The sequence below is a fragment of the Ursus americanus genome, chromosome 9, assembly GCF_024610735.1.
Source record: "Ursus americanus isolate L20-20 chromosome 9, mUrsAme1.1.p, whole genome shotgun sequence".
Classification (NCBI taxonomy): domain Eukaryota; kingdom Metazoa; phylum Chordata; class Mammalia; order Carnivora; family Ursidae; genus Ursus; species Ursus americanus.
The window spans coordinates 21,511,879-21,583,967 of NC_142135.1; the positions used below are offsets into that span (position 1 = coordinate 21,511,879).

General features: G+C 39.0%; 1 protein-coding gene across 1 annotated transcript; it reads right to left on the bottom strand.

Annotated features, from left to right (window-relative positions):
- Positions 1–23,801: 23,801 nt before the first annotated feature.
- Positions 23,802–59,658, bottom strand: SLC30A8 (solute carrier family 30 member 8). The gene is made up of 8 exons (XM_045805627.2): positions 59,297–59,658; positions 47,479–47,678; positions 38,119–38,265; positions 35,676–35,829; positions 31,835–31,985; positions 30,114–30,219; positions 26,035–26,169; positions 23,802–24,662 (listed from the first exon to the last, which is right to left on the bottom strand). Exons 1-8 carry the CDS (start codon positions 59,365–59,367, stop codon positions 24,517–24,519), a joined length of 1,110 nt encoding a protein of 369 aa, XP_045661583.1. The 5' UTR covers positions 59,368–59,658; the 3' UTR covers positions 23,802–24,516.
- Between the last annotated feature and the right edge of the window lie 12,431 nt (positions 59,659–72,089).

The following is a 72,089-nucleotide window of genomic DNA, read 5'->3' on the forward strand; positions in this document are numbered from 1 at the left end:
TTAGCCTTTAAAAAAAAAAGGAAATCCTACCATTTGCAGCAACATGATGGAGGAGGAAGATATTATGCTGAATGAAATTAGCCAGACACAGAGAGAAATACTGCATGATCCCATGTATCTTGAGTTATCTAAAATTGTTAAATTCATAGAAGTAGAGAATAGAATGGTGGTTTCTAGAGGATGGGGCAGGGGGAAGTGAGGTTTTGCTGTTTAATGAGTATAAAGTCACAGTTATACACGATGCATAAGTTCTATAGATCTGTTGTGTAACACACTTCCTATAGTTAACAATATGGTGTTGTGCACTTAAAACCTTGTTAAGAGTGTAGATCTCATGTTAAGTGCTCTTGCCCCTGACCCCTTGTTAAAAAAAGATAAATCAGGGCGCCTGGGTGGCTCAGTCAAGGTTAAGCATCTGCCTTCAGCTTAGGTCATGATCCCAGGGTCCTGGGATTGAGTCCTGTTCATGCTCGCTCTCTTTCTCTCTCCAATAAATAAATAAAATCTTTTTTAAAAAGCGAAAAAGCAAAGGAACACAAGAAATCTTTTCAAGGTGATGAATATCTTTATTACTTGATTGTGGTGATGTTATCATAGGTGTATGCCTGTGTCCAAATATAAATCAAAATGAGTACATTAAATATGTGCAGTTTTTGTATATTAAGTAAGATCAATGAGGCTGAAAAAAGAACATAAGAAAAATTTTTAATTAAAAATAAAGCAACCAGTTGCATTCAATAGCATATTTTAGATTTTTAATAGAAGATGAGTACTACTATTAAATAGTTAATATGTGTATATTTTATGTTCGTTTAGAAAAAAAAAATCTTAGATTTTCATTCTACTATAAATATTTCTTTTTTCTCTAAAGTCTTCTCCATTCTCCTTTCCAAAGCAAAATCTCAGAAAATTACCCATAATGTACTTTGGGTCAACACTAGTGTATCATGCTACATTAGCTGCCAATGATTAAACTGACACCATCTGGTCTGAAACAAGTTATCTTTGCCTGATGTCAAAAGAGCAAAGACAGCAGAAGTCACATTTAGTGTGCTGGAAACTTCTAAGTGTCAATCCACAGAAGTCTGCTGAGGTTGAGAAAGCAGAATCCTAATATAGTCACAAATAGCACACAGTCCTAGGATTATCCGGGAAGCCCAAGCAATGAAAGGGAACACAGCTTGCGGTCTTAGGAGACATCCCTTCCCTCTAGGTGAGAAGGGGGAAAGCTGCATCTCTCCTCTGACCCTTTGCACAGACAGCCCTCAAATGGGATTTGTGCCACACGGAGCTAAATGGAGGCCTTAATCTCCATAGTTAAGATGTGAGGCCTCCAGAATTTACACTGGGATTATGGTCAGGCTTTAACAACTCTGAGCCCACAGCAGTCTGGAGCAACCTCTGTTTCCCTGTTTTGGGTTGTTGAAATGGTTTCAAACATTATTTAGTTGAATTTTTAATAAATAAGTAACCTCTTCTGGTGTTTATTGTGTAAGTGCAGAGTGTCCTGTTTTTGCACCAGAAATCTCTGATATCCAAGAACCTCACTTTTGAGTCACCAGAATCATGTCTCACTCTGAGCAGTCGGTCAAACATGCATGAACTCCCCTGTGGGATTCTGATGGCCTGTGCCCCATCATTCACACTTTTGAGAGTGTCTGAGTTTTGTACATGGGCAGAAGCATACACCAAGTCATAGACGAATTTTACATGGAGGTGAAACACTTATTAGAGATTGCTCCTCCCAGTAGTCCATTTTATTTATTTATCATTTTCAAAATATTTTTTTAATTTAAATTTTAGGTAGTTAACATGCAATGTAATATTTATTTCTGGAGTAGAAGTCAGTGTTCATTACCTACAAACAATACCCAGGGCTCATCATAACAAGTGCCCTTCTTAATACCCATCATCCCCCTGCCCATCCCCCACCCACATCCCTCCATCAACCCTCAATTTGTTCTCTATTGTTAAGCATCTCTTATGTCTTGTTTCCCTCTCTCTTTTTTTCTTTTCCCCCTTCCCATATGTTCATCTGTTTTCTTTCTTAAATTCCACATATGAGGAAGATCCTATGGTATTTGTCTTTGCCTGACTGACTTACATATTATGCTAAGTGAAATAAAGCAGTCAAAGAAAGACAAACACCTCTGAGTAGCCCATCTTTAAAGGTCTTAAGACTGAACAGTTAATTTTAGCAATTGGTAATCACATTCATCTCTTGTCTCACACTTAGCACAGTAGGAAATAACAGAGTTTTGATGATCAGCTACCCTCTTGACAATTATTTTATTTCTGTCTTATCTATAGGTCCTTCTCTGAATTTCTATACACTTGGCTATATCAGTTAAGATTGTTGCAATAATGCTGTGTAAGAACCATTGTAAAACTCAGTACCTCAGAACAACAAGCATTACTATTTCTCACAAGTCTATGGGTCGTCTGGGAAATTTTCCTCTCTGAGTTTGGATGACCATCAGAGCTGACTCTGCCATTAGCTGGCAGGTTGGCTGAGGACCGCTGGTCTAGAATAGTCTTTCTTACATGACTAGTGAGTGCTTCATCTGAGATGACTAGGTTGACTGCTCTGCTCCATGTGTCTCATTATCTAGAAGACTAGCCTACAAAAAGGAGAAAGAAAGAGAGCAGAAGTCTGCAAGACCTTTTAAGGCCTAAACTTGGAACTAGCCTTCCTTCATTTCCACTACATTCTGTTGACTAAGGCAAGCCACAAATTAGTTCAATTTCAAGAGTTGGAGGGAAAGACTCCACCTCGTCAGAGAAGATATGGAACAAATTCATCAGAAAGGGTGTGGTTACCATAAACCATATATGCTACTATCGGTAAAGTTATTCTTTTGTGTACTGGAAACTTTTACCGTTATCTTTTATTTAGAGGTTGAAAATATTTTTAGGACTAAACTTTTAGCTTCTTTTGAATTTCAGGGTGACGCTCAAGAATGGGACTTACAAATTCCCAGGCTCATTGTTAGACCCCAGAGTGGAGTATCCTTTACTGCTCAATAAGATTCAGATTATACCCAATGCATCAGACTGCCAGGGCCTTAAGACAGAGCTTGTAGCCCAGCCAACAGCTTCTGGCCTTCAAGCCCTGCAGCTGAGCAGGAGTGCTCATAGTGATTTAAAGAAACAACACAACCTAACTTGGCCTTTTCTTTGTTCTTGGTCTTCTCTTTCAGTCTTTGTATATATAAAATACAAATATAAGGTGTATTTAAATATACTTAATTATATATATTTAAATGTATTTATATACAAATATAAGTTTGAAAATATATTATTAATATTTACAATAAATATATATGTAAATTTGAATGTTTAGGTACAGTAAAAGGGGTGTTTGTGGAAGACTACCTCCCATCTCTGATCTGGTTGAGAAGAGGTATAGAAATACTGTTTGTGAGTTATAAAGTTTATAGGGCAAATTTATAAAAACTATGTAAATGTATTTATATTAGACATCCTATAGGTGTGTGAGTGTATATATATGTGTATATATACACATATATATACACACACACACAACCCATTTATGTATGTATACAAGTTTTGTGTGTGTGTATATATATATACATATATATATATACACATATATATATATATATGGTATTTGAATGTGTATGTGTATATATATCTATGCACATATATATTTACATGTATCATAAACACACATCTGTAAATTACCTACAATGATGGCAGATACTGCTAAATATAAGTTTTTGGCTGAGATTTTGCGAGATGAAAGATTATCTATAAGATTAAGTAAAAGTCAGCATGGCAGTGGGTCCCAAGTCCTGAGAAGGTGAGCAGGGAATCCCCTACAAGCAAATAAGGCAGATCTGACCCTAACCTGAATCTAGTACCTAAAATAGGTATTCAGGACGTGGGTCAATCACTTTATCATCATTCCCCTGCCCAGTTGAATAGATTAAAATTCCAAACAACAGCAAAAAATAAAATAAAATTCCAAGCAAGCCATCCAAGATGAAAAACATGTGTATGTTCCTCTACCTGGAAATTCCATAGGAAAGGATCTTTTTGCCTGTGAGCCTGAAGCTGCTTGGACCTATCTTGTTGTCAGGAGGAAGGGCCTCCTCTTGATAGCTACAGGTAGGGTTTGTCAGACAGCAGGGATAACAACCACCTCTTAAAAAGTTCATCATAGCTCTGTCTTTGTCCTCCCCCATCCCCAATAGCCCTGGGTCAAAATTGCCTGGTGCAAAGAACTGGTAATTTTGAAAATCAGACTCCAAACAGGAGCCTTTGTGTTTCTTCACAAAGATCTAGTATGTGTGTGTTTACATACTTTATGAAATGAATTATTGAGAACATGCAGCGTAATATAAGAAACTCACAAAAACTTTGCTTCCTGCTGACTTGCTAGTTGGTGAAGCTGAGCTTTTTGGAAATTTAAAAAGCAAACTAATTTGCAAAATAGATAGCAAGGGCTTCTACGTGATTCTCAAGTATAATTTTCAATTTACAGGTCTTTCATCAGTCCTCAGTTTTCATCTGCCCTTCTTCCCTTCAATGTTATTTGAACCACAGTGGTTCCATTAGCATGAAGATGCTAAGGAATTGCAGGAAGCCTTCCCTGAGGGGTACAGAACCTTCTATTCAGATATTTTAATGTACTTTTAATTGTAGGACAGTGGTCTCTGGCACCTGCCCTATGTCCTGTGGATTGGGGAAATTCAGTCAGCGTAGGGTTAACTGGAAATAATAATAGTAGTACCAGTAGTAGTAATAAACTAGTAATAATACTAGCTACTGAGTTGATCACTTTTTTTACATTGTCTCACTAAATCCTGTGACAATAGGTAAGATAGTCCTTTTAAAAACTGAAGAAACTGAGTCCAGTTTTCAAAACCACACCTAACACATGGCAGAGGCAGGATTGAACTCCGGGCCCTCTGACTCCAAAGTTCATGCTCTCAGCTACTTCTCTGTATTGTTCCTAGAGAAACTGAGATCATGCTGACTTGCTTATTGACAAGTGCCAGGCTGAAGCCACTGGGCCAAGACGATTGGTGGCTTTACCTACACAGATGCCCAAGCCTAGCTCCTAAGGAACCCACAGTATACAGGACAGGCTGCGGCGCTGATGAAGGAGGGCCACACAGGCATCCTGCAGCACCAAATGCAGCCTAGTCCCTTTCTGGGCAGAAAGACGCACGGAGAATGTGCTGACTTGTAGGCTGACCCTGTGCAGAAAGCATTTTAACAGCTACTGGGACAAAGGAGCAAGAACGGAGTGACAGATGACACACAGCAGAAGGCATAGCTGCTTATCAGGAATGTGGCACATCTTCCTAGCCTTGGGCATTATCAGCACTTAGATAATTAGAAGTCACAACACCCCTAAAGTGTCAGCTTCTCGTCGGGTTCATACATATTACACATACATTTGTAATAGTGAATCCTTGTTGTTGTACGCAATATCCAATCTTTTTTATTATTTTCAGTTAAATAATTTCTGCATGGTTTCTGTTAGATTCAGTATGTGTCAGCCACTGGCTTTCATCTTTGAAGATTGTAGAATTTCATGGGGAGATAGGCACACGAACAGCTACTGGATTCCATTTAAAACAGTCTAGAAATACCATAGTTGAGTATTTTTTTATTTTCATGCAAAGAGCTGTAAATATTTAATAGGCATGACTCGATGAGTTTGAAGATAAGTAAACACCCCGGAAACCATGGCCACAATCTATGCCATAAACTTACCTATTCCCTCAAAAAGTTTGTACAAAGACTTGTGAAATCAGGTCCATATTGATAAACTGCAAACCATGTTTATTATCGTGTAACACAAGGTACCAACCGTTACCCATGGTAGGCTTGCATTTATTCATTCGTTTACCCAATATTTCTTCCGCCTCTGTTAAATGTCAGTGATTGCGTTCATCCCTGACAAGTACTTACAGTCAATATAGGGTGGAGGAGGAGACATTTTAAAAATGCAGAAAATCTATGTTTAATTATAAATGTGATTGGTGCTACAAAGGAGGGGTCCGGGATGCTGTGGGAGTGCAACATAGGGATCTAAGCCAGGCCTAATTGTGTGTCATTTAAATCAAGACTGAACGAGAATTTAGCCCTTATTCTGTAAGGAAGAAGGTGGGAATTTTCCAAGCAGACAATTAGAATATGCCAAGTCCCTGAAGGAGAAAGTTGGGACATCTGATGAAGGGGAATGTGGTTGGAGTAAGAACAGAAGGAAGAAAGAGAGGTGGCACATGAGACTGTAGAGATGGGTCAGGGAAGACCAAGTCTGCATTTCAGATTCGATTCTAAGAGCGCTGAGAAGTTACATGAAGGATTTTAAGCTGGGGTGTGACATAATAGTAACAAGCCAGGAATTCTTCTAAGTACTTCATATGTGTTAACTCTACAACCCAGTGGGTGGATAATTTTCTGTCTCCCCCCCTTTTATAGATGGGGAAGTTCAGCCTTACAACATTTCAGTGACTGATGTTAGACAACCAGCAAAAAGCTGAACTGGGATTCACACCTGGGGCAGTCCGGCTCCAGATCACCAAACTGTTACCTAACGCTGCCTCTAATGATTAGCTTTGTGTTTCAGAAGAGAGCGGAAGGATACACATGTTTCATACATCAGCTCTTTCAGTTGGATACATGAGTGAATGAAAACAGACTAAGATTTCAAGAAGAAATCACTAGTCATCTACCTGCCTTGGGTATATTCTGCTGGAGGAGGCCTTTTGACAAATGTGAACATCACTGGCAGAAGTACTTTCTGCACCTATAAGACATTTTGCACTTATGAGGCTCTGCAAAAATGGGAAGCAGTCTATATTTCAGCAACTTCCATTAAGCCGTCATATACCTTCCCTGCGTTTCCGGCCTTGTAGCAAGCCTTGGATTAATATCTCCTTTCCTGAGTGGAAGTTCCCCCTCCACCCCTGCCGAGCCATCCTGTAGTCTGCTCTTGATGGCACAGTCTAATTACCTTAATGTGAGATGCACAAGGTCAAACCCAGGTCTTGGGCTCTCGGGCGGTTGTGAATCATGTAGCAGCTGCAACCAACCTTTAATGATGGCTAGAAAGTATTGAAAATTTGGACGTTTTCTTTCCCTCAGAGGACTTGTACAAGAGAGCACTGATTGCCCTCATATCCAAAGGTGTCTTTTTTGAAGCTCTAAAGAAAAATCTGCCTCACCCAAATCCACAGTATGAGAAAGGAGGGGAACACAGTGGAAAAAGCTGATCATTTAACTTCGTTTTGCATATATTTGCATATGGAAAATTCAGAGACTATAGATGTAGAACTCTACATTAAGTATATATTGTTTTAAGCCATTGCAGGTGATTGTCTTTCAAAGTTTATTTTTAAAATAAGTAATAGAGGGGCCCCTGGGTGGCTCAGTCAGAAGAGCTCCCAGCTCTTGATTTCGGCTCAGGTCATGATCTCAGGGTGGAGAGATGGAGCCCAGCATTGGGCTCTGCACTCAGTGGGGAGTCTGCTTGTCCCTCTCCCTCCTACTTTTCCCCTCCCCCTCCACCCATCTCCCCTCACACACCCTCAAGTGCGTGTTCTCTCTCTCTCAAAGAAATAAATAAAATTTTAAAATAAAATAAGTAATATAGTCAGAACACAAACACAATTTTCCACCCAATCTACTAAAAAAATTATATACATATTTATATACATATAAAATTCTAATTCCCCATTCTTTAAGTAGAATAAGTTGAGGCCTATCTAAGACCAACGAATGTGTTCTTTGGGGCCTGCTTGAGATTCTCTCTCTCCCTCTCCCTCTGCTCCTCCCCGCTGCTCACTTGTGCGCGCTCTCTCTCTCTCTCTCAAAAAAAGGAGTACTTTACTTTGAGTTCTTACTCCAGCCCCTACCTCACTACCTCATCTTCTATGACTACCAAGTAGTTTTGCCCCTTTGGTGCCAAATGGGGGAATTGAAGCCTCCCTCTCGTCCCTCAACTTATATTTTCATGTTATGCATGTAGCCATGATGAGAAATAAGGAGTATAGAATAAAGTTTTAGAGCCTGTATTTAGGAACGACACAAATCTGGGGTTGAATCTATGGTCTATCACTTACTAGCTTTGAATCAGTCACTTCACCCCCGCTGAGCTGTTTCCCATCTGCAACATGGAGGATAGCATATGTGTATCATGAAGTTTGTTGAGGGTTAAATACGAAACTGTATGTAACTTCTTATCCCAGCACCTGACACCTGGCTGCCTACTGTTCTCATTATTATTGATATTATATCAACAATATATCGCTATCATGATTATCATTTATACTGAGGGAAAGGTTGGGCCCTGTTCTTTCCTTCTAGCAGCCAATTCAAGACAGTACCTGACCCCTGTTCAAGACTTTGGAAGGAATATACCAAGCTGGAGCTATTAATGCTATTTTGATTATTTAATATTCACTGAACCCTGAGAAGGTACAGCATTCGTGGGGGCAGCCTCTCCAGCTCTGAGGAGGGCTGGGAGCTGAGAGCTGGCTGGGAGCGTGGCCGAGAACAGCACAGCCAAAAAAGACCATCTGGCCCAGTGCAGTCAGGGCTCCCAGGAAACCTGTGGGGCCTCTGACTAAACCAAATTATTTGGCTTCTAATCAATTTAACATTAAAATTCTCCAAGCCCTCCTGTATAAGACGCTAATTTCTCAGAGAGAGGCATGTGATGTATGGGAGCCGGCATCAATCAGGCCGCTGCTTTTTCTTCCGCCCCTCCCGCTCCTGTCAGCTGGATTGATCCACTGGAAAACGAGACTTTTCCCTTATAATAAATCAGAATGCTAATTTGAATAAACACCACGGCCAAACCCTCACTTTAAGAGGCCTAAACACATTTGGGAGTGTATGGCTTTGCCACTCCAGTAATACTTCTCCTGAAAGAGACGCCAGGTACCCTTTCTTGTTAGGAAACTGGGTTGGCTTTTTCAGTCCAACCATCCCTTCTAGAACCACCCAGTCCTTGACCTCCAACCCTTCCAAAAATTGTCTGAAGGCCAAGGGTGTCCTGAATTCCAACACAACATCAGTACAGAAGCTGCCTCCTCCAACGTGTTAATTAGTAACAGGATTCTATTCTAAGTCACAAAATGCACACTGTAATAGCTTTCTTTATTATGTACTTCAACCAGGTAAATGGCATCCCAAGAAGTCTGACTGTGTCCACATTCCCACAATAAGTTAAGCAAGACTTCCTATTAAAATCCTGTTATAAATTTGACTTACAGTGCTGGGGAAACTTCAGATCAGACCCTCTGCCTCATTTTCCATTGAATTACTTTGAGTTCCTCAAATATAGTGTCCGGTGTATAAAAGCTGCTCAGTCAGTGTTTGCTGAACAGAGTGTAATAATTACTAAAAGAATTATTTCTCGGCCTAAATGGATTTGTGTTTGCAACCTCATGGTCAAGTGGTCTTACAGGAAGCCTTCAATATGCAATTCTCCACAGTTCAGAGAAGTAAATAGTCATTGTGTATATGACTGTGTGTGTTTTAGATATGTCGAAAGTTGGGGAGCAGAGAAAGGGCAGCTATACTCCCATGAAAAGAGGCAAATCTATATAATACAATTTCTACAAGACAGGGCCATGCAGTAATCATTGCAGTTAGTAATAATTATAAAAATAAAATAATAATAGCCCTGATTGTATGATAGTTTACAGTCTACAAAGTGCTTTTGCCTGTGATTTCCCATTTGATCTCCCTAACCATTGCAGGGGGTAAAAAAGGTCAAGAAGATTCTTAACCCATTTTACTTGTAGTGAGACAGCTCCAGAGTTGGCTGTGAATGATTTACAATGACAGAATTGGCTTTGTTGACACGTGTCTTGTTACGCTTGCTCCCTGCACTCCACTTTCTTAAAGGCTCAGGCAGGGATCCATGAACCACTCCTATATTTTAAAAGTCAGTATAGTGCAGGGCACCTGGGTGGCTCAATCAGTGGAGCATCTGGCTCTTGGTTTCAGCTCAGGTTATGATCTCGTGGGTCAGAGGATGCAGTCGAGCCCCGCGTCGGTCTCTGAGTTCAGTGGGGAGTTTGCTTGAAGAATCTCTCCTTCTCCCTCCACCCCCCAGTTCTCTCTCTCTCTCTCAAATAAATCTTTTTTTTAAAGAAAAATTAATATAATTATTTGTTCAATAAACAATCCTGTGATTACTTAGATGCTAGGCGTAAGGATGGGTTCTGGGGGAGGATAAAAAGCTAAATAAGATAGAGGTCATTGCTTTTGAGATACTCAAAACCTAACAGGGAAAGTCAAATTTATGAATAAGTATTTTTTTGTGGAATGTGATAAATGCCTACAAAGTGTTGAATCAGCAAAACAGGTGCAGGAACTAACTCTTCTGAGGGCGGAAGTCAGAGAATCTTCGGAGAGAGGTGATATTTGGCAAGGCCTTAGAGGATGAATAGGAGTTTCTATTGTCTTCTAGTTTTGTTGAGATACAATTGACATATAATATTGTATAAATTTAAGGTGTATAACATAACGGTTGATATATATATATATATATATATATATATATATAGTGAAATGATCATCACAATAAGTTAATGTCCATTACCTGACATAGACAAAAATTTTTTTTCTTTTGATGAGAACTTTTAAGATCTATCTTAGCAACTTTCAAATATACAATACAGTATTGTTAACTATAGTCACCATGCTGTACATTACATCCCTGGAATGTATTTATCTTATAACTTGAAGTTTGTTAGAATATGAGTTTTTAAGGAGGAGGAGCAGAGAAGGAAGGTTATTCAGCTAGGGGACGTGAGCCAGAGTGCAGAGCCATGAACCAGTATGGCCACTTGTGAACAGACGAGGAGCTCAGTGTGCTGTGAGTATAGGATGCTTGGGAAGAGTGGTAGTGGATGAAACTGGAAAATGTAATCAAGCCAGATGACCCCATATTGAGAAGTCTGGTTTTTAATCCTGTGTGTAATGTATTTTCTCAGAACTTAGTTTTTGAAAAGGCACAAGGTTTATGCACAAGCATTATATCTGTGTACTTGCTTCATAAACTTTAAAATTCCTTCTCTGGACAGAGGCCAAGATTGTCCCAGATCAGGTCTGGATAGGAAATGGGCCTTGAAGTGCATGGTGGGGGTTGTCTGGGTACCATGGCTTTTCCCACGTGGCTACATGGAGGAAAAGGACAGCTTCTGCAGACCCAGAGGAGGAAACCATGCCATCATAGCCAGAAAGGAAAGATAGCCAAGTATGGGTTTACTTATTATTATCTTGTGTAAATGGTGGTGATAGCTGACAGTAGAAGGGCTCCAAAGAAGAGATACCTCTCAGGAGCATGGAAATGAGATCAACTAGGTACCTCATCACCCACCTCCGCCTAGTGATTCTCCTGACACTGATCATGGGTGAGAATGGTGCTTCACTCTGTGTGTGTGTGTGTGTGTGTGTGTGTGTGTTTTAAAAGCAAAGAATTTCTTCACAAGGGGTTTTGGGGTGCTTGGTCAATCTTTGATCAATTTGTTTGAAAATGTGTTTTGCCAAAACATGCAAACCTGCCAGAGCGCAGCACGCCAAGCTTCTGCTGCCGTTTCCCGTCGCACCTGTGGAGAGCTCTGCGTTTACCTACATCCCTGCTCCTTACCATGGCCTCTGAGGCTTTTACCCAGCGGCCCAGCTCGTCCCTCTTCCCCCAGGCGTGCTCACAGTGCTCACGCACAGCCACTTCCTTTCTCTTCCTCAAGCAGGTCAGGTTCTTCCTCCCTCGGGCCTTTGCTCACGCGGGCCTCCCTTCACCTCTGCCCCTTTGCATGGCTGGCTCCTTCCTAATGTTCAGGCCCAGCCCGTAAGTCATCTACTAAAGGACCTGTGTGACCACGCTATGCCACGCTGTGACCGCCCTCTAATGCAACCCCACTCGTTACCACATCATCTCGTTTGATTTTCTTCTTACCACTGCTAACTTTTAACAGAGTGAAGAGCAATCCTATTTTAGTTAAAAAAAAATGAGTTTATTTGGGCATAACAGAGGAATTGTAATTCAGGAAAAGCAAGCTATGGTGAATCATAGGAAAGTCCGAAGAGGCAATGGGAGGGTCAGCTTCTACTAGGTTTTAGGAGAAAATTGGGGAGGGTTATTCTGAACAAAAGTTTATTGGAGAACAAGAGTTTGAGGTTGTGTGGCTTCCCGTTGGCTGCCGGGGGCAGGTCCTGCGTTGTTGCTGGGGCAGGGAGGGATCTTCCTGCCTTTTTGTAAAGGCGGGGGATGAATTCCTATATGAAAAGGGCCCTCCCTTGCTGAAATATTTCTTATCTTCCTCCTTCCTGTTGGTTTTGCAGGCCACATGCATGAGGACTCCCACTTCAGGGCTTTCTGACTCCATTTTAAATGACATTTTCTTTATTTTTGTACCATTTATCAAAATCTGAAAATTTCTCATTTAAGTCTTTATTTATTGATCTGTTGCCTGTATTCCCCATTAGAGAGCAAGTGTCATGGTCACTCTTGGAGGCCCATGCCTACCACAGGGCCTAGGACATACTTGGCTGCCACTCATTAAATAAACAAGTGGATGAAAAAGCAAAGACAGTTTTAGGGTGACTTAAATTCTGCCCTGCATTAGCATTAGTATTTCAAATACCCCATTTCTATTTGACATCACTAAGCCTGGAGGGAAATGCCATCTCTTCTTATGCCTGCATCACATTATTTCAATGTCCCCCATCCAGGATGTGTGTAACTTGTAAATAAGTTTTCCTTTATTATCCCCATCGTCTTACCCTTCTCTCTCACCCCATACCCAATCCTCCACCCCATGTCTCTCCACTCTCTCTGTCTATTCTGTTTTGGTACAGGAAAGGAGAAGGATTTATACTTCTCTTGTTTACACTTATTTATGCTGGCATTTTATATGCATTATCTCAATGCAATTTGCTATAAATACCTTCCAAATATTGTCAGACCTTACAAATTTGCATTGTTAACTTCCTCTTTATTTTGGGAGCTCCTTTTTCCCTTCTATTTTTCCATTTCCTACTTATTTCCACCAACTCCTTAAAATATGTATGTACTCAACAGAATTAATCTAATTTTTAAAGGTCCCCTGATATGGGCCAGAGATCTTTTCCTGGTATATTTTTGATCATTGAATACTTTGAGTGAGTCCATTAATCTTTCATTTAAAATAAAGAACCCATACCTTCTATGACACTACATCAGTGTGTTTATTAACAACTTCATATTTTAAAAGCAGGGATCTGGTTCACAGAAAGGAAATTTCTTATGTTTTTAGTCCATGCTATGTGCAGGCCTCAATGAGGACGGCACATTAGTTATCTAAGAATCACAACAACCTTGGGATATGGGTGGCAGTATTCAGTATCCCCATTTTATTATGAGAAGCTTAACTCTATTTCATGACGTAGCCAAAACCATGCAGCTAGAAAAATGTACTGGATTAGGACCAGGGGTGAATAAATCCAAGGCTAGAATTTAAATGTACATACCTAGTGTTGAAAACAAAGCAAATGAAAGAATTAAATGCTTCATCATCTTATCGATGATTATTAAAGTCTGCTAGACAAGAGCATGTTACTCTGGATAGGGTAATTCACTGAATACTGTTCTGTGCTAGGCCATGTGCTAGGTGTTGTGCTAGGTGTTATTATTCATCATAAATATGATAAATAGGGAGGGAAACATATAAACACAACGGACACAATACAAAGAGACAAAAGCAAAAGCACAAGCAGTTATTTGGTTGAAAGGGTAGCACCGAAGATGGAATAACTGGCATTGGGTGGAATGTCAGGGAAAGCTTTCCAGATGAGGGACCACCTGAGCAGGTTCCCCCCAAAAGAGAAAAATAATAACTAAAATTTACTGAGCACTTACTCTGAGTAGTGCATTGTGCTAAGTGTTTTAATCCCCACAATTCATTTAATGCTCATGACTACCAAATTATTATACCAAATTATACTATTATTAACCCATTTATCAGTAATGGAACAAAGGTTTAGGTAGGTTGAATAGCCTTCCCATGGTCAGACAGCCCCTGTGTCAGTCAGGGTCCAATGAGACTACATTAATTATTCTCCATTATTTTATATTTCATATAAATATTTTAAATAGGTATTGAAGAACTAGAAGGCAAAAAGAGAACACTAAAATATAAAACACAGAACTGCAGAAAGCAGCTGACACTCCTAGGATTTAGGAAAGTCATAGAAATCAGAAGCTTGGAGAAGTAAACCCCCACGGAACTAAAACTCCGTCCCACGAGGAGGAGGCACTGAGCAGCTGATACTGGTTTCTTAGCTGGGGCGGCCACCACAGAGCTGCGATCTAGACCTCTGAGGAAGGAGTATAGCAAGCTGGTGCTTTGCTCTGAGTTTTGTGATGATGCTGGTTCTGGGAGTGCTGGATAAACTGCAAACTGGAAATACTGCTGAAACCAGAACGAATTCCCAATGCCAGGCTGAAGAAGCATTGCTGTTGACACAGATCAGGAGAAGATCAAGTAGGAAGCGGAGAAGAAAAAGGTCTTCTTCGTCTCCCTTTGGGCTTCTGGTTTTCCTCTAGGGCCTCTGACCAGGGAGCAGCCAGCAAAGTAGAAGCGTAGTGAACACGATCCCTACCCCAGCATTATGAAGCCAAGTATAGAGAGCTGGGAGCTGAGACACAAGGACTTAGCACAGCCACCTGGTCATCCTCTCATCATTGCTCTCCCACCGCTCACTCTCCTAGATGCGTATTTCACTCTTTCTCCTCTTTAAATCCCCAATACCTCTTCCTCCGTTGTCACACTCTGTTGATGACCTTACTTCCTCCTTCACTTAGAAAAATGAAGCAAGCAGAAGAGCATGCCAGGCTGCCTCCACTACATCTTGCCCCCCTAACCCACAGAGTTCTGTTCTTGTAGAATCTCGGGTTTGTAGATAAATTACCCATGCTCCCCTAGAGCCAGTCCCAACACTTGAACAATAGAATCCTTCCCCTCCTGCTTATCCATGTATACTGCTCTAGCAATTCTCTCCTCTCTCTGAGTTAGTGACTCTTAGTACCAGTAATCCATGTGCTTACCTATATTTCCCAGATTCCTTTCAGTTAGGTTGGGGTTAATTCTGGCCAGTGAACTCTGAGCAGAAATGAGATGTGTCAGTTTAAAGGCATTTCAAGTGGCAAGTTTAAGAAGTGGTTGAAAACCAGCATGTCTCTCCTTCTCTCTCTCTCCCCCTTTACATCAGAGGCTAAATGTTCCAGACCGCGCTGTTATCCGGCCTTCATTACCGTGGACACCTGTATCACCGTGTGGGGCCTACAAAACCGTACCTTTGTAACCGCAGCTCAGAGTTCTCTCCTGAACCGGAGCCTCATGAACACTGCCTATTTGGCATCTTCACTTTTTCTGTTGTTTAATAACTTGTCTAATTCCAGACTCCCAATCCTGCCCCATCCCATCCTCTCACCTTTCCCCACTATCTTTTTTCCCCCAGCTTTATTGAGGTATAATTGACAAATAATAATTGTCTATAAGATGTACAATTTGATTTTTTGACTATGTGAAACGATTACCATGATCAAGCTAATTAACATCTCCATCACTTCAGTAGTTACCGTGTGTACGTGTATTTGTGTGTGTGCGTGTTTGTGATGAGAGCACTTCAGGCCTGCTCTCTTAGCAAATTTCAAATACATAATACAGTGTTTTTAACTATAGCCACCATGCTGCACATTAGATCTCCAGAACTTATATATCCTGCAGAAATGGGGACTTTGTACCCTTTGTCTAATATTCTCCATTGACGCACTCCTCGGCCCCTGGCTGTTACCATTCTGCTCTCTGCTTTTATGAGTTCACCTTTTTTAGATCCCACGTATAAGTGGCATCATGCAGTCGTTGTCCTTCTGTGTCTGGCTTATTTCATTTAGCATAATTTTCAAGGTTCATCCCTGTGTTGCAAAAGGCAAAATTTCCTTTTATTGAGGTAGAATAATATTCCTGTGTCCGTGTGTGCATGTGCATGCACCATATTTTCTTTATCCATTTATCTGTAAGCAGACAACTTAGGTTGTTTCCATATCTTGGCTATTGATAGTGCTGCAGTGAACACCGGAGTGCAGATATCCCTTCAACATACTGATTTCATTTCCTTTGGATATATATCCAGAAGGGGGATCAGGGTTCCTGGATCATATAGTTATTCTATTTTTAACTTTTTGAGGATCTTGCATACTGTTTTGCACAATGGCTGCACCAGTTTGCATTCCTACCAACAGTGTGCAAGTGTTCCTTTTCCTCCACATTCTCACCAACACTTGTTATCTCTTGTCTTTTTGATAACAGTCATTCAAACAGGTGTGAGGTGATATCTCATTGTGGTTTTGATTTCATTTCCCTGATGATTAGTGGAGTTGAGCACCATTTTGAATACCTCTTGGCTATTTGTGTGTTTTCTTTTTTTAAATTTTATTTTATTTAAATTCAATTAATTAACATATAGTGTATGTTACATCGTTACATCACGTGCCCTCCTTAATGCCCATCACCCAGTTATCCCAACCCCCCACCTCCCCTCCAACAGCCCTCAGTTTGTTTCCTATAGTTACATGTCTTCTTTTCAGGAATATCTATTCAGGCCCTTTGGTCATTTTTAAATCATGTTATTTTATTTTTGCTGTTGAGCTGTGTTAGCACCTTATATATTTTAGATATTGAGCCTTTATCAGATGAATGATTTGCAAATATTTTCTTTTATTCTGTGGGTTGTCTCTTCATTCTACTGATTGTTTTCTTTGCTGTGCAGGACTTTTTAGTTTGATGTAATCCCACTTGTCTGTTTTGCTATTACTGCCTGTACTTTGGGGTAGTATCTAAAAAATTATTGCCCAGGCCAATGTCTAGAAGCTCTTCCCCTATGTTTTCATTTGGTAGTTTTGGTGTTTCAGGTCTTACCTTTATGTCTTTAATCCATTATGAGTTGATTTTTGTACATGGTGTGAGATAGGGGTCCAGTTTCATTCTTCTGCATGTGGAGCTCCAGTTTTCCCAACACCATTTATTGAAGAGACTGTCCTTCTCCAATTGTGTGTTCTTGACACCCTTGTCAAAGATCAGTTGGTTATAAATGCATGGGTTTATTTTTGAGATCTCCATTGGTCTGTACGTCTGCTCTTATGCCAATACCATACTGTTTCAATTACTGTAGCTTTGTGATATATTTTGAAATCAGGGAGTGCGATGCCTACATCTCTGTTCTTGCTCAAGATTGCTTTGGCTTTTCAGTATCTTTTGTGGTTCCATATGAATTTGAGGATTGTTTTTTCTATTTCTGTGAAAAATGCCCTTGGAAATTTGGTAGGAATTGCATTGAATCTGTAGATAACTTTAGGTATTATAACCATATTAATGTTTGCAATCTCTGAACAAATGATATCTTTCCATTTATGTGTGTCTTCTTCAGATTCTTTCATCAATATCATATCATTTTCAGTGTACAATTTTTTCCCTTATTGGTTAATTCTTTTCCTAAGTATTTAATTTTACCTGTTCCAGCACTAACATTCCAAGCTCATCGAATCCTCAAGTCATTGCCCAATATTTACTATTGTATTAGAGACACTGATATCTCAGTAATTGGAGAAAGAAGTGAAGTGAAATACTTCAAGTTCTGGAACAATCTGTAGGATTGCTTCAGGAAATGTGACTAATTTCATGATTTGACTACACCTGAGCAATACCTTTATGAAATATATTTTTCAAGAGGGGAGCAATGCAGGTGTGTTTAATTCTCAGAGTTGATGCCTAGCATTTGAGTATTAATTTTTTTCAGGACCTCCAGGGTTTAGTTATGCAGCCATTTCTTAACCCATACTAGAAATAGAAGTCTTCTAGACTAACATAATCATACCTAAAGTAATATTGTACTTCCCGACCTTGTGTCTGACATGTAGTTGATCAATAAATATTAGTAAAATGAGTTGAAAAATGAATTACATGAGTTAACAAATTCATGAAAAGTCTCAGTATAGGGGATTAGTAACATTCTTCAAAATCTGTATATGGAAATGTCTCTACTATTGTGCAGATGTTTATACCCAGGTAAAACATTCTCCATCATTTGAGTATAAGGGGTAAATTCCAGAGTATTTAAAAGCTATCAAAATAATTATGATAAGAAGAAGGAGGAGGAGAAAAGGAAGAGGAGAGGAGAGGGGAAGGGAAAGAAAAGAAAGGCGAATAGTAGAGAAGGAGGAAAAGGAGGGGGAGAGGTGAAGGGGAAGGGAAAGAAAAGGAGAAACGTAGAGGAGGAGGAGGAAAACAATTATATGTCTTCATCAACGGGGCTTGATCATTGTGCCTCCCTCAGAATTTTCTCTTTAGTCAACATTAAAGATGATCTAATCTAAGACCCTAAAGAATCTTCTTTACGGCTTTGTGTTTGTAAAGGTTTAAACATGAATTGAAAGAGAATCTGCTTCTTGTTTATGAATTCAGAGCTTACTGAGCCAAAGAAATCTGAACTGTCCTTTCCCATTCCAAATTCATACAAGGTGCTGAACTCTGTGAGAAAGTGGAAACTAGAAAAGGACACTTCATCTTTCTAGGCCATTAATTATTCATAGAAAGTATTGCTCTAAAGAAATGTCAACACAGCGTACTCATATTTTTTTGACTGTAGATTTCTGCCACGTCAAAGACAAATGTGGAGTGGAGAATGGGACAGTAACAGAAATTCTTGTTCATCATTTTCATGTATATGCCAGATAAAAACCACTCTTCATCTCTGAAAAAATAAGAGAGGGGATGGAAAAGAAACAGGGTATTAGCTTATTAAGTGCCTTCAGATTCCCACGTGAAGAATGCAGTTCAACTTCAAACAAGACCCCAAAGTCACATCTGATTCTGATTCTTTTGTACAGGTTAACTCACCGTGGTTTATAATATCTTCAGTACAACCGGTGCCCTTTCTTCTTCCGTAATACCCCCAGAACCTCCTAAACTCTACCGTCTAGGGAAATAACACTTGAAGGGGCCATTGGACTGTGTACAACAACCACATGGCTTCAATGGCTTCAAATAGGATAATTATGTTTTTAGCAAATGGGTATCCCTTTGAAGGAAGGAAATATAGGGCAATTATGCTGAAATGTTGTCTCCTAGGGCTTGACTGACACACCTGAAAAGGGTGCAATTCAGCTTGACATCTCTCTTCACTTCCTGGCCTTTATGGGTGACGAAGCACAAGTGTGTTTGTTTTTTACAACTGTCAAGGGCTCCCACTGCCTCTGACGCCCATCGTCTTCTTCACTGGGGTTTCATGCCAATGACCAAGATGATTTCAGAGGTGCCCCTGATTCTTAGATCATCTTCCATCTCCTTTAGCCCAATCTGCTCCCTCAGTAGGTTCTTTCCTTCAATGAAAGATTGAGAGCAGAGGAGAATATTCTCATTACAGTCCTGATTGGTGTTATGAGAAACATTTTCTGCCATGATTTTAGTGATAAAAAGATGATGACTTAACCCAAACTCTTTTTCCTGATTTTGTTCTAAACAACATACATTAACATTTTAAAATAGAATTTAAACAGGTGTCCAGTAACAGAATGACAAACGTTAAGTGTGAAATCTGAAAGTTAGGAAACTGAGCCACATATGGTCACCTTTTTTTTTTTTTTTTTAATATCCGCCTGCGCTGGACTATTAAGTGGTTTCATCACTGTCACATCAAGCAGGACTTGTAAAACTTGAGATGTGGGTATTCAAAGACATTTGCTTGGTGCCTTTAATGATTTCTGTAATTAGTCATTTAAACAGATTGCCCTGTGATCCAAAACAGGGAATGCAGGGAGATGAGCTGAGAAAATCATTTCCTGAAGGTACTTTAAGCTAATTGTGGAAAATGAGGCTTGTCTCTGTGCAGGATTCTCTGGCCCCATAGTTCAGCAGGCGGAGCTGGAGCTGGAGAGCCACATTCTCCAAGAATCTATAAAATCTCTATGCCAGGTGTTTTTCTGGACACCTGAGTGCAAAAGGCCTTTGTTGGCTCTGCAAAATTTAATAGATAAGGAAATGGTGCCTCCATGCCAATGACAACTTAGAAACCAGAAGAAGGAAACGCACCTGGTTAAGACAAACTGTGGCTAGGAGAGAGAAACCAAGGAAGGGATCCTTTGCAGGAGCAGGGGAAAGGGCTGGGAGATCCGTGACTCTGCCTTCTTGGACCCAACAGCTGTACTTTGTTAATAAACGTACTTAAAGTGACTTACTCATTGTTTACTTTAAAGATTAAGGTAGAAGTTTTCGGAGTGTATCAGAATGGGACTTAACTATTGTAATGAAGCCATGCCTTGCACACTAGGCAATGCTCTCAGTAGACGTCTTTATCTCAGCAAGCCTCAATTGTTCCATGAGAGAAAGAGCTGTTCCAGTCTCACCAATAATTCTGCCACTCTCTTGTTGTGTTGAAGACTCACAACCTTTTAAAAGTGGGGTTGATATAAACGTCTGTGTTGGTGCCCACATACATGCTCACTCACTTCGTATATAATAATAAAAGTTAAGATTACTGAGTGCTAATGACATGCTGTGCACAAGTCCGACATATTTAAGTGTCCTAATGTATTAAATTCTCACACATCTGAATAGGGAGCTTTTACTGATCAGGAAACAGAGGGACAGAGCATTTAAGTAGCTTGCTCGAGGTCACAGAGCTAATAAAAGCAAGAGCTAAGATTCAAACTCAGGCAATCTAACTACAAACGTGATGTTCAAAGTGCAAACATTCTCTCCTTCATGTCCTTCAACATTCCCATTTCCCATCTGTAACCAAACATATGGAACGCATCAATTTCTTTTATGGGCCCTAACATCACCGTAGAGTCCTAGATAAATCTTGACTGGGTGCTGGATGACAGAGAAGCATGTTAAGGATGGAGGGTGGCAATGAAGTTGGCCTGATTTCAATCCTCTGAAGAATAAAATGTGTTTCTTTGAATGACGTGAAAGATGTTTTGACAGCCAGAGAGAATACAATGCCACAAAGTAAAGAATTCTACTGCACTACTCCAGGAATGTCAATGGCCTGGAGTTCACAATCCTGGACTCCAGGGAAGAGGCAAAGGGAGAAGCCGACTTTCAAAATTGACACATGGTGCCTAAAGTCTCTTGGTGTCATCTGCTCTTTCATCTTCAAATCCTTAAAATCCCCATTGCAGATTGTCTTGCACTTTACCCCCAAAACATCTACCATCCAGAGTTTTCAATCTAGCCAACAAAAGAGGTCGAATTTCAGGAAAATAGCAGAAATGGTTAGGGGCCATGGGGCAATTTCTTTGGTTGATATACAAATCCCCCTACTTTATGATTACCTGGCATTTGGTATGTTCCTGACATAAAATAAAAGATAAATATGATTATAAAAAGAAAGCAGAGCAAACAATTACATGAGAACTTGTGTGTTTGCCAGGTGTTAAGGGCTCTGACCCACACAAAATATGGAAAAGCAAAACCACTCAATGGCCTTTGAGACAGGAGAAATGATTTGGCGTGAACTATCCCTTCCATTTTGAGAGCCAGCTGAAGCAGGACACATTAGAAACCTGAGTGGCTCTACTTCTGGTTGCCTAAACGTGCTTACTGAGGTCGGGGACAAGTCTATTTGTCTCCACTGAGCAGGGGGAATCGTCAGCAGAATGCTGAGTAGCTATTTCAGCAGTGCTGATTGATTTGCAGAGATGGCACAGATGTGACCTCCTCAGTCAAAGTCAATGTTTTCTTGGCCCTCAAAATTTCAGAAAATACAAATGTAAATGAAAAATAATGACAAGGCCCACACATAGCCCCAGAATCATTGCCTCAATAATTATTTAATACCTACTAGGTTTCCAGCACCCTGCTAGATGCTGACAATGACATAAAAATCATCAAAGACATAACACTTTTGTTCTCTACAATATTCATAATGATAAAGTAGTAAAAATTATATAGTTGTAAAAATCAGAGTTGAAAGTTTGCTTTGCCACATGTAAATAAAAATTAACAGGTGGGGGCACCTAGGTGGTACTTGGTTTCCCCTCAGGTCATGATCTCAGGGCCGTGAGATTGAGCCCTGGGTTGGGCTCCATGCTCAGTGTGGAGTCTGCTTGAGTTTCTCTCTCCCTCTCCCTCTGCCCCTCCCGCTTGTGCTGTCTCTCTCTCTAAAATAAATAAATCTTTAAAAAAAATTAACAGATGACCATGAGTATATCTTCCATATAGTCTTCTCTTTGTCTAGATTGCCCTTCTCTTCATCTGTCTAGGGAAATTCCAGATCTAAGTCAGAGTCTGACGTGACTGTCACTTCAATGACATGAAGCCTCAGTGGCTATGCCCACACATCAGTGACCCTTTATACCCCATCTGCATATTTGCAATTCAAGATATTACTCTAGGTATCTGGGTATGTGTCTGAGTCTCCCACTCAGTGATCTCCTTTGGTTGAAGTTCTTTTATTTTTTTTTTTTTTAAGATTTTATTTATTTATTTGACACAGAGAGAGAGCGAGAGAGGGAACACAAGCAGGGGGAGTGGGAGAGGGAGAAGCAGGCTTCCTGCTGAGCTGGGAGCCAGGTGTGGGACTGGATCCCAGGATCCTGGGATCATGACCTGAGCTGAAGGCAGAGGCTTAATGACTGAGTCACCCAGGCACTCCTGGTTGAAGTTCTTTTAGACTCCAGCTATTCTTTAGAATATCTGTGGGTATGTTAAAAAAAAATACAGAAGTTTAGGTTCCAAACCAGACCCATTGACTCCAGATTTTCAGGATGTAGGTCTGCGCATCTTTATTTCTCTTTACTCTCTACAGGTGATAAGTGACAATGAGTGCTAGAAGCATGGAATATACAATCATTGAATGAGAGAATCTTGCCTTGCTAACTGCACTTGCTCATATCCTCCTTCATATCCTCCATGTTTTTAACTCACCCCCCACTTAGTACCCTCCAGCTATGAGGGCGTTCCTCATTTCCTCCCATGCACTAAGTTCTTTCTTCTTGGTGCCCACTCATGCTCTTGCTTCTTCTAGAATGTACTTCCTCCTATAATTCATTTGGCTATCACCTACTTATCTATTCAGGTCTCAACTTGGATGCTGTTTCTTCAGAGAGGCTCTCCACTGACCTCCCCCCATCTAAACCGGGCTCCCTTCTTTCATCACTTGCCACTATTTGTAGTACATTCCTGGTGTTTATTAGTGGAATGCCTGTCTCCCCAACAAAAGGGAAGGAGCTCCATGAACACAAAGGCCATACTGACATAATTCACCAATGCTCGGTTCATAGCCTGCATTGACAAATTATTTTTGAATGAATGAATAAATGACATTGGTTAAGTTACTTAACCTTTGTGAGCCTATGTCCTTATCTATACAATGATGGTGTTAATTCCAACTTTCCAAAGTTGACATTCAAATAAAATGAGGTGACACATCTAAATAGCCTAGTACAATACCTGGACATTAGTTGGGACTCCATCAATATTATTCAAGACCTGGGAGTTCTTAATTCTTTGACTAAATTATTTTCCGTGTGGCCTGGGATAAGGACCCTGATGTTCTTTTTTTTTTTTTTTTAAGATTTTATTTATTTATTTGACAGAGAGACAGCCAGCGAGAGAGGGAACACAAGGAGGGGGAGTGGGAGTGGAAGAAGCAGGCTCCCAGCAGAGGAGCCTGATGCGGGGCTCAGTCCCAGAACACTGGGATCATGCCCTGAGCCGAAGGCAGACGCTTAATGACTGAGCCACCCAGGCACCCCAGAACCCTGATGTTCTGTGCCTCCTTGTTTTATTATTAGGTCACACTACAGGAAAACACTCAAAAAGCAGTGATTTCATCATTCTTCATTTGTCCAGAGCTTTTATACAGACAAGTAAAATATCATTCAATAGTGTCAGACATATTAGAACATAATTTGTAAGCAAGAGGGAAAGAGGACATTTCTGCCCCATTTGGTGAATAGTGATGTGGATAGGGGGCAAAAAGATACTGCTCCAAATTATATTATAACTTGGTGAGAGAGTCAAGGTATAGTGAGGTGTTAGGTCTCCAGAATTTCTTTTAACCTCGCTTGGCTCTTCTTTTGCTTCTCATGTTTTGGAAGAATTCCTTGGCACCGATTCCTAATAAGATTTTCCTGAGTTCAGTTTTACCCACTCATCCTGAGGATACATTATGGAAGGGAGATGAACTTTTTATTGCCTGTAGTTACAAACATCTGTTATTTCAGCCCCAGTCAGGAACAGTCTATACACACATTCCCATAATTGAACACAGCTTCTGATGAGTTGATAATCCAATTGGCTGATGAATCTAAATGGATTTTCATTTATGGTGGATGGAGCTAAATAAAGAAGGATAAAATGTGCACTGTACTGCATCACGAATTTCTCAAACTTTTTCCTTTGGTTCTTTATTTTTTATGTGCTAGAAACTGCAGAGCAGTTGAGAAGTTGATGAGAAGTTGACATTGTAACTGAACTAGTCCCGGGGGTCTTCACAGAAAAAACAGTCGGGGTCCTGGTCAGCTGAAGATTCCATCTGAATGGTGAGTGAGTGCACAGTAAAGCTATTGCTGAGGACTTTAACAATCTCTCTCCGAACATCCTGGCTGTCACGGCTGGCTGCTGTTGAGAAAGAACCACAGTGAGATTGGCACTGATTGCACACACATGGGTGACTGCTACATTTCCAGCTTCAAGGACTTTGTCTTTGACCTGATGGGGGGGGGGCGTAGGCAGAGCACTCAGAAGAAGCCATGTTGGCTCTGACAATCAGCTACACTTGCAGACAAGACGGGAAACTCTAGTGCAGCCAAGTACCCATCACTATGGGAACTCTCCCCACCCACGGTTCTCTCTGGGGTCTGGCACGCTTAGAAGCTCAGCATGGAAGGAGAGATAAGGCCTGAAGGAAGCTAAGACACAGCTATTCATTTCTTATATAGCCCTTTCCACCAGTCCCCAGAGATCTCTGGGTCGCAGCCCTTGTATCTAATGAGCATTTGTACAAGGCTAGTGATGGGAACCGGGAAGCATTTAGAGCTCCCCACGGACTCTTAGAGCAGCAACCTCACTGCCACCTTTTCTTTTGTCCCAAATGTTATCGGGAGGCTGTAAGGTTCCCTCCATAGTAACCTGATTGTTTACTAGCTTCTTCCATCTGCAGTGAAATATTGGTGTAGCAGATGCTGTAAATTACCTGCCGGATCTAAGCCTCTCAGCAAAAATGAGGATGTCTAAGAAAGCATAGTCCTCAGATGCCTGTCGCCGTTGTTGCTGTAGTCTGCCTCTAAGTGACTTCTTGAGTTATTGTTTAGCTGCCTGGCATATCATTTCACCTGAGCTGTCTCCTGAGGCAGTGAGGGATCCCCTCGCTTCCCCTCCCCCACTGCCTATTTCCCCATCCCAAGGACACATAATAGACAAATCACCTTCTACTTGAGAAAGTAGTTTTTAGAATAAACGCAACATCCTAAGAATTATCTCACATGATTACAGAATTCCTAACCATCCAGTGGGGGGGAACCACCATTAAACCCTGCTAGTGCGTCTTCTCGCTTGTTAGAACCTTAAGGATGGTTAGAACCTATGTCTCCTTCATCTTTTTATCTTCAGTGATAGGCAGAGCGTCTTAGACACAGGAGATATTCAACGAAGATTTATTGTTGAATATATCCCATTATTTAACTGATTGGGCACCAAGTCAAACAGGTGAGATCTAATTTTCACAGTCTAGGGCCTTGCAGTCTGGGTGGCCTTTAAACCATTTATTCTACCCGCTGCCCTCTGCAGTCTGCCTCGAGGGGTGCCGTCAGTATCATTGTCGCTATGATAACATTGACAAGGGGTGTTTTCAAAGGCCTTTGGTAAAAGGAGACACCCTACGGTGGTTTTGATAGGCAACGGGCACTAAGGCAGCTCTACAAAAAGGAGGGACGTTACTGAGTTTGCGGGACAAGGACTGAATTTCGGCAGGGTGTTTGCGGAACACACTGACCTGCAGCAACGTGAGCCGAGAGAATCACTTGGTTCATTGCTAGAGACCAGATGTGCAAACTGTGCACAGACTCTACTCCGTCCACCGCTAAGATGCGCTCTTTCACGTCATCGTAATTCAGGTTCTTTGGCACACCTGACGAGAGGACAGGGAGGGAGGCTCTTTGTTACTTAACTAAATACAGTTCATCCACGTGGCTGAATGGGGCTGCAAAATCTGCTCCAGAATATCAACGTGCCCTCCCCTTTCTGGTTTCTGACTTCAGATGCTTACAATTCAGAGTCACCTGACTCTTCCAAAGGGTTTGACATCAGAGAATGTTTGCAGACTTTACTATGCAATAACCATCAGTAGTAATCATTCTCTGTTTTCGGGGTGTGTTATTAAACCAATTGAGCTTTTTCTAATGATCTTTGCACACGCTCTAGAAAGCAAAATGAAGAAACGTGGGACTTGGTATCAGATAATTCCGGGGTAACATTCTGACCACAACTACCGTGAATTTACCCAAATCTTGGAATTTCTCTGATCCTCAGCACATCTGTGGTTAAAATAGGGATGGTAAGAGCAATAGGTACACTGAGTTCTTTGAGGAGCAAATGGGAAAATATATGCTCTTTGTGTACTTGCAATGCGATGTAAATAGCAGTTATCCAACAGGTCACTTACTGAACTGTGTTAATAGTTGATACTAACATTATAATGCCATCTTATTATTTGGTTTATAGAATTTTTATTGATTTAGGTGCATTAGTCAGGGTTAATGTCTGGGTCATATAAGGTCGGGGTTTGGCATCAGCCTTGCTTCTAAAGGAACGATGTGGAGACACAGAGGAAGGTGGGGAACCTGTCAGCCAATCAGCTATTCCTGCGGGCTGAAGAAACTGAGATTTCTTTAACCTGAAGAAGTGAAAGCTCAGGGCAGAAAGATCACTTTTTTCAAACATTGTGAGGATTATCATTTGGAAGATGAGAGGATATGAAAGTGTAAGCGCCCTTGCTTTGGCTAGAGAGAAGGCAAGCCAATGGTGAGTTGGAATTGTAAAACACATCAGTTTAATATAAGGTTTTGTTTTTTTTTAATCAACTCAACCAGCATAACACTGATAAAGCCACTTGATGCAATAATTAAATCCCTGCCAACTAACGATGACCCAAAGAGGGTGCTGTAGAAGAGATTTCTAGGGCTGACCCCCTTTTAGCTTCTACTTCCATCATATATACACAACACGAACACCTGCTCTGTTTGTTAAAAATAAATATGCCTTTGCTCTATTCCAGTCCTTCCAAAGAAAATTTCTATGGATGAGGCTCTGAAATCGACCTGCTTTCAAAGTGGCTCTCCACCTTGAAAGCACATTAGTACCATCAGAAGAGATTTTAGAAATCCTGATTACCAGATTATGCCCAAGACCGATTAAATCAGACTCTCTGGGGATAAGATGAAGCATCACTATTTTTATAGCTCATTTGGTGACTGTAACACACAGCCAAGTTGGAGAACCATTGCACTAACGTTTACGAACCACTGGGCAGCTCTACCTTGCAGTATTCTCAGCTTTGCTGCATGTTAAAAAAAACATCAAAACCAGCCCCCACCTGAGTCAGTTAAATCAGAATCTCTGGGTATGGGGCCTGGGCATAAGTATTTTTAAAAGCTTCCCAAAGGATTGTAATGAGCAGCTAGTCAAGAACAACTTACTTAAAGGAATAGGGAATCCTTAACTCTCCTTTTTCAGGATTTAAAAACCTTGCTTATGGGGATTTCCGTTTAATCCCACTTCATATTGTTTCATGGAGGTAACAAAGAGCATGTTCTTTTACTCTGTGAGCTACACAAAGCTCAGGGTACTAGAAACAAATTAAAAGAGTTCTTAGATTAGCCATAGAATGTGTATGGCATAGTCATGGTCGACATTGTTATATTGTAATGATAATAACATACCTTTACTGAGAAACTACCACATGTCAAGGTTTATGCTAAGTACTGTATTCATAGTGATTTTCATAGTGATTAGCTTACTTAATAGTTATGAGAACTTTAAGAGCTAATTATCAATGTCACAATTCCTATTTAACTAGGGGAGAGGAAATTGGGAGTCAGAGAGGTTAAGAACCATTGCTAAGGCCACATAGAGAAGGAGGACATCAGATTCTCAAGTCCATGCTCTGAGTGTGAAATGTTATGCAAATGGTAGAGTCTAAGTCTTGCAACCCAAAGTTGACTATTATGCTTAATGTATCATCCCTGAGGAGTTTCATGTGACCTTCTGAAGACTTGTTGTCCTCATCTAGGACCCTTGAGATGAAATCACAATCCCACTACCCCCTTCCCTCTTGCCTTGCTTATCTCTTTACTTTTATGGAGAACGTAAGTCCACTGTTACTTATTTTACTCTATAAAATAATGTTGACAAGCAAGAGAATATGTTCCCAGTGGCTCCAGTACTCCATCATATACTAGAAATTTTTTTCCTGAGGGAGAGCCTGCAGACATGCCAATGCATCCAGGAAAATACCCAAATTAGTGTTTAAAAAATAATTACCCAGGTTAATAAATATATGAAGAATCACTCAATATCTCTCATAATGAAGGAATTGCAAACAGAATCAATAAGCTATAATATCTCACCTATCAGATTAAACAAGAATCAACATTTTGATAATACTCTGTGATGGCGAGGATGTGAGCAAAAGGGCATTCTGAAATGCTGTTGATGGGAAAGAAATTGATATGGTATCTTTGGTAGAAATGGCAATATCTATCGAATTTTAAAATGCACATAACTTTTGAAACAGCAATACCACTTCTAGGAGTTATGCTACAGATACACAAGTGCTAAAAATGTATATACATACGGGATGGTAATTCACTGTTATTTCTAATGTCTATCATAAGCAAGTACATGGAATCTTTGTAGTATGGAAAGGAATGAGGTGTATCTCGGTATGTGCTGATATGGAAAGACCTCCCAGTGAAGAAAGCAAGATGCAGAACAAAGTAGGTATCAATGCATAATTCTGTTTGTATAAAAAAAGACATACTATATAGGTACATATATATTTCAGGTACGTATATATGTAAATGCATAGATATTTTTGGACAGATGCGTATCAACTTATTAGTAGGTGTTACGCTTGAAGAATGGGATTGAGAATTCAAAGGTAGAAAAATGAGGAGACTTTACATAATATTATACCCTTCCATATTTTTAGAAAACTTCATTAAGTACAAGTACTCTAACAGTTACAGTGCCCAGTGGGACAAAACCCTTGAACACGTACTCAGCAGTGAACGCTAAGGAAGTGTGGGCTTTCGTCAGGGCACCTGCCCTCGGACACTGTGTCAGCCTTTTGTCAAAATGTGCTGGACAAAAAAGAAAAGTTCAAGCCGAGGTCTGGATATTTTGATCATCCAAATTCTTGATGTGATGCAAACCTCTAATTCTGATTGAATTTTCTAGGTGCCACTCTCAGTGCCCTCATGTAGTAACCCTTTAAGTGCCGTGAAAAGACTATTCCAGTGGTTCTCAAAGTGTGGTCCCTGGACCAGCAGCACCAGCATCTATTTAGAAATTCAAATTCTTGGGCCCTGCTCTAGACCTGCTGGTTCAGGAATATGGGGGTGGGCCCAGCAGACCCCTAAGGACTCTGATGCTCTGAGGTGGGGGCACTGCTGGCTTGGTCTAACAAGGGTTTTAGGCAAGCCCTTCATAGCAGTTATAATGCTGCCTGAGAGAGAGATTGTTCAGTTTTTCTAAAGTCTTTTCCATATGTCTTTTCCATATATTTAGGGAGGAATTTACAGTTTTGCAATATCTATCCTGAGTATTTGTACATATTGTTTTTATACCATGCCATATCATTTAATAGTTGCTGGAGGAAAAGTGAAGCCAGTTCCTTTTATTTATTCCCATATGAATAAAAATCATAATATTTGTTTTCAGAAAAATTCCTTATAAATTTATATTTTCCTTGGAATGCAAATTAACAGTAAACATGCCTTGATGCCATTCCCTTCTGTGATTTTAAGGAAGAGAAAACATTGATCCTGGAAATAATAATAAAATCACGCCTACCTTCCATGAGTAAGATGGAGAAGTCCTTTAAAACAGTGATGGTGCTGGTCAGAACCAGGATGGAAAAGACAAATGTGCAGATTGGGTCAGCCATTTTATAGTCTGGCTAGAAAAGAGAGGGACTTCAGTTAACTGAATTCGGGCCTTCCATGCAGAAAGTCTGATTAATAAAATAAGTGAACGTCCCTGCTTCTTTTTCACACTATCCCCCTTTCACCTCCCTGACACTTGACATCCAGCTCAGAGCCAAGACTTCCTGAAGATTCAATCCTTCTTTTAAGCTTTAAACTATCAGTGACTGAAGAAATTTAAAAAGTAAATTTAAGATGTACAAAGTATCCTTGAGTGTTCCCTCCAAAGGCCTGATTTCACTTTTCTCACATTAATAGAAGCACAGAGTATGTGATGAAAATATGCACAAGTTTAGACAATATTCAGTGGCTTCCTCATGATGAGAAGAAAGGGTATCACCTGCCCAAAGGTTGCATATGACCAAGGTCCAGCTGGAGCTTTGTCTTGGCAGACCGGGGTTGGTTCCTTTCTTTCTCTCCTCAGGATGACACATATTCGAGGCAGGCATCTTTGATTAAGTCCTGAGAGTATGAGCTGAGACCTCATTCTTGTACTGTCTCAACACCGGAGCCCTTAGCCTCAGGCTGAGACACCTGCTCCACTGCCCTTGATGAAGTTTTGTGCCACAGAAAAGTCCATGACTCATTACCTCTGAGAAACTCTCAAACTCCACTAACCAGTACAAGTTTGAACACTTTTGCCTTAAACATAAAGCTGTCAATGAGTAGTTAGTTGCTCAATTGAATTCAAATATGCCTTTGTAATTTTTATTTCTGTGTTTTCATTTTTTAGTGAAAATGATAAAGAGTCCCTGCTAACTGGATCATCCAGATTCAGACGGCAGAGCTAAATGCTCTTCTTCTCCGTTACCCCCCACCTACACCCCAACCCACTTCGGTTAGTTCTTAGCCTAACAGATCTGTAGTAAATGTTTGCCTAGGGCCACGGGTTCACCCAGGATCCATCCCAACTTCTTATTAACACCCTGATTTTGGGGGGAGAATTATCTTTCCCCCATTGTGGATGATATTGGTGGAACAGTCAATCAGGTGCTCTTCCTCCCTAGCCGAGCAGCAGGTATAAGACCCAACATTAGTCTGTTGGCCTCTCTTTCCCAGAAATGTGAATCTCCAGCAGAACGACAAGAAATGGGGGGAAAAAATGGGTTGAGTCACATTCATTTCTGCACTGGTGCCTGGGACAGAAGGTGGATAAGTTTCTGAAATCTAAGATACCCAGCGTTGCTCTTATTTCTACATTGATTTCTGTCCAAGAGCACATCCAGTAAATTTCAGCCAATAAATATGTTTTTGCTTAAGTAAGCTAGACATCTTTCCTGTTGCCTATGATCCAAGAATCCTAAGGGATCCATGGTCCCATTGCTGTTCACCTTAACTCCATGACAAAAGGAATTACTTTCTGGAAAGACTGGTAGCCCTACAGTTGAAGACATAGCACTTAGGAATTTGGAAAGTCCAAGGTTTCAGGCTTTGAATGTTTGTTTGTTTGTTTGTTTGAGCCCTGCAAAGCAATTGGTATAGGCAAATAGAGGCTGTCCACCCTCGTTTAAGTTAATAGTGGCAGGTCAGCTTCCGTACTACCTAATCTATAAACTTACTTTGCCAGTGAGTAAACGCAAACATCCTCACCTTAAAGTAGATAATGAGCGCGCTGGTCAACACACTGGCGCTCTGAAGTAGATGTCCAAGGGCGTGCGCAAACGCTGCTCGGACACTGGCATCAGTTTGCACGTTCTTGTGATCGTGGCTGGGGCGTCCTTGGTGCAGAATCACACTTAGCCTGAAAGAGAGAAGGGTGTTCTTGGCACCCATGGGATTAGCCCTTGAAAACCTATGCAGCGTAATGGAGAGTTGGCAAGAGCATGTATTATGTGGGGTCATGGAGAGTTGAAATATTATTGCTGTAAAATGTACTATTTTGGACCAATTTTGAAAACACACGTATCATAAAATTTTAAATTTTTACACAAGGACAAACAACAAAAGTTCACCTCAGTTTTCTCTTCCATCTACCCAATGCTACTCTGGTTCACATGAAAACTGGAAAGCATCACTTCCTAGATGAAACTATTTGACAATGACGAGGGGAAATATTTACTGATGGTCTACTGAATGTCAGGCACTAATAAGCTAAGCTTAAAGCTGAGCTTTGGTGGGAGCTAAGTAAATGTACTGGTTTCAAATGCAAAAAGCCTCAGAAAGGGGTAAAACAAAATAAGAAAATGTCACCAAGTTCAGATTTTTAAATATCTTTTATTTTACCTAATTTTGTGCATTTCTATGAGAACTTAAAATCTGAATAATTTCTTAATGGCCAATGATGATAGTCATGTGTTTGTATATATGCAGCTATTAACAAGAAAGTAAAATATATTAATGTATTTTAATTATATATATGTAAATATTTATGTAATTTAACATGCGAATGTACATAGAAATGTATATATATAAACATAAGTATATCTTATACACCCTAAGAGTATGAGCTGCAGCCTCGTTCTCTCTCTATGTATAACATCTTGCAAAATTTAACATCTCTTATCCAAGTGAAGGAGATAAGTATGAAACCCCATAAATTATGTACCTGATTTTATTTTGGAACGAAGGTTTAAAAAAATTGTTTAGTACCACATATCTCAGTCTATTTGCTGGTAAAGTGTCTGTTAAATCTCAGGTCATCACCACAAAGTGGAATGACTGCTATCCAGCAAGATTTGATCATTATATAATGTATCGTTTTTAGATGGTTGCCGCTAGGGCAGAAATTCACTCTTAATTAATAGTTACCACTTAAGAATCTTCAGGCAGCCTGATATGGCTGGCAGTTCAACATACTCCTTTCTAGGTCTGTTCATGTGTGCTTATCATATTGCCATTCATTCTTTTACTCATTTTATTAAAAAAAAGACTTACTTAGGGGCTCCTGTGTGCCAGGCACTCTTAAATGCTTGGGGTATAAAGGTGAGCGAAATAGACATGGTTCCTCCCCCAAGTAGCTTTAAGTATGATGGAGATGGCAGAGATTTTAAAAAGACCCAAATAAATAAAAATTGTAATTTTAGTAAGTCTACTAAGAACTGGTGCTGTGGGTAACACAATAAGGAAGTCTGATCTAGTTAGACAAAGCACTTGAGTCGGATTCAAAAGGTTATGTTAGAGTGAAATTATAGGCTAGAGGGAAGGGAATGTTCCAGGCAGAGAAAACTTAGTATGCAATAGCCTTAAGGCTCTATCAGTAATCTTTGTCCTAGAATCCCTTTGCAACTTCTGTTAGAACCTTCTGTCATGATTTTGGGTCTCCGAGGAATAGATTTATTCCCAAACTATGGTTCTGATATTTCTGTATTCAGACAACACAGCATCTAGCAACAATTGAAACCTATAATCCCAGTTCTGGGAAGAAACATTATAGTCACTAAGTATCTTAATCCATAAATAACTACCTACTTGCACAGGGAAGTCACCACTTTTCAATTCCCTTGTCTTCCTAAGTATGAGAAGCACCTGCAGCATTAAGGTCAAAGTTCAAAAGCACTTTCAGTAAAAAGAAAATTTGGATGGTATCTATTTAGAAAGTCAAACTTGATCATCAAGATTCTAGATTTATGGGGTAGTTAGCTAGGTGTATCCTTCGTATTCATGTAGCATGGACATAACCTATGTGACATGTGACTGTCATGAAATTAATAATATTTTCATTTTCCCTGCTGTCTTGTGGACATACTGTTCTTCTTATGCAAAGACAATGGTATTGACCCCAGTCAGCAGCACATGTGCTCTGCCTTATTTGTCTCCTTGTGGTGATAGATTTGCATTGATCTCCACACACTTTTTCTCCCAGTGCCAGTATGAAACACATTTTCAAGTTAGCTGGATGGAAATAGGGATCCACTCGGTAATAGCAGTCAAATACCACTCTTCTAATTGTTTAGCTTAGAGATTTTGAGCAATGATTTGCACGCTAAGAGGTAAGGAACTGAGGCAGGCACAAGGTAAGGGGATTAGAGTGACCTGAGGAGCTTTTTCAAAATGTACATGTTCAGATTTTCCTCTACTACCAGGGATTCCATTGTGCCCTCTCTTAAAAGATACTCTTTAAAATGTGATTCTTCTATCACTGTCTTCTTCACTTTCCTGTATAAGCCTACCTCATAGCATGTATCATGTTGCATTGCAAGGTAGATAGATGATACATAGTGTATGAGTCTCTTTTTTTGCTGCTATAACAAGTTACCCCAAAGCTTTTGTGGCTTAGAACAACATAAATTTATTATCTTCTAGTTCTGGAGGTCAGAAGTCTAAAATGGGTGTACAGGACTGCATTCCTTATAGAGACTCTAGGAGAGAATTCATCGTCTTACCTTTTCCAGCTCCGAGAGGTCACTTACATTCCTTGGCTCCAGGATCCTTTCTCTATTTTCAAAGCCAGCAATGCAGCCTCTTCGCTTCACTCTGACCTCAAGTGTCCCTCTTACAAGGATCTTTCTGGTTACATTGTGCCTGTCTGGATAACCCAGGAAAATCTCCCCATCTCAAAATCCGTCCTTAACTTAATCACATTTGCAAAATTCTTTTTGCCATGTAAGTTCACATACTCAGAAGTTCCAAGGGTTGGAATGTGGAAATCTTTGAGGGGCCATTATTCTGTCTACCACAGATGATTGATAGGTAGATGGATAGACAGACAGACAGATAGATAGATAGATAGATAGATAGATAGATAGATAATACAGTTTTAAGTAGGGTTGCCCAGAATTAAGCAATTAAATGGGAAGGAGCAAATCAACCAAAAAAGATCAAAGGCCTGGCCTCAAAACCCCCGTGTCACGAACAATCAAATAGCTCATTCGGGTAAGAGAAGAGCAATATGGTAATGACCACATATCCAGTAAGACATGATATGTCTCATAAGAATGAATTAAGATTGCCTGGATAAGAAAATGTACCAACAAGTGGAAACTAAAGAGAGAGTTTAACTAATGCAACTTAAGAAGGAATTTTCATGTAGTCACAATGATGCAAAGATAAAATAGACTGCTTTGGAGAGAAATAAATTCCCTGGTATTAGTTCTGTTAAATTATATGACACTAATGACTATTTTATAGGGATGGTGCAAAAGAGAATTGAAAAGTAGAAAGGGAACTGAAGTAAATAAAATTTAATATCCCTTCCAACACAGCCCTCTGGGAACCCATAATGTGTTCATGTAACAAAAACTAACTAGGAATAAGTCATATCCTGTAGGAACCATCAGTATGCACGAGAGAGCGGACTGGCTGGGAGCTCGATTCTAGGCCTAGTGGATCTAGATTCAGATCCTGGCTCTGCACTGCCTCATCCGCAATTTATTCAATTTACCATCTTCCCAAGTGGAGGAATAAAACAAAAACAACATCAGCAAAAACCCCACAATCTGCGTCCACACAGGGTTGAAGACAAGTTTTACGGGCAGCGTGGGGGGTAACTTACATGATGTTGGCTGCCACAGCACAGCCTGAAACCACCATCATCACAGTCGCCTGGATCTGGTAATCAGGGTACAGCAGGCGTTCACATGCCAGGTACACCAACACCCCAGTCACCACCCAGACACACAAGATGGACAGCAGGGCACCAAGGATCTCTAGGGATTCAAGCACACAGATACCCGCAAACAAAGAATTTGTGAATCACTTTAACCTCCCAAGAGTCATAACCTTGACGCACCCCCCCCCCCAAAGAGGCTTTAAACTGGTTCACTCAGTGATTCACAAAGCAAAAGTGTGGGTGGGTTTTAGCACTAAGATGAGACACTTTAATGTTGCATTCATAAAACACCAGCATCTGAGTTCATTATGCTCCATATTACTTAGTAATTTCTAGCAAATTTTTAAAGCATATTAATTGCTGTCTGCCATTGCTGTTTTCCTCGGGGATTTTAATTTAAACAGGTGCTAAAATGATTGAAACTTATTAGGAGATGAAATAATGAGACACAAAGAGTAAAATGTGTTTAGAAATTCTTAATTTCACCATAAAACACTTACAATTTGCCAGTACTGGTACCTTGTGTGGAATAAAATAGTAACAAGGGAAGTCATCAGAGGGCACTTGATGAAATGAGTTTCATTTGCCAGCCCAATGTATTATAAACACAGAGGTAAGCTCAGAGGTATATCAACACTGACTGCATTTTAAGAGCAACTGTATGGAAAAGAAGTATGAGTGAAGACATTTACATTAATATTTAAAGGTAAGATAGTGGTCAGTCTGCAGGCTGAGTAAAGCACCTTTGCTCACTTAGGCGTTCCTTAACATCTCACCCTGATCTTTAACTTAGCCTTGTAGGTAGGTCCTAAAAGCCTACGAGGGTCTAGAAATCCCCTGGGAGTCAGTGGCCAGGCATATTCGGTACTTTTGGCCTTCCCTCTTTTAAAGCAGAACAACGTAATGTATTCTTTCCTAGTGTGGGGCTATTGTTTCCCAGACTTGAGTCATGTACACATAACCTTTCTGATTGTTACCACATCTGCATACCACCTGTCTTATTAGCTACTTAATATATTTTTTAATAAATTCACTTTTTATACCTAGCATCTTCCTAAACCAAACCACCCATGAAGTTACATGTGTGACAAGCTAGTTCGTTTTGACCTATGTGTCTATAGCGGTGCGGCCTCATATGGTAACCGTCTTCACGTGTGGCTGTTTCCATTTAAATTAAGTAAAATTAAAAATCCAGCTCTTCAGTAGCCGTAGCCACATGCAAAGTGCTCTATATTAGGGCACCTGGGTGGTTCAGTGGGTTGAGCATCTGACTCTTGATCTCAGCTCAGGTCCTGATCTCAGGGTCATGAGCTTAAACCCTGAACTGGGCATGGAACCTACTTTAAAAAAAAATAAATAAAATTAAAAAGAAAACAAAATGTCCTATGGCCACATTTTACTCTATATTATAGAACATTTCTCTTGAAGCAGAGAGTTCTGCTGAACAGCACCTGTCTTTTAGAGCATCAATGCTCATGGGCTTCCATCACCAGGATGAGAAAATACAAGCAGTATTCTAAATTCTAAGTTCTGTCTGTGTTTACAAAACATCCTGTGTTTACAAAACAGCTTTGACCAGTAGTATCAGAAAGGGGAAAGTACATGTAAAAATGTGTACAGAAAAATGACAGGTACTCAGCCCAAGATACATGTTTTCCAAGCGTAGCACTGTTCAGGGACTGAAAAGCATCTTCAGATCACATTGTCACAAATTCTTTTTATTGATGTTTATTGCCTCATCTCTCCCTCTCCCTCTCCTTCTCTCTGAATGTTAAAGGAAAGGCATTTCGAAACACTTGTGATGATAAATTGTTTGGTGTGAAATTAGAACTTCTAGTAGTGTAAGCTTGAAAAACCACAGCCCACATTGTCAGTGTATAAGCTGTGGTCTGCATCTAGAGGCAGGTTTCATTGAAGGCTGGCTGTGTCCGCGTGCTGGCCACCCTTGCTCTGCCCTAAATTCTCCTTCGCATTCCATTCTCGACTTACCGTGAGAAGTTCTTCAATCTCTCTAGCTGTCTTGGGTTCTCTGTACCTTAGTTTGCAGAATGGTAGAACCTTATCCCCGTCCTCCCTCCCAGAGGCACAGTAGCTTAACGGATGGTATCCTGGCCGTTACCACACGCTGAGACCCTTGGGCTGGGGCGTTTGCTAACGTGATACAAAAGTTCTTGTCCTATTGGAGTAGAGGTAGTGCAGTTAACCTGGCTTTTTGCCGAATCAACATTGAGAACACGTGTTCCCATGCACACATCCTTTGTATTCTGTGCGCCGATATGCCTCTAAGGGATTTTTGAATGAGGCTCTGCTTTGTCTCTTCTGTTTTTATCCGTGGTTGGACTGTACAGCACTGCTTTGCCGTGAATGCTCAGTGGGTGAACTGTACCTGCCCGGTGCCATCCAAACGTCAGCTGCTTCGAAGGGGGCTTCGATGACAACCACAAGGAGAAGAGACTGAGCAGGAAACTGGTCAGGTCAATTAAGAGATGGGCAGCATCTGTGATGACAGCAAGACTCCCAGCAATGTGCCCACCTAGGGGATGCAGAACGTTACGTGGGACTAGGGCCCGAGAATGCAACTGGCTTCACATGCATACTAACCACAGTTGGTAAAAGATGCCACAGACTCACAAAACTTTATGAGAAAGGGTCTTAACATGGATTCAGTCTACCTCTTCTTCCCAATTTGACAAGGAACTGACATCAGATGTGAATATATAGAAATGCATTTCAAGGGAGCCACCGTTCCTGGAAGAGCAAAGGTACAGAGACTGGAACGTGTGGAGCACATTTAGAGAACATCACAGTTAGACGGGGACATAAGAGTTCCAAAGAATCCAAAAAGATGAGGCTGGAGAGGTGGGCGCTGGATTTGAAGACTCTTGCACTTGAGGCTGAGGACCTGGACTTCTGGTTTGTAACCCAGGGGTTGCAGTCTGGCACACAGCTGTGTCTGTATTTGACTTGTGATTTTACCATCATTTTTACCACTTCCTTCTACTCTACTAATTTATATTATCTATCCGAGTTCAGATCCCTATTATGAGTAGTGGGGAGCAGTAAAAGAAAGGGCAGGCACCTTCTGCGGGGGTCCTTGAGTGTAAATGACAACCCAATAAAGCGTAGGAAGAGAACCCAAGCCGTGGCAGTCCTGCCTTGCCTTTCTTTGTATTTGGTTTGCCTTCTCTACCTCCTTCTAGTTCTCCTTCAAGAAAAGACCTCCAGCCTCCAAAATAGAAATCAGAAGAAATTTCTGTCTCTTCCTTCCCAACCAGGGCTCATTGCTGGAGATCAGTATTTATTGCTCTTAATGCTTCTTCCCCAACAAGAGCTATTGCTGACCCATTGTCCTCCTGGCAGCTGTTTATTGCCTGTGTACGACGAGGCGACAGAGACTATCAGTCACCAGCCCCTCCATCATCAGACTCACCTTGTCTCAACTAATGATTTTTAAAAATTACATAGATGGCTCATAATTGCAATAATCCCCACAGACCACTGGCTCTAGCTGTAGTTAATAACTGGTTTGTCAGAGTTTAATGGTCTGAAGCAAAGTAGTCTTCAAGCTTGTTACTGAGCTGTCAGTGCAAAAAATCAGAATGATTCATTAGCCAAAAAGCAACATTTTGCTAACAAATCAGCTTTTCTTCCAGTTATCCTCTGATGTTGCTCTATCTGCCAACTCAGGTCTGATAATAAAGCTGTGTTAATAATGCATTATTTCTTACACGAAGAATGGCCACATGCAGATTAGCAGCCGTCCACCATCGCAGCAAAGAACGATGGTGACCATTCCAGGTGCTGGGCTCAAATTGTAGCCTAAGTCAAGGAAATGGAGTACTGTAGGGGCTCATCAACAGGCTTAGCTGAATCAGGAGGCAACTGAGCGAGAAAAAGAACTTGCTTTGGAAGAAGCATATTTATGTGGAGGCCCGGAAAGTGAGAACCATCTTGCAACCATCATTGCTACTTATAAGAACAGTCAGAAAACTGCGAGCAATCATGCTGAATCCTATGGAGAAAACTGTGTGCAAGAGGTAGTTTCTGACTGATCTTGTGTTTGCTTCTGAAAGCCAGGGGTAGTATTGACAATGAACGCAGCCGTCCAGCCGGTATTACTGAGCCCTTGCTGTGCGCGGTACAGGGGTGGGCTATACAAAGAGAAACAAAGTTCAACACATCACAGTCTCTGTCTTCAGTGATCTCATTGTCGCACATTCACTGGGCTGCAGACATGTGCAGTGGGCTAGAGGATCAGAAAACCACTCTCCTTGGGAGCATGAGGAGGTTTCTGCACAGGGAGGGATAAGACTGAGCTAGAAGGGAAGGGTTTCTCAGGAAGAGGTAAGAGCAGGAACAAAAACAGAGGGAAATGAAAGAAGATGGCGCCTTTATGGAAAAGCGAGAGGTGTGGAGTGTTGGAGGAATAACCAGAGATGAGAGTGGACATGTGGGTGGGGGACCCACTTGCCGGAAACTATGTCAGGGTAAAGAATTTGAATGTTGTCCTATGGGATAAGGGAATCTACTATGATTTTGAGGCAAGGTTGCGACATACTCAGATCTGTGTTGAAGAGAGGGATCTTTGCCGGCAATGTGGAGGCTGACCTGGAGGGAGGAGAAGCTGGGGGTTAAGGCACAGCAGTAATAGCCAAGGAAATACGATGAAGGCAAGAACGAAGGCAGGAGCGCTCATTTATGGATTACTGACAAGCTGGAGAAAGCAGTGTACTGGTAACAAGACAGGAGAGGCACTAAGGACTAAGTTCTGGAAACGCAGTCTTCTTAGGGCCTGTGGGGTGAGAGGACATCAGGGAAGCCACTGGGCCTGCATCTCCTACTCCCCTCAGGTTCAGAGTGGGTGTTAAGTGCACATGACATGCTCTGTGGAGAACAGAGACATAGTGACCGGAAGAAAAGAAGCAAATGTCTCCCTGACAACATTAGCCTGTGTCCCATTACTAGATGACACCACTGTCTGCTATTAATTCATATTTTTAAAACCCTTTAACTGTCTTATGAATAGCATTATTATACTCTATAATAGTATATTAATAATATAGTAATAGCATTATTATACTATATAAAAACAAAATTAGACTATCAAAAACTCAATGCATGGGGTTATTACTTAACAAGTATTTAAAACACACCACAGTTTGCATAGGCGTGTTTGGACACTTCTTAAATTTTTCATACCAGGAACCTCAAAAAATATAAGTGGCCTAAGCGTCTGAGACACACTGACTGTAGGACAAAGTTAGCCTCCTTACTGGTAAAGCTTGTGGTCATCAAACCCCCCAGCCATCGCCGTCTCTAAGGAAGTTTTATACTCTGAGATACTTACTATCTTCCCCAGGCGGCTCCCAGCTCTGTTTTCCTGTCTAGCCGCCTCCCGCGTCCTCCCTCTGTGCTTCACACTCTAAATAGTCCTCCTTCAGGATGTCTCTCTCTGACCATTCCCAATCGCTTCCAGTAATGGCCGTCCTTGACCTGATTTTTGTGAGCTCTCAGTGTCTATATGTCTGTCTTTTGAAATAGGGATACACTTTTACATAGGCATGTTAAGGCCTTTCCATAATTAGGAATTTTTACAAGTCGTCAGGAAGACGTCCCAATTCGACAGGTTCAAAGGCCCCTTGACAGTCGACACACTAATGCTCAGAGCCTGTTTAATTCCTTCCACCAACCTGCTCTGTGGCCAGTTCTCTCTGGAAACACAGCCCTATGACCTGGCTCTCCCCTGTTCCAAATGTCAGTTATTCCGCGAGGCCTGCAGAATTAATCCAGATTCTCCAGCCAGGCCTCATGGTCTTTCTTGAACCCCAACTACCACTCTAGTTCTATTCTGCACTCGTCCTGTTTTATCTTCCATCACTGACTTAGATAGATCTTCAAGAGGTCCAGTTGTAGGTCATAGATGCCTAAGTCAACCGGGCTTCAACCACAACGCCCAAATGATAATTTATTGGCTCACACAACTGAGAACACATCAGGGTGGGACTGGATCAAGTGCAGCCTAATCCTAAGGTTCCAGAAACGTTTGGGGAGCTTTGTTCTGTCTCTGACCATTGCTATTTATTGTCTTGCTGAAGACAGACTACCTCACCCTTAGCAAGAAAGGTTGGACTCTGGAAGCTCCAGGTTTACATCATTTCAGCAGAGTATTTGTACAGGATAGAGAACTGTTCTCCCCCGCCCCCCGCCTAGCCTCCCTATAAAAAAGACCCAGAGACTGAATAATCTCTCTTGGCATCTCATACCCAGCCTTGCCTCTGAGATTGAGTTTCTTGGTCCAGGAGGACCAGAACTGCAGTGACCACAGTGAGTAGCAGGAAGCTTCCTGAATAGGCAATCCCTGACCGCTACAAACAGTGGCCCCCAAATGCAGCTACACATCAAGAATCACTTGATTTGCTTTCTAAGAATACAGATTTCCTGTCCTATTGCCGACCTACCCACTTAAAATCTTCCCAGACCAGGCTGATATTTTCTACCCCCTGGACCGCAGCAGTAGTCAGGTGCTTCTCCTCAGGACCCTCCCTCTGGAAGGCCTTTTTCGTCTCCCTCTTAGCCACTTTTCAGTTCCTACACAAACTTTAAGTCCTGTCTCAAATCCCATACCCTGTATGAGGACCTCCTGGGTTCCCAAAAGTGACCTGAGAATCACAATCGCTTTCTCTGACCTGGTCAAGAATGGCTTCAGGTGAGGTCTGGTTGGGGTCCTGAATGAAGATCAGGGTTTTGATGAGTGTGGGAGATGAGGAGAGGCCTTTTCCATTCAAATAAGAAGACATAAGCAAAAGCTACAGAGACTTTAAGATACAATGGTTATTTTGCACAGGATGGATAAATAGCCAAAACAGAAGAGTCATGTAGTGACGTAGTACAAGAAAGAGATTGATAGTCGGTTTGGCAGCGACATGGTGGAATGATTTGAAAGTCAAAATTAGAATTTTTCATTTCTTCCAGAATGCCAGAGCATTCGAATATGTTGATCTCTTTTCACTCAGGGTAGCCAAGTGGGCCCTAGCACAGAGGGAGCCCCTGAACCAGCCTTTCCCAGCCACAACACACTTGTGGGTCTACCCCAGTACTCAGTAATGTTTTCTGTGCTTGCCGTGATGGGGGAAACGTTGTGAAGCACTGAACTCGACAAAGAGGAGCCAATGAAGAATTCTGAAGATGGATTTAACACGATGAGAGCAATGTTTTAGGGAAATCAGTTCAAAATCAATGCAGCTGAAATTCCAAATGAGTCTGTCAGTATCCACTTAATTCCTTTACTGACAACATCACTTTCTTCTGGCTCTAAACTGAAGCCAGATTAGAACTTATGGACTAATTAATGATTAAAAATGAGAGGGAAGTGGGAGATTGATTTGCTTAGTCCAAGTGAATAGATTTTCATCCCCCCTCCCCTAAAAATATAAGTCATTTTAAAGCAACATGACAGGGCATAGGAAAGGTACAAGGAGAAAAATGAGTTTTATGAATGAGAGACCATCTCATTTCAGACTGTTGATTAGACATCAGCTGGGGAGAAGACGCCATCTGTTCTCAGCATCTACATGGATTCTGGGGAAAGCAGAGGAAGAAAGTAGCGGGGGGAACAAGCCAGTTTCTACATCTTGCGGAGCTGTGTTTGCATGCAGTGGTGCCAGGACTTTGTCTGGAAAGCTATGAATTTCCAGAACATCACCTTTCTAAGACACATTTTGAATAGTTTTTTTTTTTAATTTTCCATTTTATCCATCTCTTACATGAGCAATAGAATACTCTCCACAATCTTAGGAATTTAACTAATAAAAAGGAATATACCTCTGGCATAAATGACACCAGATTTTCCAAGTGAATTTTCAAATTGGAACTACTCAAAGTAAATTCTTTGCAACTTCATCAAGCTGTGATGTTGGTTCCTTCAAAAGACTTACCCTGGCTCTAGAAATTATATGGTATCAATTGTTTTTATATAAATCTTTGACTGGAAAGTTATTTGTCAACCCTGGATTTTTCTTGGACTGGATGAGTCTAAGTTCTTTTCCAGTTTTCAAAAGGTATAAAAGTCTGAGTATGAATATAGAGGCCATAAGACTCCAGCTGTTTAAGAAACCAATTAATTCTGATTGTTAGCCATGATTGTGGCTAACCAAACCAAACAAACAAACAAACAAAACCCAAAAAGCAAAACAAAAACAAAAACTTAGCAGGTTCTGTTTTCCTCCAGTCTTAGATTATTATTAATTTAGCCCACCTTTTGGGTAACAGAAAATGAAGCCAAAATATTGGTAAGAGTGTAACAGTTAATTATGGGAATGGAGTAATAGTAGCTTATGATACTATATGCCAGGTAGTTCCTAGTGTTCTTTTTTTATTTGGGGGGAGAATAATAAATAAGATACATTGCATATCAAAACTTTCAGATTGAGTTCATAGCTAAATATAATTTTATTATTAGTGAAAAGAAAGGCTAAAAATAATCAGAGAAGGATATAACTCAAGATATTAAGATATACAGTAAGACTACAACCCTGAGGAAAGATAGAAGAAGCAACAAATATTTTTAAAGCCAAAATTGTGAATTAAAAACAGAAGAAAAATTTAGATAATAATATATTCCCTCCCTCTCTCTCTCTCTCTATATATATATACATACACACACACACACACATATATAGATAATATAAAGAAGCTAGACATCTATCAAGTTAAATCAAGGAAAAGAAAATATGTAAACAGTATTAAAATGAGAATGTAGCTAGAATAAACAAGAGAATATTAATATGAGACTGTCATGTTCCAATGTATGGTAATAAATTGGAAAATTTCTGTGAGATGGCTGATTTTGGAAAAACATAAATGACCAAAATTTACTGGAGAAGTAGAAATTTTAAGTACGTCAAAAAGTGAGGAAGAAGCTCATAAATATATTTTAAAAATTATTTCCAAGAATGTCTCCAAAGGTAGATAATTTGCCAGGGACTTCTTTAAAAAAAATGGAAGAGATAATTACAGTGTTATATAAATCATTTCCATTTTTTTAAGATAAAGGTAATATTAAAACTAAACTTTTCATTTGAATATGCATAACTGTACTTCAAAAACTTAGAAAAATAGCTCCAAACAGAAAACCATCAATTTTAATTACCAATAAAGACAAAAAATCCTAATGAAAATATGAGTGATCCAGATTGAGCAATGCATTGAAAGAATGGTCCACCACAATCTATTTGAGAGGCACTGTAATGACAGTTTTAGGAATTTGAGCCCCTGAATTCAGACTGCCTGCCCTCTTACAAGTAGAGTACTTAAGTCTGCATTTCTGGTTCTTCATCCACATAGTGCAATTAATAGTTGGAGGACCTACCTCTCAGGGATTTCAACAGGATTAAGTAAGTAACACAATGACAAGCACTTATCACAGTTCCTGGCACATAATAAGCATTAAGTAGATATTAGTTATTGTCATCATAATGCTAGAAATGCAAAGACCGTATTATATAAGGAAATCTCTGAATAGAAAACATATCAACAATGTGTCAAAAAATTTTTGAGTACGTTTATAAGAAAAGATACTTGATAAAGGTCAACAAGTATCCTTGATTATTTGTTAATCATTTAAAAACTAGGGGAAAAACCCACTTCATTCACATAATGAAAATACTTAACCTCATTATTTAAAAAAATAAAATAAATAAATAAAATCTAAAAAAAAAAAATAACCTCTCAGGAAACATTTCACTTAACAGTTAAATAGTTGAACAGAAGAACTGATTTAGCATAGATATTATTTAACATGATAAAAATATGAAACATACAAAAGAAGAGATATAATTATTGAAAAAGAAGAGAAATATGTTTTTTGCACAAGAGATTGTTATCTCGTGGGGGGGGTGGATGGATGAGAGAGGAACAAAGAAAATGGTTTAAGATACATTTAGAATGAAAATAATGCAAATACACTGATGAGTATAAAATCAATATGCAAAATGGAAAACATTCCAGAATACCAGAAGTAACCACCTAGAAAAGAGGACATGCAAAAAGGAAGACCCCACTCACCTCCAGAAGGAATAAACCAAATATATCTAAATAACCCTGGCAAGAAATGGGCTGCCCCTATATTAAAACAAACAAATAAGCCAACTAACTAAAATCACAAAACATATGAGAGATATAGAGTTTTTAGATAAATGGAGAAAGGTACCATATTCCTAGAGGAGAAAATTGAGTATTCTAAAAAGATTTGTATTTCCAAATTAACTTACATATCAATAAAATCATAATCTGATTTTGGAGAGAAAACACAATTGTTCTCATGTTTAATTAGAGTAATAAACAGAAATAAATGAACTTTTCCTTTTTTCTGTTAAACAAGGAATAATGGGGAAAAGAACAACAGATATTACAACATATAAATCTACATTAATTAAATATGTTACTAGTAACAAAGAAGAACAACACAGATCAATGAAACACCTTAGAACCAAGCCCTTATTCTTTATAAAATATTGATGAATGATTAAAGAAACATCAAAAATCAATGGGAGGAATAATTAATTATTCCAGAAATAATGCTGAAAACTTTTTTAGTTATTTAGAAAAAGAATTTTTAGTCCTTGGAGTGTATCTAATCCCACATTGATTTAAAATTAAATGCAAAAAATTGAAGAACAAAATGGTATTTATCTTCTCAGTAGATGGGGACCAAAGCACTAACATAGTGAAAGAGCAATAAAAGAAGTTAGCTCGAAATGGAATGTTTGGTACAATTACATATATAAAATTTAAAACTTATCCACATCAAACCAAAAATTAAAAAGTAAACAATAAACTGAAAAAGTACTTATAATGAACATTAAAAAGTTCAATATCCTAACTATATAAAGAGTCCCTGGAGATCAATATAGAGATTATAAAGTATTAAAAAACAAGTGAACAGGAGACATTAAGAGACAAGCAGGAAATGCATCAACAAAGGGAAATATGGATTACTAATAAGCATGCAAAAAATATTCTAATGGTAACCGAAAAAATGAATAATAAAATAAAGCTATTCACCTATACATTAACAAAGATACTCAAAAGATTAAAATAAGCTCTGGCAAAGATTTGGAGAATCATTCTTACATACGGTAGGCAGACATATGAATTGTTTTAAGCTTTCTGGATAGCAGTTTGGCAATATGCATCAAGAAGTAATAAAAATATTTGTGTCCTTCAATCATATTTTCCACTGTTAGGAATCTCTTTCAAGGGATTAACCAGAGAGGCAGGCAGACTTTTATTCATGAGTTTTCACTGAGCATTGTCCATAGCAGGAAAAAAAAAAAACTCCCTAAATTTCTAACAATAGAGAGATGGTTATGTAAATCACAGTGGAGTGTATTATAGAATATTATTCAGGCATAAAAAGGGTTTTGAAGAATATTTGATGGCATGGTCAAAAGCATTCAGTATGCCCTCAGTTATGTTAAAAAAAGCTGAGTTATGAATAGAAAAAGATATTGTACAAAAATACTCCACAATGTTATTAGAGGATATTACTCAAATGTGGGATGGTGATGAATTTTATTTTGTTTCCTAATATTTTCCACCTTATCTATAATGAGCATATTGTTACTCAGTACTTACAAAAAATATGAAATCTTTCTTTCAAAGGAGAACTTACATAACTGTCCACAGTGATGCAGGGTTTTGTGTGTTTGCTTGTTGAATCAGAGAAGTCTTTTTAAGTAACACTCACCCACGATCTCTGCAATCATGAAAACGAAGCATATTCCCGAAGCAGCACAGAGTTTCCACTTGGCATAGACTTGCTCTTTTGCTCTGTTCTCTGTGGCCTTGGAGTTGCTGTGGCAGTGATAGATGGCTCCTGACTCCAGCTCTTCTGGCTTCTCTCCAGGACATTGATCTTTATTCAAGGATTTCTGCTGGAGTTCCACACTATGGATGAGTTTGACAGAAGCAAGATGTGAACGTGGTTGCAAACAAACACCTCACTGACAGCCCTGCCTCTTCTCAGAACTGATAGTAGGACATCTGCTAACGAGCTGGGAAGTTGCTGTTCACAGCTCCTTCCACAAGAAATATCAAGTGTAAGGAACAAGCAAGAAATTTCCTTCTGAATTCTCAACTACTAAGGTTTTGCTTTTATTCGGTCAAGGTCTTATTCAGTCTATACCAGCAGTGATTAAGAGATGTCAGAGGAACAGGAGAAGGGAAGCAGATACACTTTGGTGCATTTCCTTCCACATTACCGCACTTTGAAAAGATTTTGGACCCTGTGTTACAAATTTTAAATGGGGGAGGGGCAGGGCAATGTTGGATATGCGTGCAGGAGCCAGCTTGATGATTCAAATACTCACTATTAAATGCCAAAACTCTTCCTTTCTTCTCCACAGCAACACTGTTAATAGATCATAGCACTTTCTCCTGCTGAGTCCATGTGGGCTCTTAGAAACCTTCTTAACACAGCTTTGCCCACAATCTCTATCCATCTGTCAAAGCTGTATTGGGAGTTGAACTTACTTACACTTCCTGAAGCAGGCAGGACTTACCCGTTCTTCTCAAATATAAAGCATTATTTAGAGCCATGTATAGAACTCTAGAGTTTCATGGATGGCAAGATTGTAGATAACATTCAGTCCAATTCCATAGTTTCTTAGCTGAAGTAATCAAGGTTCAGAGAGGTTAAGTAATTGCCTGGGGCCAAATAACCAGGAAGCAGCAGAACTGGGATTCTAAGCCCAGTGTTTTTTCCACGTGGCTCCACCCTGCCTCCTACCTGAGCCTCAGAACACCTAAAACCAATCTCTACTGATGCCAATATCAATGTCCACAGATCTTGCGCTGGTCAGACATTCATTTTTTTAGCAAACTTATTGGAAGACATTAATAAGATTCTTAGAATGAACTTAGCATTCATGACTTTGAAACGTATAAAAAGAAAAATAAAATCACCACCACTTGAAGAGCTCATTTGTCTTATCACCATCTGGAATTAAAGGTCTGAAGGTTTTGGCTTAGATGATGATAATTATTATGACACTAATTATCATTATATTTGGGTTTTTCTTGAATAAACTAACATATATATTCATTACAGAAAATCTAGAATTACAGAAAAGCACAAAACAAAGGGAAGAATCACTGGTAACCTTACCTCCAAAAGACAACTATTACTGATATTTTGTTGTTTAGCTTTGTAATATATAAACACACTTTTTTTTACTTAAAGTCCATAATAAATTAGGGTATTTTTGGTTACAAGAACTGAAAACAAAGCTCATGCTATTAAATGGGAATTATTGGTTCTGCAACTGAAAACATCAAGATATATCAGGATTTAACCTGATTTAGGAAGATTCCAGATGCATCACTCTGCATTCTCAAGTGCACTTCAACTGCAGGATGGTTTTCCTCATGATAGTGGAATGGTTGCCCAAGGTCATCAGGAGTTGTGCACCTGCCTTTTCTTATATAGGGAGAGAGAGTGTCCATTCCCAACTCCTAAACAAGAGTCCTGAGTTGCATGCTGATTTGACCAAATAAGAACCAACCTTTATAGCCAGAGGCATATGGATGGGCTAATTGGCTTAGACCTTGTATAATCAGATTGGCTAAACCCTACCATGCTGACTCCTGGAGCTGAGGTTGGGGTAGATGCTACTCAAATCATATGGCTGCAAGTCGGTGGGGAAGGGCTGGAATGGATTATGGATGAAATGATGTGTCACCAAAGGATCCTACAAAAGATACAGCTTTGGAACCTGATTCTTAGCTATATGGATTGTTGACATTTTCTCAATTTATTAAATATTGTACATTATTATTTTTAACATATAGAGAGCACTGTATTTAATATAAATATGTGAGACACAATGAGCTGATTTCCTGTTATTAAACAATTCATTCTTTTCCAATTATTTGCTCATACAAGTGGGGCTGTTGATCTTTATAGTTAATCTTTACTCAGTGTATTGAAATTGGATGCAATGTGTTCATCTGTGTGTTTGTGTGTATTTTATGGGGGGGGGATGCAAGAGCCCACAGTCTTCACTGGGCTCCTAAAAGGGTCTGTAATCCCCCCAAAACTTAAAAAACTAAAATTAAAATACATTTCTCATTACCTCATTAGAGCAAAGTGGTCTGGGTACCTACACGTGCAGAACAGGCTCTTAATCTAAAAAAGGATGTGAATTCTGAGAAGAATTTCAAGGAAGTTCTAGAAGGCAAATGCTATGATATATCAAAAAATGAATTGTGAATAAAGCACCATAGATTCCATGATTTCAAAGATGGCTGAAATTCTGAAGAATAGGAATAATAGGCCAGAGGAGAGGAAGTTACTGTAGCAGCAAAGAAAAAAAGGGGGACTAGCAGGAGAAATAGGGAAATATTCAAACATTTTCTTGCAATAGCCTACAACTTTGAGCTCATTTCTTAAAATACTAATTAGAGAATGGAGCTTTGTTTTGTGATCTTGGAGAAGCTTTTCTTTTTTCTTTTCTTTTCTTTTTTTTTTTTTTTTTGATGGTAGAAGTTAAACCCCTTTGTTTCTGTGTCTCTAAAGTAGAGCTGGTAATACTTTTCACCCTCTTATTTCATATGTTGACTAAATAAAATCACTTCTATTTTGTGCTTTCACATCACTTCTCCCAAGAACCTCGAATCTGTATTGCTGTGAGAAGAGGCGACGAAAGCTCAGGTCCCACCATGCATATCCAGTACCTCATGTGTTCATTCATTCAGCAAATTTGTACTGCACGTCTGCAATGTGTCTGCACTATCAGAGGTGCTAGTGGATACCGTGGTCTCTGAGACAACGTTCCTGACCTCAGAAGCTTGTATCTTAGCAGAGGGGGACAAACAGTAAGCCAGCCGATAATCACAGAGGCTGTGTAGTATAATGGTCAGTGATCGGGGATAGAAGGTGGGGCTACTTTAAATAGAGCCCTAACGGGAGGCACCTCTGTAGAGATAACTCTGCAGTGAGTTCAAAGATAACCAGTAGACCGACATGGAAGAGAAACATCTCAAGTGGACGGTATTGCTGGTGCAAAGGCACAAAGGCGAGAAAGAGATTGTCCTGTTCAAAAGCTCACTTTGACAGAAAGGGAACTACGTAGGTGGCCACTGTGGGATGAAGAAAGAGTGACATTGGGTGACGTCAGAGAAGTAGGCAGAAATTAGATCATACAGAAATATGAACCATTAGAAAGGGTTTCCTTTTACTTCCAAGTCTGCAGGAAGGAAGTTGGAAAGTTTTAAGCAGGGAAGAAACATTATGTGGTTCACATTTCTAAAATGATCACTTCGGGTGATGCTTGGAAGGCTTGAGTATAAAGAGGCAAAACATAGAGATCATTTAGGAGGTGGCTGAAGCATAGATGGTGGCGATTTGGACCAGTGCAGTGACAAGGAAAATGGGAAGAAGTATCCATGTCTGAGGGTTGTTTGGGAGGTAGCATCAACGGGACATACTAATTAATAGCATTAGTTAGGGGGAAATAAGGGAAGGGTGGGACTCGAGGATTCCTCATGGATTTCTGGTGACAACAGCTAGGTGAAGGGCATGCCAGTTTCCGAGATGGGCTGAGTGGATGACAGTACAGCGAGAAAGTTGAGAATTTGGGCTGACATCCCATTGCTAAGTCGATGCCAGCTTTACCACTCACTAATTGTATGACAGTAAGAAAACAGCATAACCTCTCTGTGCCTCAATTTCCTCACCTGCAAAATGGGGATAATGATAACACCTTTCTCATAGGGTAGCTTTTTGAGATTTTAGCTAATTCATATAAACACTTCAGAGTGTGTTTGGAAAAAGATAAATGCACAAAAAATGTGAATTTTTTAGCCTACCATTTTCACATTACATGATTATCATGGTTCTTCAGAAGCAATAAAGGAAGTTGTACTGTGAAATAACTTAAGGCTAGGGGTGCCTGGGTGTCTCAGTTGGTTAAGCATGGGACTCTTGGGGTCTGCCTCTTGGTTTCTACTCAGGTTATGATCTCATGGTCCTGGGATTGAGCCCTAGTAGGGCTCGCACTCAGGACGGAGTCTGCTTCATATTCTCTCTTCCCCCTCTCACTCACTCTTTCTCAAATAAATAATAAAATCTTTTAAAAAGAAATTGGCAACTTTAAGAAAAAAATGTTTAAGAACTCTAAGCTAAGCATTTTTATGACAGAGCTTGAATAAGCAAAAAGCAAGCTTTTCTTTTGTTTCCCCTTTGTCCATATCCATTATTCTAGATTCTACTCCAGTGACAATAAGGCATACAAATCATCAGTTTTGTATGAATTAACCCTGGGAATTGACCCTCTCTTCTTAAGGAAAGGATAAATATCAAAGAGGGAGAAAACATCCATAAATCCCTTAGTTCCTGGCCTGTTTCCCCTACTCAACCACTTACCTTTGTCTGCACTAGAATGAGTCCTATGTATTCAGTGCCTGGGACCTTGTCTGGAACACAGGAACCATTCAGTACAAATTTGTTGAGCTTATACTTGATTAAATGTTTGTGAAACAAATGAGTAATGTGAAGAAGTGTTTTGAGGGGAGAGAGCTACAGGGAGTGGGGAAATAGGAATGTTTGCACAATCAGATGTAATTTCTCATCCTAGAACAGGTGTCCAGTTCCCCTCTCCTTTTAAAACAGCTTTATTAAGATATAATTCATATACCGCACAAGTGATCCATTTAATGTAGACAATTTAATGGGTTTTAGCAAATTTGCAGAGTTGTGTGACCATTACCACAATCTAAGGTAGAACATTTCTGTCTGCCCCAAAAAGAAACATTGTACCCATTAGCAGTAAATCCCCAATCTCCTTACATACAACCCTAGCCCAGGCAACCACCAATTTATTTTCTGCCTCCATAAATTTTCCTATTCTGGACATTTCATATAAATGGAATCATACATGTGGATTTTTTTTTTATTAATGACTTCTTTCACTTAGCATAATGTTTTCAAGGTTTATCCATGTTGTAGCAAATATCAATACATCAGTACTTCATTGCTTTTTATTTTCAAATAATACTCCATTGTATGGATATACAACATTTTATTTATCTGGTTTATCAGTTGACAGGCATTTATGTTGTTTTTATTTGGGGACTATATGAAGAATGCTGCTATGAAAATTTGTATACAAGCTTTTGTGGAAGTGTGTTTTCATTTTTATTGAATAAATACCTAGCAATAGAATTCCTGGACCCATAAGGTAACTCTATGCTTAACATTTTATAAAAACTTACAAAATGTTTTTCAAAGCACTATGCCATTTTCCATTCCCACACACAATATTTGAGCACTCTCATTTCTCTATAGCCTCGCCAATGCTTGTTTTTGGTTTTTGATTATAGCCATCCTAGTGGGGATGAAGTGCTATCTCATTGTGGTTTTGACTTGCATCATTAGCCCTGATGGCTAATGATGCTGACATCTTTCGTGTGTTTATTACACATTTGTATATTTTCTTGGAGAAATGTCTGTCCATATCCTTCACCTATTCTTAAATTGGCCAATTTATCTTTATTAAGTTGTAATTGTCCTCTATATATTCCCATACACATCCCATATCACATACATCATTTGCAAATATTTCCTCCCAACCTTGCATTTTCATTTTCTTCATTGTATTGTTTGCAGAACAAAAGATCTTAATTTTGATGCTCTGTAATTTATCTATTTTATCACTTAGGCTTTTGGTGTCCTATTAAAAAACTATAGCCTAACCCAAGGTCATAAAGTTTTATGTCTATGTTTTCTTTTAAGGGTTTTATACTTTTAGCTCTTAATTAGCTGAGTACCATTTATTGTAGCTTTATATTAACTTTTGAAATCAGGAAGTATAAACCTTCCAAGTATGTTTTTTTTTCCAAGCGTGTTTTGCCTTTTCTAGGCCCCTTTTGTGTCCATATGAATTGTGGGATTAGCTTGTCAATTTCTTCAAAAAGCAGTTAGTGATTGCATTGAAAATATACATTAATTTGGAGAATATTGCCTTCTTAAAATTGTCTTTCAATCCACAAACATGGGATATTTATTAATTTATCTAAATAAGGATCTAAATCTTTAATTTTGACATTGTTTATTTTCAGTGTACAAGTTTGGTACTTTGTTGAATTTATTCCCAGGTATTTTATTCTTTCTCATGCTATTGTTAAGTTGAATTGTTTTCTTAATTGTATTGTCAGATTAGTCGTTGCTATCAAATAAAAATACAATTTATTATTTGGATATTGATCTTGCTACCTAAAGCCTTACTGAACTTGTTCATTAGCTCTAAAGATTTTCAGTAGATCCCTTCGGATTTTTATATACTAGTTGATGTTGTCTGCAAACGGTGTTAAGTTATATCTTCCTTTCCAATCTGGATGCCTTTTATTTTTATTTTTATTTTTATTTTTATTTTTATTTTTATTTTTATTTTTATTTTTATTTTTATCTTGCCCTGGCTAGAATATAGAGTAAAGTGCTGTGTGGAAATGGTGACAATGGGCATTCTTGTCTTATTCCTGATGTTAAGGGAAAGCTTTCAGGCCTTTACCACTAAGTTTAATGTTAGTTTCATGTTTTCCATAGATGCTTTTTATCAGGTTGAAGAAGTTCCCTTCTATTCCTTGTTTGGTGAACGTCACCATAATGAAAGGCTGTTGAGTTTTGTTGAATGCTTTTTCTGCATCTAGTGAGATAATCATATTTGGGTTTTGTCCTTTATTCTATTAATGTAGTATTACTTTGATTGTATTTCAAATGTTAAATCAAATATGCATTACTGGGATAAATCCAACTTCACCATAGTCGTAATTTTTTTATATCTTGCTGTGTTCAGTTTGTTAGTATTGAGTGGAGGGAGTTTTGAATCTATATTTATTTATAAGGCATATTGACCTATAGTTTTATTTTCTTGTGATATCTTCTTGTTTTGCTATCAGTGAAATATTGAAATATAGAATGAGTTGGAAAATGTTCATTCCTTTTTATTTTTTGGAAGAATTTGTGAAGAATTGGTATTAATTCTGCTTTATACGTTTGGTAAAAAGCACCAGTAAAGACATCTGGGTTTGCTATTTTCTTTGCATGAAGTTTCCTTATTACTAAGAAAATATTTTTACTTATTATAGATCCACTCAGATTTTCTGTTTTCTCTTGAGTTATTTGGTAGTTTGTATCTTTCTATAACTTTAACATTTCAACTAATATTATATACATTTTATGTATACAATTTATCTTTAAATCAGTGAAGAGAAGAAAGGAGAGTAAATATGCTGTCTTTTATAATTACCTTTAACTTTACTGACGCTATTTGGTTTTTCTGTGTTGATTCAAGTGAATGTCTGGTGTCATTTATTTGCAGCCTGAAAATTTTCCTTTATTTCTTGAAAAGTGAGTCTGCTGGCAAAAAATTTTCTCAGTTTTTGCTCACCTGGAGATGTCTTCATTTCACCTTCATTTTAGAAGGTAGTTTTTCTGGATATAAGATGATTTGTGGACAGTTTTTTTTTTTCTTTTAGCCCTTTGAATATGTCATTCCACTGTCTTCCAGCTTCTTTGTTTCTTCTAGAAGTCAGATGTTGATCTTCCTGAGATGCTCTTGAACACGATAAACCTTTTTTTCTCTCTTGCTGCTTTCGAGATTTTTTCTGCGTGTTTTGCTTTTAGTATTTTCACTATGATATGTCAGAATGTAGATCTGTTTTCCATGATTCCTCTTGTTGACCATTGTGGATATGTAGATTAATATTGTCACCAAATTTTGGAGAATTCTAGTCATTATTTCTTTGAATGTTTCTCTCCTCCTTTTTCTCCTCTCCTTCTGCACATTATGCATGTGTGAGGGCATTTGTTGATGTGTACATTTCCCTGAGGTTCTATTTCCTCCTTATTTTTTTCTCTCCATTCTTTATGTTGCATATCTGTTGACCTGTCTTCAAGTTCACTGAGTCTTCTGTCAGTTAATATCTACCGATGAGCCCCTTTAACAAATTTTTTATTCTACTTAATGTACTTTCGACTTCAGAATTTCTGTTTGGTTCTTTTTATATAATTTCTATCTCTTTATTGACATTGTCTGTTTGATGAGACAGTGCCATCATATCTCTCTTTAATTTTTTAAACATGATTTCATTTAATTCTTTAATCATATTTATAATGACTACTCTGAAATCTCTGAATGCTAAGTCCAACATCTGGGGTCTTTCAAAGGCAGTTTCTATCACCTGCTCTTCTTATTATGTATGGGTTATTTTTACACTTTCTTTGCAGATCTTGTAATAATTAGCTTACAATTGGATGTTTTAGGTAATACATGGTAGAAATGCTGGGTACTGATCCCCATGGGCACATTGTTGCTGACATTTACTTGTTAGCTCTATTATTTGTTTAGGAATGGCTTGTCTAATTAAGTGGAATCCATTTCCTCTGATGTCCCCTACACATGCAGCTTCTGTTATCGTTCCCAAGAGGGTGCAGCCTTGGCATACACAGAGTCATGCTTACCTCCCCCACTCCAGCCCAGGGATGCTGATCATTTTAATCATGTTTGCTTTGACTGTCTCTTTCCATGGTCTCACTGTTAAGCTTCTGCCTGCTCTGCCTAAATGGGTATCACATTCAACCACTGACCTACTTAATCACTTATTGATTACTCTACTGTCTTCAACAATCCCCTGAGGCATAAATTACTCTGTGATCGGATCCAGTTAAAGCTGGATCTTGTGTTAGTCTGCTCAAGCTGCTATAACAAAAAGCACAGACTGGGGAGCTTAAACAACAGAAGTTTATGTTCCCATGGTTCTGGAGGCTGGAAGTCCATGATTAAGGTGCTGGAAAATTCAGTTTCTGGCAAAAGCTCTCTTCCTGGTCTGTAGATGGCTGCCTTGCTGTATTCTCACATGGTGGAGAGAGATCTCTGGTGTCTTTTCCTCTTTTATGGGGACACCAATTCTACCATATCAGGGCTCCATCCTTATGACTTCAATTAACCTTAATCACATTTTTAAAGGTTCTATCTCCAGCATAGTCACATGGAAGTTTGGGCTCTAAAATATGAATTTGGAAAGGAGGGACACAAATACTCAGTCCATAGCAGGCTCCTTTAAGGGGGAAATATTTGAGGCCATGGGAAAGAGAATGAAGAATAGCCAAAAGCTGGTACAAAGCTCCCAGATATGTGAGTAAAGCCATCTTGGAACTTTTGGCACAGCCCAGACACCAGCAGAATGCAGCCGCATGAGCAAACGTCACTGACCCTAGAATTGTGAATCATAAAATGATTGCTGTTGAAGCTACAACATTCTGAGATTAGTTTGTAGCCCAGCAGTAGATAAATGAAACACTCCTTTTGTGGAATTAGAGAATAAAGATTCCTTCAGGTAACGTTTCTCAATAGCTCGTAACAATGTAAATTGAAAGCTGATTGTAAGTAGAAAAGAGAGAAGGAAGGAGAAAAGAGAAGGAATATCAGAAGGCAGAGTTGTCTGGGAAATAGAGACAAAAGAAAATACATGAGAAAGGAGGTTGGGGAAGATGATAAAAAAGAAGTACACAAGTGAGGAAATCAAGGTCCATGTGACCTCAGGGAGAAATAGATGAAGGATTCAGGAGGCCACAAGGTGAAAGTGTGTGTGCAGGAAAGTGGAGGAGGAGGAAGCAGACACTAAATTTGCCAACAGAAGGCATGGGTTCAGATCCCAACTCTGTCGTAATTAGACATCTGACCTTAAGAAAGGTAATTCCTCTCTTTGGCATTCAGGTTCCTAACTGTGAAAATGAGGCATTAGCACAAATCATTTCTCCCCAGTTTAACTGTTTTTGTGTGAAAATAAAATAAAATTGAGTTTGATAGTTTCTATCACCATATTCTGAAAACCATACTCATTCAGGAAGAGAATGAGACCCTATAACTATAAATGGTTGACTTTATTTGTGTAACAGAGTATTAGTGGTCTCTTTTAATGAAAGGGAAATACTGTTATTTTAATAATTTAGAGATGCTCTATTATAGTGTCTATAGTAATAATAAGTCATTGTCTAAAATTTCTGCCTGACCTAACATGATGTTTTGTTATTTGTGGTCTTAATAAATCACATCTAATAGAAACTAATTCTTATAATGTGAGATAATTGATGTGCTAGATTCTATCATATAATTTTAAAGCAAAATCATAAGATCCTATTAAAAAAAGTACCTTTACAGTTGTTCAAACATTTGGTGCTATCAAACACAATGTTGCTACTCTTTGAAATATGAATTTGGTTCCATGAAACAAACACAAACATTACATGTACTATTAATGGGTGTGTAGTCCCTTAAGCTCTGCTTCTACCATGAAATCATTTCAGATTTTTATTCATTCTTCTGTACATACTAAGCATGTTTCTCTTTGTTCCTCATTCAGACTGAATTCCCCAAACTCACCAAACTCTTATCCCTACATGTCTCTGTTTTTACCAGGCAATTATCTCAGTCTGGAAAATGTCCCCTACCTGTATTTTCTATGTGGAGTTTTCCTAACCTTGCTCTAACTCCTTTTCATTTTTCAGTTCTTACTCTATAACTTCTGAAATGCTTTCTTTGACCCCTAAAGTCTAGCTAAGGCCTAGGTTCCTTTCAGATCTCATTGAACACCTCCAGAGTAACACTTCTATGCTATTTTGTAATTGCCTATTTTCTCTGTGCATTCCACATTAGATGCAAATTTTCAAGAGGACAGAGATCTGAAAGTAGGCATTTTTTTCCTGTTATATATCCAGGCGTGTTCCATCAATAATAGTTCAATAATGGGAAGATGAATGGATGTGGCATTGTGCATGTGGTACTATGGAGATAGTAAACGGAACTACGTAGAACGTTAAACTCAGCTATATTCATTATAGTTGTGTACATTTGATTATGGGATTTTATGATCAAGAAAACTGCAGTTGGGGGGCGCCTGGGTGGCACAGCGGTTAAGCATCTGCCTTCGGCTCAGGGCGTGATCCCGGCGTTCTGGGATCGAGCCCCACATCGGGCTCCTCCACTAGGAGCCTGCTTCTTCCTCTCCCACTCCCCCTGCTTGTGTTCCCTCTCTCGCTGGCTGTCTCTATCTCTAATAAATAAATAAAATCTTTAAAAAAAAAAAAAAAAAAAGAAAACTGCAGTTGGTTTAAAAATCAAGGTAACCCCAATTCTGTCACATAGTTGAAAAGCCTTAATTTTTTCTAAATATAATTCAATAAAATTTCCATAGAACTTTAAAAATGGGAATAATTGAGGAAAAGAAAGGTAAACAGATTAGATCGTATATGCCTATTTTCTGGAAGATGAACTACAGATGAAAATGTATTAATAAAATGTATCCTTTGTGCACTTAGGATATTTAAGGAATCAAATCCTGCATTTTTCAGGATACGAATTATACAGGTCAGTCAACAGTTAATCAAATTTTACAAAATGCCCCTGAGTTGCACAGCAAAAGCTTCCAATTTCGAAGCAGTAGGGTCTAAGGATTTATTGAATAGTCAAGACACAGAAAGCTGTGAGGCAGAAGCAGATGTCTGTTACCTGTCTAGGGTGAAGGCATACATCTTCGTGGCTCTGTCATTCACAAGGTAGGTTCTTTCAAGGAACTCCATGGTCAGGATGAGACCTTCTGCTGTTGTTTGTGGTTGTTGTGGCTTCTGCTGTTTACCTCAGTGCCCAGTTTGGGAAGCAAAGCAGCATTACAATCATTCACGTACTTTCCAAAGAAAAAAATAAAAAGGTTTCCAGGATTTAGAATAACGAGCCTCCTACATAAATGTTCTTGGTAGTTCTGCTAAAATTACAGCCTCCTTGGACTATCACCTGGTCTCATTCTCTCACCCACAGAAACTCGCCTCCTACAGAGACCTGCAGGAAGGATCAGGTGGAGAGAGAGAGAGAGTGTGTGTGTGCTTCCGATGCTATCTGATTCCACTGTTTCCTGAGAGGTAGAGGAGCTCAGGGGTTTCCTGCTAACTGCTGATGTAGAGGTTTGGTCTTCAGAACACACCTGGGTGAGCTGCAGACAGCCTCTGGGCACTAGTCTCATGCTTTCTCTTTCTTTTCCTTTCCTTTTTCAGGGGGGTGGGGGATTCTCTCTCTCAACCTAAAAACATTTCTCCTGAGATCTAGTCCTAAGATGACCTCTAAGCAGCTGTCAGGATTTACTCTCTTAGGATCACTTTGGAATTTCACTACTGAAGGGAGGACTAGGTCATTAGTTGCTCAAGTCTGTAATTTGAAACTGTTCCTGGTGTGGCAGCTTTGAAGCCCTTTTGACAGGTTAGGAAAAGGGCAGACTCACCTTCTAAATAAATTACAGCCCTCAGTCATACCTACAAGAACTGGGATGATCTATATTCTCCCTGGCTAGGGTATCCTCTGCTGAGGATGAAAGACTCACCCAAGGAAACCCTATCAGACAAACAAATCACAATTCAGGAATGGCATCTTCTGAGTTGGTCCCAAGGAACCTCCAACCCCCAAACTCCTAGGAATTCACATTTTATTTCATTATAAAGCATTTTCCTTTCCAAATAAGAGAAGGGACTATAGCCCGAGGGCAGCAGCCCTTTGCGGTAGGCATTTGTGGGGAGGCCAAAGAGCATCCAAGACCTGTACAGATGCACGTGGGGGTTGGGAATGAGTGCAGACTGGAGAAGAGGCCATAAATCTCTGACCACTGAGACCTCATTTCCTTCTCCCTCTGTCAACACTCACTTCTAGTGAGAAAACTCAGACAGAGTAGTGTAGTCCTGGCATAGCCCAGTTGCCCAGCATCTTGGGAATCTGCCCATTGTACTGAGCAGAAGTCTGCCACAATGGCCTAATAGGATAAATATTGTCTCTGAAGAAGAAAACAGGATTCAATGGCAATTTCAGTAGCAGTGACAGAAGTCACCTTTGGTTAACAGTGAGAGCATCAGGTGTCCTACCACATCTGCCCTGAACCTGTGCCTCATGTTTAAGATTTCAAACAGTCTCATCCATAACATAAGTTCTAAAGTCTTTCCATATGACTCCATTGCCTAAACAATCATTAACTTGGTTCTGACTGATGGAAACCAGAGAAATGGCTCTGGGAAGCCATTTTTCCTCGCAGGAGAAATTCTGGGTCTAGAGTTACTAGAATAATCCAAAGCATTTCCTTCGCATATGTCCTTACTCTTAACTTTACAAAATAATAGGTTATTCTGTGGATGCAAAGTAGGAAACCAGTAAAGAATTACTAATCCATCTGTGCGACAAGTTGCAGCACTTTGCAGCTTGAATCATTCGTGAGTTGTTTGTAGCACATAGGAGAGAAATCACACTCAAGTGAATGAATGCCGAAAAGGGAATTAGGCGGAAATCCATTAGGAAAAAGTGCAAAGAAGAGAAGATAAGCCATATTCAAATGCAGGAAAGAGAATATATAGTTATAGCTATCAACAGGAAAAAAACAAGTCTGGAAGTTTGAGATTCTCCACCATGAGTTTTGTCACTAATACATATACGGATGCGCAGACATATTTACATCTGTTCATGATTCTGTGAGCACAGAGATACATACTAGGTGGTTGATGTGAATTGCCTGTGAGGCAAGAAGAGAGTGAGGATATATGGGAACTGTAGGGTAGAACTGATACAGAATACGGTGAGGTGGAGATAAGAAAAGAGGGACTGGGTACCCCAGCAAAGAAAAAGAAAAACATGTATTCTGTGATTTCTGCTATTTATTTTTAAGTTGAAATATATAAAACTGCCATTTTTATAGACCTAATATAGTCTAAAATCAGCAATTTCCTATGATTTAAATATATGTGCACATATATATACAAACCTATAAAATGTATATGTGTATATGTGTGACACATATAAAAATAAAAAAATTAAATATGTATATTTTTAAAGTATTAAGAAATTACTTTGATGAATTTCTAAGTGCTACCCTTGAAAATAACTACTCTAATATAACCCAAAACTTCCGGTGTAAGTAGCATAAGAGTAGCAAAGAGGAGATTACAGCAAATAAAACTTTTATGTTAAAAAAGTTAGCTTTGCTGCTATAAATTTAAATGTAGATAAATTATGATTAAGAATCATCTGCACATCATATTGTGTGAAATGTTCACCTGTTGATAACTTTGTCATCTTATAAATTCATTTTGACTACAGCATTATCCCCTTCCCCGCAGTATTCTGTCAGTACAATGTTTATGAAGAATTTCCCGTCCCCTCTGACTAACCTTTGGCCCACTCCAGCATGCACCACCCAGCAAGAACCAATGGCCTTAATCAGTCTGGCAAAATTCACAAAATATGTACTTGGAAAGCAACACGGATCAAAAAAAAGAAAATCCTTTCTCTTTTTGACAGTTGGTTTTGGTGGGCATTATGCTGCTTTTTCCAGTTTCCTAGGCAACCAGCTTCTAAACCATCCTGAATTACAGGTTGTCCTCTCCGCCCACTCGCCATCACAAGCTTGTAGCAACTGAAGGGGCAAAATGAAATTTATAACAGTTACGTCTGGGAATAAATATTCCCATCAGCCACAAGAACATCGCTGACATGACCAAAGAACTGGTTCAGCTCCCCACTGCTAGCTTTTGTTGGCAATAGTTTATTAATAAGATTTTACAAACAGTAACTAATACTTGTGCAAAACTAATTTACACAGGTGTTTTACACATTATTTGATATTTTACTTGCAGAAGGGATGTGTTTATGGAAAACCACCAAGGTCATCCCTAGACACTAAAGTACTTAGTTCTCAAGATTTGCATTCCCAAAATTTAAACTTATACTTCAGAAACACTTCATATTGCCATTGTTTGCATGTAGCCATCTTTTAAAAAGATACATGAAAGTGTGTTTGTTTTAAAATAATAATGTGGATTTTCATTCTGTTTGGCTTTTTCTTGTTTGTGTGGGGAGGCAGTATAGTAAAGTGGCTTAATGCATGGGCTTTCAAATCAAATAGACTTAATTTCAGTTTCTGGTTTGACCATTTCCTTACATGTGTGACCTTGAACAAGTTACCTGGCCTCTGTGGTTTTCAATTTCTCGTCTGTAAAATGGTGCATTAATGGAGTCCCTCACTATAGAGTGCTTGTGAAGAGTAAAAGAGATGATGTGTGTAAAAGTTCTTAGTCTAGCATCTGGCATATATTCAGAGTTCTATAGAAGTGAGTTGCTGTGGATTTGGCCATGTCTAAATAAAATGTCCTGGCTATCCCAGAGAAATTGACCCCAGTCTTAGCAGAAGGCTAAGAATTACCCATGAATGGAAGAATCCATCAAGGAAGTAGAAGTTATTGCATAGAAGACCTGGGGACTTGAACCCACCATCAGCTATACGACTTCAGGTAAATCCCTCAAGCTCCCTAGGTCCAGTGTTCTCAAATAATCTGTGATCTGTGATTGCGCAGATGGACTCGTGCCTGCCTCATTCTACCTGCTAAGCAGTCGAGTACCATTCAGAATGTGTCCTCTGTAAAGAGGACAAACAGGAAAGAAATGAGACTCAATCAGTGTAATCACCTGCTGAAGATTCTGGACTTCTGTATTCCCACACAGACTATAAAGATATTATTTCTAAGCTCAGTGGCATTTCCTTAGCAAGGTGGTTTTATGGTTATTACTACAGTGTGAGTTTTTCAAAAGTTCCATCCAGAATGTGAAAACAAAGACATTGAAAATTTAATTGGATTGTATTTTAAAGAACGTTGTGAGAATTTCATTTTAATCTAAAGTAAACATGTATAAAACACAAACCATTTCCTGATATTTCATACTTTATGTGAGAATGGACTGAGCCATCTGAGTTTTATTTTCTCCTTGATAAATTGAGACTATATAACTCTTTCTTTTGCCATTTTTATTTTTAAAAAGATTGAGCTATAGAAATGTTTCAGTGCAAATGCAATTTGTATTTGTTGAAAAAACACTTGATAAAATATTGATACTAAAACAATAAAAGAAATACTTCATTAAGCCTGATTGATGCAAATAAATAATACAAAAATAAACTAGCACTGTTTTGGTAGGGGGGAATATTGGTGGTTAAAATGTTTATGAAGTATATATTTTATTGCTTAGCCTCCATGTTCCACAATTCCTTTTACAGGCACTCTGCAAACTTAAATTAATTAACCCTTAAATGCACTCTCCAAGATAGATACAGTTGACTTCGTCTTGCAAACTCCAAAGTAGTTATCTGCTAGCTTCACATTCTCACAACTATATATGTCTCTCTTTTTTATTTTATTTACTTTGACAAGCAAGAGAGGGTTCTAAGGACCCAAGCCATGATTTAAGGCATTAGAATAAGAAAGGCATTCTAAGAAAGAATAAGAAAGGAAAAATCATGATTATCTTAATAGATTCAGAAAAAGCATTTGACAAAATTTAACATCTATTTATGATTAAAAACTCTGACAGACTATGGACTCTGGGAAACAAACTGAGGGCTTCAGAGGGGAGGGGGGTGGGGGAATGGGATAGGTATTATGGGTATTAAGGAGGGCACGTATCGCATGGTGCACTGGGTGTTATACGCAAGTAATGAATCATGCAACTTTACATCAAAAACTAGGTATGTACTGTATGGTGACTAACATTATATAATAAAAAATATTATTTAAAAAAATCTCAAAAACATGGACATAGACTGTATCTCAACATAATAAAGACCACATATAATAAGCCCATTAGTGGTGAAAAGCTGAAAGCTATTCCTCTAAGATCAGGAACAAGACAAGAATGCTCACTTTGCCACTTTTATTCAACATAGTATCGGAAGTCCTTACCAGAGCAATCAGGCAAGAAAAAAAGGCGTTTAAATTGTAAAGGAAGAAGTAAAACTGTCACTATTTACAAAGGACCTGATATTATATATAGAAAATCTTAAAGACTCCATCAAAAAACTGTTAGAACTGGGGCATCTGGGTGGCTCAGTCAGTTAAGCATCTGCCTTCAGCTCAGGTCATGATCTCAGGGGTCCTAGGATTGAACCTCGCATTGGGCTCCCTGCTCAGAGGGGAGTATGCTTTCCCGTCTCACTCTTCCCCTGTGTGCTCTCTCTGTCTCTCAAATAAATAAATAAAAATCTTTTTTTAAAAACACTGTTAGAGCTAATAAACAAATTCAATAAAGTTGTAGAATATAGAATCACTACACAATAATCTTTTGTATTCCTATATACCAATAATGAACTATCAGAAAAATAAATTTAAAAAAAAATCCTATTTACAACTGCATCAACAGGAATAAAAATTAACCAAGGAGGTGGAAGACCAGTATATTGAAAACTATAAGACATTAATGAAAGAAATTAAAGACACAAATAAATGAAAAAAAATATTCCATTCTCAAGGATTGGAAGCATTAATATTGCTAAAATGTCCATACTACCTACTGCAATCTAGTCGACATAATCCCTATCAAAATTCCAGTGGCATTTTTCACAGAAATGGAACAAAAAATCCTAAACTTTGATTGGAACCACAAAAGATTCCAGGTAGCTAAAGCCATCTTGAGAAAAAAGAACAAAGCTGGAGGCATCACACTCATCTAATAGAGATTAGACTCTATCTAATACAGATCTCAAACTGCATTATAAATCTATAGTAATTAAAATACTGTGGCATTGGCATAAAAACAGACACATAGAAGAGTAGAACAGAATAGAGAGTTCAGAATTAAACCCACACATACATGGTCAATTAATTTACAACAAAGGAGCCAAGAATATACAGTGGAGAAAAGACAGTCTCTTCAATAAATGGTGCAGAGAGAACTGGACAGCCACATGCAAAAGAATGAAACTGGACCCCTATCTGAAATTATATACAAAATTAACTCAAAATAGATTACAGACTTGCACAAAAGACCTGAAACCATGAAACTCCTAGAAGAACACAGAACCAGTAAGCTCTTTGACATAGGTCTTGGTCACCAAAAGCAAAAGGAACAAAAGTAAAAATAAACAAGCGAGACTGCATCAGACTTAAAACCTACTGCACAGCAAAGGACACCATCAACAAAATGAAAAGGCAACCTGCTGAATGGGAGAAGGTATTAGCACATTATGTATCTGCTAAGGGAATAAAGAAATCATGCAACTCCATAGCAAAATCATCATCATCATCATCATCATCATCATCATTAAAAAATGGGCAGAAGATCTGAATGGCATTTTTCCATAGAAGACATAGAGATGGACAACAGGTACATGAAAAGATGTTCTACATCATTAATCATCAAGAAAATGCAAATCAAAGCCACAGTGAAGTATCACCTCACACCTGTTAAGATGGTTATTATCAAAAAGATTAGAAATATCAAGTGTTGGCAAGAACATAGGAGTAAAAGGAACTCTTGTGTAGTGTTGGTGGGAATGCAAACTGGTACAGCTACCATGGAAAAAAGTATGGAGGTTCCTTAAGAAATTTTAAATAGAACTACCTATTATTGTCCAGCAATTTCACTTTTGGGTATTTATCTAAAGAAAGCAGGAATAGTAATTCAGAAAGATATGCGCACCCCCATGTTCCTTGTAGCATTGCTTACAATAGCCAAGCTATGAAAACAATGCAAGTGTCCATCAGTGGGTGAATGGATAAAGAAATTGTGGTATATGTACACAATGAAATATTATTTAGCCATAAAAAGGAGGTCTTGCCATTTGTAACAATATGGATGGTGCTCAAGGGCATTATGTTGAGTGAAATAAGTCAGAGAAAGACAAATATAATATGATCTATCTTGTATGTGGAATAAAATAAAATATGTATATATATAAGTTTATATATATATACAAAAATCTAAGTTCATAGATACAGAGGACAGATTGGTGGTTGCCAGAGCTGGGAAAAATGGATGAACTATTTTTATTTTTTAGTTCAAATATATTTTTAAAAATTTTTAAAAAGAAAGCGCCCTTAAATATTCCTCCAAATTGTTATCACCTGGTTTCTTGGAAACGACGAAAAAAAAATGTAATTTCTTTTGAAAAATGGCAAAGAAAAAGCAATGACATTAGCAATCATTTTGGCATATGTGTACCATGTAGGGATACCATTTGAGGAGGTCAAGGAATTAGCTGTCTAGTTCGATTGCAGATGAATTAAAGATAATTTAGGGTGTTAATGGCAAAAATAGTAAATATCCTTATCCAATCAGCTTGAAGTTATCATCATTGGATGACAAAAATTTAATCAGAAAGAAAAAATATAATTGAAATACTTGAGAAAAACCATTATAATTTCAAACTTCTGTGAGGCAGGAGATTATTATGTTCTTTTGGGGGGCTAGCAGAGGGAAAAAATACATCATTTGACTGCCTTTTTGCAAGAGATAAATAAATTTTAAATAAACAAACAAATAAATAAAATTGGACCTTTAGCATGATTCATAGTTTGATTTTATTTAGAAGGTATCAAGTGACTGCTACATGCCAGGCATCTTACTAAGCTCTAGAGAACAGAAGATAAAAGGCACAATCTCAGGAAGTGTGTGTGTGTGAATTTATTTAGCTAGGCTCTGTGCCAAGAACTGATGGATTTAATAAACACAGCAGTCTCTTCCCTAGAATGATTACAGATCCACAATTCCCTGCAATGAACTGCCCTGCCAGTAGGGAGACCAAGACTAACAGCTCGAATCCCAGGGGAAGGTGTGGGAAGGAGAACACTCAAGGCTACCAGGGGAGCCTCCCCGAGGCGGTGAGCTGGCAGGGTCTTGAGGATGCTGATCCTTAAGAGCTCTGCATTGAGAGGAGGATCCTGGTGCATGGCTGGCCAGTGACCTTCGTGTCCAGAAGGGTCACTTCTCTGTCATTTCAGCTGGTCCTTTTCATCTAATTAGTTTTTCTTTCCCTCGCTGATTGCTTCTTGCATCTAGTGGAGACATACGCAGTGTCACCTAGAAGTAGTTCCTGCCCATGCAGCCCTTTGCTCTTGTGTCTGGCAGATTAAGTTTTGCAAAGGTTTTCAGGAGACTTTGTGATTATCTCTTACCCATCTGCACTTCGTTTTCCCTGGGCCTGTCTCTACAGTGTTAGAAGCGGAGGCACAGAGCTTGGAACTACGGTATCTGGTTGTCAAGGAAGGAGCTTATGGAGGGGGCTCCTCAGAGTAGCTGAAGAGTATTTGTCTCTGACGCCGCTGCCAAAAGTCAGTCTGTTTCAGTTTTCATAGAAAATGTCAGTCGAGCTAGGTTTTATTCTGTTTTTGGCTTCAAGACAACAATCCCATTGGTCTGTTTTGTCAATTCACCAGAGTTTTATTTCTGTTGTTATTGCTTTTGGACGTTTCTTGGATGTTTGATACTATTATCTGAGCATTTTTATTGTGGCTGACAACACTTGTGTTGGTCTATCTGGAAAATGACTTCCGTATTTGAATCTTAAAAAAAAAAGAAGGTAGACAAAAGCATACTTTCTAATATTCCAGCTCCTTGGTCTATATGTGCACAGAGCATCACTGAAAGCCAAAGCACTGAATTCCTGAATTAAAAAGAGAGAGAGAGAGAGCCCCTTGTCATTATCTGGAATGCTACCATTTAATTTTTATGAGGACAGTTTACTTTCCTTTAGTGAAAGGCCTTGAGGGGCCTTTCGTCTTAGGAGAAGGATTTTCACAGCAAGTCCCCAGATGAATGCCAGGAGAGCAAAGACATAGCTCATCTTCTCCTCCGAATCTCGAAGTTGGGATTTATTTGACTCGAGGCTGACAAGACTGCCTCTCAGGAGATAGTCCAGAAGACAAGACAAAAGCCGCCTGGAAGCTTTCCCCTGAAAGACTCAGCCATTGCTTTTCACGTCAGACCCAAAATGCATCAAGGGACGGCAGGTGGGTTTTCTGCTTGGAAGCACATCCACAAGGCACTGCTAACTAATTCGTCTCTTCTTCGGGTATTAGCAGATTTGCTTCCCGTGAGTCTACACTTTAAAATGCCGCCAATCCAATTGCAGCGAGTCTCTCTCCCACCATCAGGGGATGCGTTCTTTGAATTTGCATCCAGTGCACATGAGTGAGGTATCATATTACCTTTTGCAATCCTAAATTCCCTACTCAATCACTCAGATATTGGTTAGTGAGCGGGTGATGGGAGCTTGCATTTCCTTCAAAGGCAGCTGACTCCAAAAGAGAACAAAAATATGTATTTAATTGTCATGGACAAATATGGAATGCATTATTGAAAGTATTACATTTCATAATGGATTACTTTAAGCTTTAAATACCTAGGGTATTAGTCCCCTTTACCCTTCAGAATTTAAAACTAAGATTTTTCTCTCAGTCTTCAATAGAATCATGATAATTCATCATTCATGAAATAAAAATTTCATTTTAAACATTATCAATGCCCAGATTAAACTGCCACAAAAAATAAAATCCAAGGCACAGTGACAGTGTCCTCATATTTTAAATATTATTTATGCAACAAAAATCAATATGACAAAACAGTATGAACAGTGTTTGATAGAAGTTGGTTAGCGTGGGATTTGGCATAGCTTGCATTTCCTATTCACAAGTTAGTTTCTAAGAAAGCTGGTAAATAAGTAATGTCAGATGCCCCTTGGCCATTTTCTCCTGAAGGAAACAGAAGGAGAAATTGATTCGATGATTAATGTAATGTCCCAATGAATATTAATTCTTCATTACTTCTTGGAGTCATCATTATTATGGATGTTGCTGTCAGCAAATGAAGAATTGTTCTTTTTAATCTGCTTTATACTACGTAGCCATTTCTACCTTCACTTATTAATAAAGACTAGCCCCCCAGCTGAAGGGAAATATACTGATTAATCCTAAGATTTGAACACATTGGATTCATTGTCTGTTTGTATATTTCCTTGTCACTGTTGACTGACCAGATTATAGGCCTTTGAGCATTCCACTCTAACCCCTGTGATCATGAGCTACTAATTCAAAGTCTTCGTCGGGTAGATGTGATTATTTAATTCTACCCAATGGCTCAGGCAATATGGTATACTTCCACATATTAAATTCTCCTCTGAGGATATTTCTCCTCAGAACTATCATATTTGACACCTGAATCAAGTCCAGCCCCCCATTTTAACTGATACTACTGCTATCACGCTGAGTGTACCCAGTTAGTAAATTTGGGGGATGTAAGATCTAAGTCTGTTCCTTTTGCTGATTTTCAGTATGTCAATCAATAAGTAAGTTTGCTTCTTTCTGCCCCAATTTCCTAACCAGAAAATTTTGAATGACAGTACTGAGCTACCTCAGAAGACTTGTGAGTAAAAATAATCCCCATCATCCTTCAAAAGTAACAAAACTATTTCCAAGTATTTAATATTGTTAAATACTCACATTAAAATTTGAGAAGTCATTTATGGATAAAATAAATAAAATGTACCATAAGGTAAATACCACATAAGTAAAATTTTAAACATATGGTTAGTTAAAAAAGTAAAATATATACACAGTAAAAACACACTGAAAATTCAAAAGAAAGATAGACAATGGACAATATGTCTTCCACCTAAGATCCTAGACTAAGATCCAGGGAATAAATCAGTTTTAAGAATATCCTGAATATCTTCATGGAATTCTTTGTACGTTTATGGATACACACACATACATACACACACACACACTTTTTTTTTCTTTTGCAGTCCAATTCAATGTATATTTTAGGAATAACTTATGAGCCTGTCAACAGTTAATTACTTACATGTCATTTTTAATTATTAATAGACTATATTTTCTACAACAGTTTTTGGTTTACAGAAAAATTAAGTGGAAGGTGCAGAGATTTCCACATACCCCATGTCCCCACACATGCACAACCTCAGTTCCCGCACCAGAGTGGTACGTTTGTTTCAACTGATGAACCTACATGGACACGTCATTATCATCCAGCGTCCGTGGTTCACGTTAGGGTTCACTCTTGGTGCTGTACGTTCCATGGTTTGGATAAGCATATAATGACACGTATCTACCGTTACAGTGTCCTGCGCAGTCGTTTCGCTGCCCTAAAATTCACTCACAGGCACTTTCTTAAACCAGATTTGTCCGGTTTTACGAGGCTGCTGTTTAGTGAATGTTAAGGTAAGCATCCATAATGAAGCTAGTTTCCTTCCTTTGCTTTTGCTGGGAGACTCCCAGGCCTGTCCTCTACCTACTGGAGCAAGAAGAGTTGATGGTTGTGGCTGCTGGTCCGTAACTCCCCCACGAGTCAGCAGCACTCCACGTCCAACTCATGACTTGTTTACGAGCAAATTGAACAGGCTAAAATTCACAGAAGTTGCTTTCCCCGGGAAAGAAGTGAAGAAGAAAGCAAGAAGCCCTAAGAGGCAACTCAGCTCCATTGTTCAACCCAACAACTGGCATATCAACCCATCCTCCTCTTCCTCCCAAGCCTTGATAAGATTCCCACTTTTAATAGCTAAGCTTTAAGAGTATGCTAAGCTCTAGTGATTTAGACAGACATAATTGCTGCTGTCTGAGAATTTATAATCTAAAGGAAGACTGCCTTTGAAAAGCAATCCATTTGGTACTGGGTGACATATCATAGTAATCACAAACTAACAAATATGTCACAGTACTGCCAATGTATTTATACTTAAGTATATAGCATTCATTCACAAAACCTGAGCAGAGAGTGAGGATGAAAGTGACTATCCCAGCCCAGTTACCTTCAAACGCCAACACTAGAAATTAGAAACTCCTATCTTAGACCCGTGGGTTATTAGATCTGGCTCTTCAATCAAAAACATTACACATCACACATTATCGTATGGTTTCTCGCAGCTTTAAAAAGAAAATTTCACTCTCCAGGGCCTGAAATTACAGACACTGAAGGTTTTAACATTGTTCTGAAGAGTTAGACAACTTAAAATGAAACATTTACTTTGTCACATGAATCCAAATATTTTCCTGTCTTTCAGGGAAATGTCACAAGAAGGTGACTCTTTCCTGGCTTAGCCTAATTGTGAAAGTAATGACAGTGCCCAAGAAATAATACCTCTTCTAACACTCTAAGGGCAAAATCATCCTCGTCGCTCTACACTGCATATCTTTTTTACAGAGAGTTTTAGCTCTTGCTCTTCAGCATAATGTTTACAAACACTCAACAACTTATTATTCAGTAGATGAGAAGAAATGGGAAGGCTACCAAAAAAAAGTAATTTAACTAAGACATTAATGTGAAAATACTAATTAGAAGTGTGACTTGCCCATCATTTTCCCTAAGAACTTCCACATGAGACTTCTTCCTCCTAGGTTTCAAAAATAAATGTGGTACAGATGATAAACAGACTTTAGAGTTGTTTATCTAAACTGAACACCTGAGGATGTAATGGTGGCCTTAATGTAATCAA

Coding starts and splice junctions, on each gene's coding strand:
- SLC30A8 (XM_045805627.2), bottom strand. CDS start 59,367: ATGGAGTTCCTTGAAAGAACCTACCTTGTGAATGACAGAGCCACGAAG. Junction 35,830..38,118: donor GTTTGGATGGCACCGGGCAG/GTACAGTTCACC, acceptor TTGAATCCCTAG/AGATCCTTGGTGCCCTGCTG. Junction 31,986..35,675: donor GCTGTGGCAGCCAACATCAT/GTAAGTTACCCC, acceptor TCTCTCTTTCAG/GCTAAGTGTGATTCTGCACC.